This window comes from Carassius auratus, chromosome 31, assembly GCF_003368295.1.
Source record: "Carassius auratus strain Wakin chromosome 31, ASM336829v1, whole genome shotgun sequence".
NCBI classification, from domain to species: domain Eukaryota; kingdom Metazoa; phylum Chordata; class Actinopteri; order Cypriniformes; family Cyprinidae; genus Carassius; species Carassius auratus.
Genome location: NC_039273.1, coordinates 17,783,722 through 17,855,810, shown reverse-complemented (window position 1 = coordinate 17,855,810; position 72,089 = coordinate 17,783,722). Strand labels below are relative to the sequence as shown.

Sequence of the window (72,089 nt, the reverse complement as noted above, 5' to 3'; positions counted from 1 at the left end):
AAAACTCTGCTTGTAATAGCCTAGAACACTGTCTAAGACTTGATGGTTGCTCAATTCTTCGTCATCAGTTAGGAACCTAGGTGTGCTACTTGATCGCAATCTTTCCTTAGAAAGCCACGTTTCTAGCATTTGTAAAACTGCAATTTTCCATCTCAAAAATATATCTAAATTACGGCCTATGCTCTCAATGTCAAATGCAGAAATGTTAATCCATGCATTTATGACTTCAAGGTTAGATTACTGTAATGCTTTATTGGGTGGTTGTTCTGCACGCTTAGTAAACAAACTACAGCTAGTCCAAAATGCAGCACCAAGAGTTCTTACTAGAACCAGGAAGTATGACCATATTAGCCCGGTCCTGTCCACACTGCACTGGCTCCCTATCAAACATTGTATAGATTTTAAAATATTGCTTATTACTTATAAAGCCCTGAATGGTTTAGCACCTCAGTATTTGAATGAGCTCCTTTTACATTATAAACATCTACATCCGCTACGTTCTCAAAACTCAGGCAATTTGATAATACCTAGAATATCAAAATTAACTGCTAGCGGCAGAATCTTTTCCTATTTGGCGCCTAAACTCTAGTAACCTAGCTAACATTGTTCGGGAGGCAGACACACTCTTGCAGTTTAAATCTAGATTAAAGACCCATCTCTTTAACCTGGCTTACACATAGCATACTAATATGCTTTTAATATCCAAATCCGTTAAAGGACTTTTAGGCTGCATTAATTAGGTAAACCGGAACCGGGAACACTTCCCATAACACTCTATGTACTTGCTACATCATTAGAAGAATGGCATCTACGCTAATATTTGTCTGTTTCTCTCATTCCTAGGTCACCGTAGCCACCAGATCCAGTCTGTATCCAGACCAGATGGTCACTACAGTCACCCGGATCCAGTATACCCCATTCTCTATCCCCGTATGGTTGCACTTGTGTAATCAGGAAAATCTTTTTCTCAGAACGCTACTGAAATCTATCATTTTAGAAATTATGGACCATTTAGCTTTTTCATGAGCTGTAAAACCTTTTAACATGGATTTTCTTGCTTTATACAAAGACAGCATTCAAATCCCGGCCAAACCATTTCAACAAATTTCCACATGAGATCGCAAAATGTAGTTATTACACTTGATAGTGGTTTAAAGTTAGTTTTGAGTAAAAGTGTACTATTAATCTCATAAATTGTTATTTGTAACTTGATAAATACTGTAGCTCTAATGCATTTGCAGAACAGGTGCCAGAATAAATGCTATAATGGCTAAATAAAAACAAAAGAATAATGATAAAGGAATATTGAGGATAATGTCTCATATTTGGCAGAGGTATTAAAGGTTCATAGAGTGAAAACTACAGAATCATGAATTGGGCGTTGCTGCACCAGACATGAGGCAACGGCCTGCAGGAGAGCTTACAGAGGGCCATAAATCAATCCATTTAATTAGCCTATTATTAGCCTTGAAATGTTATTAGTCCTGAAATGTTAAATGAAGCATTAGTAGACTTGTGCTTTAGCTTAATTGTGTTTTTAAAAGCATTTACCACAGCAACTCCTTTTATATACATTTAAATATATATATATATATATATATATATATATATATATATATATATATATGAGTGTGTGTTTGTGTGTTTATTTTTGAGCTTATATATCTCTATTATCATATCATAGAAGTCTGAGTAATTCTGATTCTTGAACAGTAAACTTTGAAGTGTCAGCTTTGTGAATATATATTGATTGTGTATCTAGTCAGAAAGACTGATAAGCAGCAACCTTTTTATTTTATATGTTATTTGTGTCTCCATGCTGAAAATGGGAGGTGTCAGCAAAGGGGCTAAACTGTCAAAGCTTCATTATAACCACCAATGCAACGATGCAAAGTATTTACATTACCTATACATGCTTGCAAAGGGTTGATGTTGAGATTTTATAAGCTGCTAGTTTGGTCTCTCTAGACACTAGGGCTGCACGATATTGGGAAAAAATTACATTGCGATATTGTATTTTTCTGCGATATATTGCGATTTTTTTCTTACAAACAAAAATGGGGTGAGCTCACTTACATTCTCATTTTAAATGATTTAAACATCGACACCATCGTGTCAATTGATTAATATGCGTGAGGGAGAGAGAGAAAGACAGCGTTTGTGTTTTTTGAAGACATTCAGCGTGCGGCCGGGGCTCTCTCTCTCGCGCGCTCTTTCTCTCATGCCGGTGACAGGTGCAATATTTGAAAATCAATAATTATTAATTTATTTTTTTAATTACATTTATATCTGAATATATGTCAACCTATAGACTTTCAAACATCTAAGTGTCATGAATTAATATGAATCTGTGTACAAAATGACATATAAACATATTTTCCTATTGTATTTTGCCTGAAAACGCTTCCAGCACGCTTGCGTGTCACGTGAAAAATAGGCGTCGGTTCTATTTCTAGCATGCACGCGTTTTCCGCGCGTCTCACGCAGGCAGTCTACAAGCTCTAACCTGTTAACATAAGAGCCGAATTAAAAACAGACACGCCACGCATCTGAGACGCTTGCGCCACGCATCTAGTGTGTCGCCGGCCGCGCGCTCGCGCTCTCGCGCGCGCTCTCTGGCCCGTAATGAATAACGGATCAACTATGACAGCCTACATCGCACATCCTGCGATGTGACTATCGTGGATTCGTTCATCGCGATATCGATGCTTAAACGCCACATCGTGCAGCTCTACTAGACACAGTGGCATAGTTTTTTTATTTTTTCAGAAAATGTAAGAAGTTGTATCATATCCTTTGTGTCACTTTAATTTATGACCCTGATTTATGGCTTGATTTATTTGGGTGATCTATGAGTCCTGTCAACGTTGATTGACAGGTTGTCACATGTCAAATGTGTACATGGTCAGATTTATGAATTGATTTATGGCTATATGACTGGTCTGTCACAGTGACTTGCCATGTCACTGGGTCTAGTCACCTTTGATTGACATGACAGAGGTGTGTGTAAATCAAAGGATCAAACATATTTCAGATTTGACTTTTGGTGTATGTATTACTGGATTTTTGATGTATGTCTAATGGTCTTCCCAAAAAGACCATTAGACAGCTGCAGCTCATCCAGAACACTGCTGCCAGGATTCTGATTAGAACCAGAAAATGTGTGCATATCACACCAGTCCTCAGGTCCTTACACTGCCTTCCAGTTACATTTAGGATTGATTTTAAAGTACTTTTACTCGTATATAAGTCACTAAATGACCTAGGACCGAAATATATTGCAGATATGTTCACTGAATATAAACCTAACAGAGCACTCAGATCACTAGGATCAAGTCAGTTAGAAATACCAAGGGTTCACACAAAACAAGGGGAGTCCGCCTTTAGTTACAATGCTGCCCGCAGTTGGAATCAGCTTCCAGAAGAGATCAGATGTGCTAAAACACTAGTTATATTTAAATCTAGACTCAAAACGCATGTTTTTGGCTGTGCATTTATTGAATGAGCACTGTGCAATGTCCGAACTGATTGCACTATATTTTCACTGTTTTATTTTATTTTATTTTATTTTTTTATGTAAAATAATTTTCTAACTGTTTTTAAATGTTTTAATCATTTTAAAAGTTTTAAAATTGCTTGTTTTATTTTTGTTATTATTTCTCTTCCTGATTATTTTACTTTCTTTTATGTAAAGCACTTTGAATTACCATTGTGTACGAAATGTGCTATATAAATAAACTTGCCTTTCCCCAGACACCAAGCGGGAGAGGAATGGCTTTGAGGGTACTACCCTGGTTGTGTTCCGTGGGACCTGGGGAGGTCGCTCAGGAGTGAGTGGTCAAGAGGAGGTCTGACACCACTCTCCCATATCGACCACCGGAGACCCTGAGTTCTGTTGGGAACCGCCGTCTCACCAGTGTGGATGGACAGGGGAAAGGAGGCGCAAGTCTGCAGAGCCAGCGCCACTGCACAAGATGGCCACCACCCCAGCGCCGCTGCACAGAATGGCCGCCGACCCAGCACCATTGCACAGAATGGCCGCCAACCCAGCACCACGAGGCAAGATGGAAGCCAACCCAACAGCACAAAATGGCCACCAGCTCAGCGCCACGAGGCAAGATGGAAGCCAGCCCAGCTCCACAGCACAAGATGGCCATCAGCCAAGCGCCACGAGGCAAGATGGACCGCAGCAACACGCCACAGCACAAAGTGATCACCAGCCCAGCGCCACTGTGCAAGATGGCCGCCAGCTCAGCGCCAACGCCCAAGATGGCCACTGAGACGTTTTTGGATTATTTCTCCATGCTGTCAAAGATCCTAGAGATTCCCAAAACTGTTCACGTCACGTCGGCTGAGCCAGCACCACAGTACAAGATGGTCACCAACCCAGCAACACTGCACAAGATGGACGCCAGCCAGGAGCCACTGCAGAGGATGGCAGCTACAGTGGGCTTTCCTGGGTTGAGTCAGGTTCCCATTGACCCTCCAGAGTTGAGTCAGGTTCCGATTGACCTGCCAGAGTCAAGTCATATTCCCGTTGACCTTCCAGAGTTGAGTCAGATTCCTGCTGACCTTCCAGAGTCAAGTCAGGTGCCCGTTGACTTTCCAGAGTTGAGTTAGGTTAAGGTTGACCCTCCAGAATCGAGTCAGGTGTTCATGGACCCTCCAGAGTCAGGGTTAGTCACCGTCGACCTTCCAGAGTCAGGGTTAGTTACCGTTGACCTTCCAGAGTCAGGGCTAGTTCCTGTTGACCTTCCAGAGTCGAGTCAAATTCCAGTTGACTATCCAGAGTCAAGTCAGGCTTCTGTTGACTATCCAGAGTCGAGTCACGTTACAGTGTATCCTCCTGAATCTAGTCAGATTCCTGTTGTCCTTCCAGAGTCGAGTCAGGTGCTCGTTGACTTTCCAGAGTTGAGTCAGGTTCCGGTTGACCCTCCAGAGTCGAGTCACGTTCCAGTTGATTCCCTAGAATCAAGTCAGATTCCTGTTGACCTTCCAGAGTCGAGTCAGGTGCCCATTGACTTTCCAGAGTTGAATGAGGTTCCGGTTGACCCTCCAGAGTCGAGTCAGGTGCTCGTGGACCCTCCAAAGTCGAGTCAGGTGCTCATGGACCCTCCAGAGTCAGGGTTAGTCACTGTCGACCTTCCAGAGTCAGGGTTAGTCACCGTCGACCTTCCAGAGTCAGGGTTAGTCACAGTTGACCTTCCAGAGTCAGGGCTAGTTCCTGTTGACCTTCCAGAGTCGAGTCAGGTGACCGTTGAATTTTCAGAGTTGAGTCAGGTTCCGGTTGACCCTCCAGAGTCGAGTCAGGTGCTCATGGACCCTCCAGAGTCAGGGTTAGTCACTGTTGACCTTCCAGAGTCAAGATTAGTCACCTTTGACCTTCCAGAATCAAGGCTAGTCACCGTTGACCTTCCGGAGTCAGGACTGGTCACCATGGACTTTCCAGAGACAAGGCTGGTCACCGTTGACCTTTCAGAGTCAAGTCACTGGTGATCTTCAAGGACAGAGTCAAGTCACTGGTGATCTTCAAGGACCGAGTCAAGTCACTGGTGATCTTCAAGGACTGAGTCAAGTCACCGGTGATCTTCATGAACAAAGGCAAGTCATCATTGATCTTCATGACAAAATACAAGTCACCAATGATCTTCATGAACAAATGCAAGTCACCAATAATCTTCATGAGCAGAGTCAAGTCGGCACCAATTTTCTGGAATCCAGTAAAAAACACCATGGGATTACCAGAGTTTCGTCATCCCGTTGGTCAGACCGCACGGATGTGGTGGTCTTCTGCTCCGCCCTGGGGGCTTTCTGCCTCGACCACAAGGATGTGGTGGTCGTCTGCTCCACCCTGGGGAACTCCGATCTCGACCACACAGACGTGGTGGTCTTCTGCTCCGCCCTGGCTTGCTTCAGGCTAAACCATAAGGATGTGGCTGCTCCAACCTGGGGGCTTTCTGCATCGACCACAAGGATATGTGGTGGTCTTCTGCACTGCCCTGGGGGAGTCCGATCTCGACCACACTGTTGTGGTGGTCCTCTGCTCCGCCCTGGGGGGCTTCCGCCCTGACCACACGGTTGTGTTGGTCTTCTGCTCCGCTCTGGGAGGCTTCCGCCATGACCACATGGTTGTGGTGGTCTTCTGCTCCGCCCTGGGCGGCATCCGTTCCGACCACATGGTTGTGGTGGTCTTCTGCTCCGCCCTGGGCGGCATCCGTTCCGACCACACTGTTGAGGTGGTCTTCTGCTCTGCCCTGGGGGGTTTCCGCCCTGACCACATGGTTGTGGTGGTCTTCTGCTCCACCCTGGGGGCTTCCGCCCTGACCACACGGTTGTGGTGGTCTTCTGCTCCACCCTGGGGGCTTCCGCCCTGACCACACAGTTGTGGTGGTCTTCTGCTCCACCCTGGTGGGCGTCATGTGATGTCCTTCATGGACTTATGTTTTTGTTTTTGTTTTGTTTTTTCTGTCTGTTTCCTCCTATGGACCTGGCACTCCGTCCCTCCCCCTGATCCTCCGCCGGTCCACCTCCGTCCTGGGTTTCTAGTCAGTGTCTTTCGTTCCATTTCCCTCTTAGGACCTTGCCCTCCCTCCCTCCCCCTGATCCTCCACCAGTCCACCACCCTCCTGAACTCCTTGTTTTGTGTTGCACTTCTCTTGTCTCTGTTCCCCATTTTACCTGGTTGTCTTGTCTCTGTTTCCCCATTCTACCTGGTCCTCCATCTCTCTCCCTAGTCCTCCATCGCTCCACCTCCCTCCTGGTCTCTTTGTCTGTTGGGTTTCCCTTAGGTTCGGGTGGAGCATCTGGCAGCTGCTCTGTGGAGGAGGGGGTAATGTCACGCTGTCTAGTCTCTGTTTCCCTGGGTGTCCACTAGTGGGCTCACTTCCCCTTAGGCACTTCACCATAGGCACTAGAATTCCTCTAGTCTGGTCCTGTCTTCACAATAATTGCACTCCAATTAATTGCACCAGGTGCAGGACATCTATTGTCATTAGCCTCCTTATAAATACCAGTCTTTCCCTGTTGTTTGTATGGAGTCCTTACCCTTCGTATACCAGCCTTCTCGTATTCCGAGTTCCTTCCTCATCTTCTTGTCTTCCGATTTCCCGTTTCTGTTCCCTCCTTTGTTTATTTGTTTTGTTTATTTTTTGGACTGTCTGTTCGGCTTTGACCTCTGCTTATATTTGACTACGATTTGGATTACCCCTTTAATAAACATCTGCTATTGGATCTCGTTCTCCCTGTGTTTCACTGGTTGCAAATCGTTACATGTTTCCATTAACGTTTTCGTTATTAGAGTGGTTGGTGAGGCGAGAGGACGCTGGCGCTGTCTGTTGCAACTTCTCCCTCAAGAAAACATCTTTGTGTATCATTTTTTTGCACTCTAGAACCTACTTTCTACAAAGTCACTATCTGCTATCTACCAGGTAGTTTTTTTTTTTTCCGGATTATATGGATGTATGGATTTTTGCATCGTACCTGTTGCTGGCAATCTTTTTTGTGCTGCCTGTACCTGAGCAGTTGCATCAGAGTTTTTATTACTGCTTACTGGCCCTGTGGTCTTGATATCACTCATCGACACCAGCATAAACAGCGTCTAAACGGACAACACTGCACTGACAAGTTAGCCCTCGCTGGATAAAGTAACATCTCCCCGGCTTAGCGAGTAGCCACTTGCCGGCCTGCTGGATAATCTTCGGATCTTCTCTTCAAAGCGTCATGACGCTAAAGTACTCCATCCCACAACTGCTTAAATTAAGGAACAACATCATTCCAATATATATTCCAGCCATTAAACAGCTTCAACTTCAAAGCCGACCCCGCTACATCCATAGAAGCTGCCGTAGAAAGTTTGTTTTCTCTCAATCCGGTGACTCCATTCCATCACTTTGGTCAAGCGAGCGCATTGTCGCACGGCATCTACGTCATCAAAACGCCTCTCTACCTGGAACAAATAGCGTTGGGAAGTCTACTTGCATAAGACCCGTCACTATGGAGCGGAACATAAAACGTGGAGTGGATTTCAGTGTACTTCGTTCTCTACAGTACACTAATCCATAAAACATCAAAATAGAACTGTTTAACATACAGTCTCTCACAAATAAATCTTGTCTTATACACAGCCACATATTGGACAGGAATATTGATATCATGTGTCTTACTGAGACCTGGCATCAGCCAGAGGGATATTTTGCATTAAATGAAGCATGTCCTCCTGGTTATCAGTACTTGGAGAAAGCCCGCCACTCGGGTCGCGGTGGTGGCCCAGCAGTACTACATCGCAGTGACTTAAAACTCACCCCGCTGTCTCTGCCTGAACAGTCCACTTTTGAATGCCTTGCCTTCAGATGTAAACCACCTCTCACTGTGACTATTGTTCTCATTTACTGGCCTCCTTAGCAAAATCCAGCTTTTATGTAAGAGATAAATGAATTTCTCACTTCATTCTGTACCACATCTGCTAACATTGTTATACTTGGAGATTTGAACATTCATGTTGACACCCCCTCCTGTCATCCAGCAGTTGATTTTTTACAGCTATTGGATGGTCTAAATCTCAAACAGCATGTTGATGTCCCAACACACAACAGAGGACATACACTTGACCTGGTCATTACTGACTCTGCCCCCATTGAAAATCTACTGGTATATGATCTTGGAGTGTCCGATCACAAAGTCATCTCAATGGAGGTGAACTTTTCTCATTACGTCAAACCAAAACGTCAAATCCATTTCAGAAACATAAAAAATATCAACCCAGACACTTTGGCTTTGGACCTCCTGAAAATCCCATCAGCAAATTTCACATCTGTAAATGAATCAGTGGACTTTTATAATAGCACTCTGAGCAGTATTTTGGACCTCTATGCACCTGAAAAAACACGAATAGTCACTTTCTCTCGTACATCCCCCTGGTTCACTCCGGAACTACGGAAAATGAAAACAGCGGGGCGTATACTTGAGGGGCGTGTTTCAAAAACTGGACTTACTGTTCACAAAATAGCCTATCAAGAACATCAGAAGGCCTACTCAATGTCACTAAAAAAAGCACGGACACAGTTCTACTCAAACATCATTAGTGAAAATCAGGGAAACTCCAAGCAGCTTTTCTCCACAATAAATCATCTCATCAAGCCACAAACTACTTCACACAATGACACATCAGAAGAGAAATGCAACAGTTTCATCACCTTTTTCAGGAAAAAAGTTGAGACCATCCGCTCTCTCCTTTCCAGCACTCCTGCTCTGTCTGTCCCCACTTCCGACCCACAGCCTGGGACTTTCCAGCCTCTCTGTTGTTTTCCTGAAATCTCTAAGCAACAAGTTGAGGACATCATCAGCAGGATGAAAGCTTCCACCTGTATGCTGGACCCTTTTCCAACAGCTTTGGTGAAAACACACATCAGCTCTCTAAGTCCCTTAATAACGAAAGTCATCAACCATTCTCTACATACTGGTCATGTTCCATCTGCTCTTAAAACTGCTGTCATCAAACCCCTTCTAAAAAAACCCACTTCAGACCCTGAAGTTCTTGCAAACTACAGGCCTATTTCCAACCTTCCATTCTTGTCCAAAGTTCTAGAAAAAGTTGTTGCTGCCCATCTTCAGGATCATCTAAATTCAAACTCCCTTTTTGAAAAATTTCAGTCCGGTTTCCGTTCCGCTCATAGTTCTGGAACAGCCCTGTTCAGGGTCACAAATGACCTGTTGATGGCGGCTGATACCGGCACACCATCGCTTCTCATTCTGCTGGATTTATCTGCAGCTTTTGACACGGTTGATCACAATATCCTCCTTCAGCGTCTCCATCATTCTATCCGACTCTCTGACACTGCTTTGAGCTGGTTCCAGTCCTACCTGTCTGGAAGAACAGAGTATGTTTCCTTGGGAGGTGTAAAGTCTCAGACGCATACAGTCACTTGTGGTGTCCCGCAAGGGTCGGTTCTCAGCCCGATTCTGTTCACCATTTATACTCTTCCCCTTGGCCACATAATCAAAAGGCATGGAATATAATTTCATTGCTATGCCGATGACACTCAGCTATATATAAAAACCAACCTCACTTCATCTACAGCCACTCTATCATCTCTGAGCTCCTGTCTTGAGGAGATTGAGGCATGGATGAAGGCAGACTTCCTACAGCTAAATAGCTCCAAAACAGAAGCTATTTTAGTTGGTACACCACACCAGATCCAGTCATCACCTATAACGCACATCACCTTCTCTGGTCAAACATTCCAATTTCATCGACAGTCACTAACCTGGGAGTAAGACTTGATGCTCAACTCTCATTTGACGCCCACATACAACATCTGTGTAAGATCTCCTTCTATCATCTCAGGAACATTGCTAAACTCCGTCCCACACTTGGTCAATCAGATGCTGAAAAACTTGTCCATGCTTTTGTATCCTCCAGGCTGGACTACAGCAACGCTCTTCTTTTTGGGATTTCTAGCAAAAATTACAATAAATTCAGAACAGTGCTGCCAGGATCCTAATGAGGATAAGAAAATATGACCATATCACACCCATCCTTCACTCACTCCACTGGCTCCCTGTCTCATACAGGATTAACTATAAAATCATCTTACTTACCCATCAATGCATCCACGGAAACGCACCCCCTACTTAAAGGAACTACTCGCAACACAAAACTCTTCACGCAACCTCCGTTCTGGAAACAAAGCCCTTCTTCAACCATCCAGAACTAAGCTCCGCACTATGGGGGATCGAGCCTTCTGCTCAGCCGCACCGCGTCTTTGGAATTCCCTTCAAGAAAACCTAAGGGCTCCTCAAGCCATAGACTCTTTTAAGAAAGAACTAAAAACCTTTCTTTTTAAACAAGCATTTTTTACTTTTTGCTAACTTTTTAAGTGTTCTTTCCGGTTTTTAATTTTGTTTATGCGTAGCACTTTGGGATTGTTTTTAACTATGAAAAGTGCTTTACAAATAAAATATATTATTATTATTATTATTATTATTATTATTATTATTAATAAGCTCTTTACTGTGGCGGAAAATCTGGCCTGTGGCTGTTTAGGGAAATGCCTGTCGCTACACGTCGCTAACATTGTTAGTCCTAAGCGTCTGATCATAAAGGATGCATCTGTGGCAGTGAAATGGAAAATAACACAGGTTATGAGACAGAAGTTGAACAATTAACTTGAGCACTGAGCCGTGTGAGACGCGTGTGCAACAGCAAAACAAGTCCGTCAAGCACACACACACACACACACACACACACACACACAAAAACTTTATTGTAGCCTACTAGTTAGGCTATGTTTGAGATGTCATATTTTCAAGAAGGTTGACAGGCTGAAATGTGCTGTTATTATCTTTGTTTTTTACAAAACATTGCTAGTAATATTATAATCCACGTGGAGAGACATTTCCCCACAATGTACACTGTAAAAAAATCATAAGTTGGGCCAACTTAAAATTTTAAGGCAACCAGCTTCAGCAGATTTTGGGGTTTACCCAACTTAAAAGTCAATAAGTTGAACAAACTTTTGTGCATGTTTAATCAACATAATATATTAAGTTAAGCTAACTTTTAGTTAAACCTCCTATTTTGTGTTTAGTTGACTACACTGTAAAAATCAAAAGTTGGGCCAACTTAACATTTTAAAGCAACCAGCTTCAGCTGATTTTTTAGTTTACTCAACTTAAAGGTCAATAAGTTGTACAAACTTTTGTGCATGTTTAATCAACATAATATATTAAGTTAAGCGAACTTTTAGTTAAACTTAATATTTTGTGTTTAGCTGACTAGAGAAAACCAGGACAACACACACACACACATACAGACAGACACACACAATTTAATCTTTAATATGAATAAGTTTGTCTGAATTTTTCATAGTTTTTACTTCTATACTTTTAAGGTACATTTATTTATTTATTTATTTTTTGTTCAATCTCAAACCATTATTTTATTTTATTATTAAAATGTCTGCACAAGAGTTAACTAATCTGTGCAAAAAATGAAACTTTGATGAAATTAAATGACTTGCTTTGGTCTTCACTGGAAGTGTTCTGTTTGCTCTGCTAAACTATAATTACTATTAAAATAATATAATTACTAAAACTAAAACTAAATAGAATAAAATAAAAACTATATAGAAATGTATTTGCAAAATAAAAAATAAACTAAAACTAACAAAACCATTGATGAAACCAACTAAAACTAAACTGAAATTTAAAACAAAATTTTAAACGATATTAAAATAAACTATCATAACTATCATAACCTTCTGACAAAGTAAGGTTAACTGCAAGGTAGTTGGCCAGCACTCCAGCTTGTCACTATTGAAAGAGACAAAAATGTCCATGAATAGTAATTACACAGAATAAGGCAGTCTGTCAAATCAAAACAAAATCAAACCATTAACATATCAAGTAAATAAGTATTGTGATACTTGGTGCCACATTGACACTCTTGTCCCAAAAATGATTTCTATACCACGATACTCAATATGTTGTCCCACGGCGAGTAATTTTTCCCTGTTCACCTAAACAAAATTTGAAGGTTCCCCCATCTGCCAAATCCCACTTTAACCACTGCATACAGCCATAAATCAACTCATAGATATGACCATGTACACATTTGACAATTGACAACCTGTCAATCAACGTTGACAGGACTCATAAATCAACCCCCATAAATCAAGCCATAAATCAGGGTCATAAATCAAAGTGACACAAAGGATATGATACAACTACTAATTTATCTGGGTTGAGGGGAAACCAAGAGTAAATCTGAAGGTTTTACAAAAGAATAGAGAAATTGTGCGTTTATCATTGCCGAATTTGTAGTATTAGTATTATGCAGCCCAGATTAAGCCAATTTTGAGCTGGATGCAAGTGGATATTAAATCAAAGTGAAAATGTAAGGAAACTGGTTCACTTGAGGCAAGTAGTACATTTCAGTACATTTTGTGAATTTGCAAAGTAATGAATATTAGTGATTACAAGATGGTTTGTTTAAGAGAAAAATAGCAAGAGATCCGGATTTTACACCAAATATATTTGATGATGTATTTAAGGTTTTGGCTAGCATAGGACTTGGGACTGGGAGCAAAGATTCTATCAAATTTATTAAGATAATGAAATGGAGACATCTGAGAGTATAAGGAAAGAATATGTATTGTCTAGGTAATTATTTCACAAATATCTTCAAATAAGAAGTTATTTAAAGGATGAGATTAAAAATAAAAACTTTAGATAGATTGTGAAATTCACCCTCTGTTATGTTTTATGATTAAAGTTAGTAAAACTAATAGAGTGGATAACTTGATAGGTTGAATAAGTAATATATTCAAAGGTTACAGGTTTTTATAATATTAAAACAAAATGGGATATTCAAATAGATAAAATAACAGCAGATTGGAAATTAGTTTAAAAGAAAATAAGAATAACACAGTATCCATATTGGCAAGAATATGCATAGAAAATCAATATGCAATAATTTACATCACCAAAAATATCTTCCAAATATAATCATTTGTTTTCAGCATGTTGGAGAAGCTGCAGTGAACTTCTAAGCCCATTATACTCATATATTTTATACTTGGAAAATTATTTAATAAAATTGGACAGAAGTAATTCAGGTAAAATTTACGAATTCAAATGTAATAAAGGTACCAATTATAGTTTTGGGTATTGGACTAATGCTATTTAGTAAATATTAATTATATTTATTTAGAATACTGATCATTACAGCTTTTAAAACAATAACATTTTTGAGAAGGCAAGAATCCACAGTTTTAAATGACTGGTTAGATTTACTTCTAAAGTACACTCCATGGAGAGGATAACATATGAAATTAAGAGCAAAAGAATATATTTTGAAAATATATGAGCACCTACTAAAAAGTATATTGTCACGCCCCTAGACTCATTATATTGTGTTTCCCCTGCACGAGTTCTGTGTCCCTGTTAATTAGTTTTTACCCAATTATCCTGTCATTATAAGCTCTAGTACTTTTAGTTTGTGTTTGTCAGTCCTTGGATGTCTTCCATGTGCTCTGTGTTTCCCATTTGGAATATTAAAGTCTCTTATTTTGTGAATTCCTTGTCTCCTCGTTTCTGGCTTCTTGTCTAGTTGTGTAGTGTGACAAAAGAACTGAAATACAGCAGGGGGACTGTTCTGGGTACTGGCAAACCAATACCAACTTCTGCCACTCCCGACCCAGAGCCCAGTCCACCATCTCCTCACTGTGTGGAGCTTAAGCCCGAGCCCACCAATGATGGAGAGCCAATTCCCAGCGCAATCAACGAGCCAGTGCAATACCGAGTGACTGAATGGTGCATCGCCCCATCGGAGTGCCCAAACCGTCAGACTAGGTGCGAGGGCCAGCTACAGAGCCCACCACAAGGGAAAAAGCTGCAGATGGTGTAAGCAGGGAGAAGAGCTTCACCCCCTGTGTTGCATACTGAGTATGGAGCGTGTTGGTCCCAAAAATGGGAGGGGGATCTAATAGACTGGGAATCTGAACTTGAGATCAAATTGTCCCGTCTCTTTTCTCTGTCATCTCTGCTAATCCCGTCCACCCCTCCTTCACCCTTGGTTACGTTGTCCAGCCCTGATGGGGCATCAGGTCTTCCAGTGCATGCTCCTAGAATGTCCCCTCCAGTGCCTGCTTCTCGAAAATGAGTATCCTCGGCGTTCCCCTGGCTTGTTGACTCTCCACCTCAGGCTCCTTCTCCACCTGCTCCGCTGTCATTGGTTGAAGCCCTGGAGCTGGCTGTCATTACTCAATGGCTCCACAATTGTTCAACATCATGGCTTTGGCCTGGGTCGAGCTGGACTCCTCCTTCTCCAAGCTCTTCCTGTCTCCTCCCTGGCTCCTCCATCCATCGTCCCCCCATCCCAGATATACGTCCTCCTCCTGAGCCTCCTCCCTAGTTCCCACCCATTTCCCTCCCCATGTTCTTCCCACGGTGCGAAGTCGCAGCTTCCAGGAGGGGGGAAGTAATGTCACAACCCTGGACTCATTAGATTGTGTTTTCCCTCCACATGTGTTCCTTGTCCCTCTTAATTAGTTATTCTATGCACCTGTGTTTCCCAAATTATCCTGTCTTTATAAGCCCAAGTCCTTTCAGTTTGTGTTTGTCTTGGATGTCTTCTGTGCTCTGTTTCCCATTTTGGATTATTAAAGACTCAAATTTCTTGAATTCCTCATCCCCGCGTTCCTGGCTCCTTGTCTCCTTGTGTAGTGTGACATATAATAACTTATTCAGATTATTCTTTATTATACATATATAATAAACTGATAGACAGGTAAAATAAACTAGAATTTCCAACATTTAAATTATTTGTTACTGTTTTGTATAGGTTATCATTAATTATAAATGAAGTATATTGTTTTATTGATCACAATGTGAGGCCTCACCAAAGCAGTTGTGCCGGTTCCTGGACTTAGCACTATTCCATTGAGGCTAACCGGATATCTCTCTTACCTTTTTTTTTTTTTTCTGATCACATAGACCAGGTAGGATGAGAGTGATATAGCCACCCATAACCCATGCCATCCCTTTAATGTCAGGGAAGGTCTCACCAGTTTCTTGGCTAATGTTAGAAGGAGGTACAACACTGAATTTAGGACTGAGCCTATAGAATCCTCTAAATCCCAGGGTTGGTCCTTTCCTTTGATGTTACAGTTTGATTCATCGGTAAGGGGGTTTTACACCCCATCCCTTTGATATTTTTGACCGCAGTAAAGCTTAAATGAATACATGATGTTCACAAACTTCATGATTTTTATTATTGCAGCCTGTAATTAAATCAGACACTGTTTTATTATGTTAAATATATTTTGCATTGGACAACAAAGGTATGGCAACTGTTATACTCGACCATATGAAATCATTTGGACAGAAGAACAAATATTTTTGCACAGATTGAAAATAAGCAAAGCAATTGTTTATTTCTCTGTTTAAAGCAACTGTATGCACAATACAACAACAACATCTAAACATTAAAATCATTAACCATGGCAAACTTAGCTCTTTAAGGTCTATTAGAATGGTTATAAACTTGTAAAAAAAAAAAAAGCACTGCCATTATTTTTTGAGGTGCATCTCAATAAATTAGAATGTCGTGGAAAAGTTCATTTATTTCAGTAATTCAACTCAAATTGTGATTCAGTGCACACAGAATGAAGTAGTTTAAGTCTTTGGTAATTTTGGCTCACATTTAACAAAAACCAACCAATTCACTATCTCAACAAATTATAATACATCATAAGACCAATAAAAAAAAAAAAAAATTGTGAATTGTTGGCCTTCTGGTAAGTATGTTCATTTACTGTACATGTAACCAATACTTGGTAGGGGCTCCTTTTGCTTTAATTACTGCCTCAATTCGGCATAGCATGGAGGTGATCAGTTTGTGGTACTGCTGAGGTGGTATGGAAGCCCAGGTTTCTTTGAAAGTTGCCTTCAGCTCATCTATATTTTTTGGTCTTTTGTTTCTCATTTTCCTCTTGACAATCCCCCATAGATTCTCTATGGGGTTCAGGTCTGGCAAGTTTGCTGGCCTGTCAAGCACACCAACACTATGGTCATTTAACCAACTTTTGGTGCCAAATCCTGCTGGAAAATGGAATCAGCATCTTCAAAAAGCTGGTCAGCAGAAGGAAGCATGAAATGCAATGGACCAACACCAGCAGATAACATTGCACCCCAAATCATCACAGACTATGGACACTTAACACTGGACTTCAAGCAACTTGGGCTATGAGCTTCTCCAACCTTCCTCCAGGCTCTAAGTCCTTGGTTTGCAAATAAAATACAAAACTTGTTCTCATCTGAAAAGAGGACTTTGGACCACTGGGCAACAGTCCAGTTCTTCTTCTCCTTAGCCCAGGTAAGGTCTGTGGTTCAGGAGTGGCTTAACAAGAGGAATACAACAACTGTAGCCTAATTCCTTGACACATCTGTATGCCTTGACCCCAACCTCACTCCATTCCTTGTGAAGTTCACTCAAATTATAGAATAAATTTTGCTTGACAATCTTTATAAGACTGCGGTTCTCTTGGTTGGTTGTGCATCTTTTTTTTTTCTTCCACAATTTTTCCTTCCACTCGACTTTCTGTTAACATGCTTGGATACAGCACTCTGTGAACAACCAGCTTCTTTGGCAATTAATGTTTGTGGCGTACCCTCCTTGTGAAGGGTGTCAATGATTGTCTTCTGGATAACTGTCCAATCAGCCTTCCCCATTATTGTGTAGCCTAATGAAACAAACTGTGAGACCATTTAGAAGGCTCAGGAAACATTTACAGGTGTTTTGAGGTGATTAGCTGATTGACATATCACCATATTTTAATTTGTTGAATTGGTGTGTTTTTGTTAAATGTGCGTCAAAATCATCACAATTAAAAGAACCAAAGACTTAGACTACTTCAGTCTTTGTGCACTGAATTTATTTAATAAAAAAGTTTCACAATTTGAGTTGAATTACTGAAATAAATTTCCACAACATTTTAATTTACTGAGATGCACCTGTAATTTCACAGCATTTAATAAATGGTCAACAATAACTCTGCCTGGCACTGGCACTGCATGCAACTCTTTCCAGTGTGTTTATTAACATTATTGTAAGATATCTGCCAGTGTCGTCAAGAAGAGTAATTAAAAACTAAATGTAACATAACATTTAAACAAGTTTGTATCTCTGCTACATTTCCCACATTCAGTCAGTTAATAAATATTGATTAACAATGCCTTGTACAAAAAAAAATATATAAATAAAAAAAAAAAAACTTCCTGAGCTTTTATATATATTTGTGTATGTAAGCATATTTATAACATGTCTGGTCTCTGATTGTATGTTGGTTGTTCATACTCATTGTCATTTGTTTGGTCGGTCGTATCTCTTGGTATAGGAGGAAGATCTCTTTCTCTGTGCCCGTTGACCACACTAGTCGTACTCATATTAATATAATCCTTTAAAACATGCAAGAAAACATGTAAGTTAATAGCTTGTTAATAACAGTAAAAATTTAGACTTTACATTATTGTTTAAAGGTGTCAAATGTTGCGATTTCAACTTTTCCTTTTTCTTTGGAGTGTTATAAGCTCTTTGTGAATAGATTAAATCCCTAAAGTTGCAAAGACTAAAGTTTCAAACCCAAAGAGATATTCTTTATAAAAGTTAAGACTCATCCATGCCTGCCTAAAACACCTTGTTTAAACATGCCCCCACATGTCTACGTCAGTGTGGGAAGATTTGTATAATGCTGCCCAAATGTTTATGCAAAGAAAGAAGGCGTAACTTTTCTGTAGTATTGATGCTGCTGACATGTTGTAGGTACATGGTGAGTTTCACTTTGAAAGCAAAAATATTTAGTTTGGCCTTTTTCCAAAATAGGACACGACTAGAAATAAGTTAAGTTGTATTTAATATGTGGGGTGGGGGGTGGGGGTTCTGAGGGTTGTCCCCCCTAAAAATATTATTAAAAACCATGATCATGATCATAAATTCAGACATGGTTTATGTTTACAATGCACGATGCAACGCAGTGCGTAAGAAGACAATATAAGTTATTCTAATCTGTAATTATGTCCCCACTGGATGCAACAAATGGCTTGTTTGTAATGGGTTTTATTGATTTATGACTGGTACACTGTATCACAGTATGGCAAGGGGCGTAATATTTCTCTTATTCTGCCAATCACAACATAGCTCGCCAATCAGAACAAACATCGCTTTTCAGACCGATGAGCTTTGTAAAAAATTATGCGTTTCAGAAATGCGGGGTGTAGAGGAGCAACAATAGTTTACAGTATGTGGAAAATAATGTTTTTTAACCTTAAACTGCATAAACACATTTCATTAAACCAAATACACAAAATAACTTTATTTTTAACAACATCATATGAACCCTTTTAAAGGTTTGGGATCTGTAAGATTTTTAATGTTTTCCCATGAAGTCTCTTATGTTCATCAAGACTGCATTTATTTGATAAAAATATAGTAAAAACAGTAACAGTGTAAAATATGATTACAATGTATAACAGTTTTTTAATTATTTTATTATACTTTAAAATATAATTAATTACTGTGTTGGCGAAACTGAATTTTTACAAGCCATTTCTCCAGTCTTCGGTATTACATGATCCATTCAGAAATCATTCTAATATGCTTTTTTTTTTTTAGGAAATGAATGAATAAAATAAATCCACACAACTGTTTTCAACACTGATATTAAATCATCAATTTAGAATTTAATTTCTGAATTTCTAAATTTCTGATTATGTGACATTGAAGACAGGACTAACAGTCTATAATAACATGTAAATCTACATAACAAGGAAATCTACAGGACAACGGATAGTCTCTAAAGCAGATAAGCAGTTAAACATGACTCTCTTACCACTGTGATGCTTTGATTTGTAAGGGGAACAGGCAGGGAATAGAACTGCTGATTCAGACTCAGATTAACACCCTGTTTAACAAAATACAACAGAGACAGTATTTATTTATATTCTAACAATAATAACACACGATAACATCTCGGTTACGTATGTAACCATGGTTCCCTTTCATAGGTCACTTCGATGCTGCGGTGACGTCACCACGTATGGGAACACCTTCGGTGTGACGAATGTCTGAAGCCCTATACCATCCCGCCAATCCTATTGGCCAAATAGTGCTTGGCACCACCCTACGCATGCGTACGCATCGCATACCTGGGTGCCGCGCGCCATTTCACTCAGATTTCATGACTGAAGAAGAAGAATGCTATCAAGGTACGGCACGGCCAGGACCGCAGCATCTCGTTCCCTATTCAGGGAACCATGGTTACATATGTAACCGAGATGTTCCCTTTCATAGGTCACTTCGATGCTGCGGTGACGTCACCACGTATGGGAACGTTAACCAAAACGCCTGACGTACCTGATAGCTGGGATCCGAGGAAGCATCTGCTCAGCGGAGAGAACCCGGGAGCCAGGAGCCATCCTCACATTCAGACTGTAGGACTAGATAAAAGTGCTCGGTGAGGACCATCCTGCCGCAGCACAGATATCATCCATAAAAGATCCACTGAGAAAAGCTTGAGAATAAGCCACAGCTCTAGTGGAATGAGCTTTAACTCCTAAGGGCGAAGCGAGTCTGCGCGCCTCATAGGCTAAAGATATTGCCTCCACCAGCCAATGGGACATGCACTGTTTGTAACCGCATGGCCTTACTCTTATGTCCAAACAGACAAACAGCTGGTCAGACTCACGCCATGGGGCTGTAAGATACACATAATCTTCAAAGCCCTAAGGGGCAAAGACCTAGATCTTCTGACCCTGCCTCAGCAGGGGATAAAGCTTCCAGGACTATTTGCTGAGAGCGAAAGGGATTAGATGCGACCTAGGAACATAATTAGTCCTCGGTCGCAACAACACCTACATAGATCCCGGTGCAAATTCCATGCACGAGGGTGAGACAGAGAGAGCCTGTAAATCCCCAACTCTCTTGAGGGATGATAAAGCCATAAGAAGAAGTGTCTTCAGAGTCAGGATTTTAACTGGTACAGTTTCCAAGGGCTCAACAGATGCCCTGATAACCCTGCAACACAATGGATAAATCCCATGAAGGACTCGCACGGGGCGGAAAGGCCTCAGCCGTCACGCACCCTGTATGAAACGAGAAACCAGTGGATAACGGTCCACTTAGGTACCGTCTATATATTTGTGGTAAGCTGAATAGCTGCCACGTAAACCTTAGAGTGACTGGCGTCACTCTATTCGAAAAACGATCCTGAAGGAACTCCAGCACTGAAGCCACTGGGCAGTAAACTGGATCCACATTACGATTTTCACACCAGGTTGTAAACAGTCTTCACTTGAAAGCATATTAGCTTCTCGTAGAACTTGCTCTAGAATTCAGAATAGTCTCGGTAGTTTCAACAGAAAGACCGGGACATACCAACTCACTCTGCTCAGAGGCCACGGCCACAGTTTCCACAGATCTGGCCTCGGGTGCCAAATCAGTCCCTGTGCTTGTGATAATAAATCCTGTCTGAGGGGAAACTCCATGGAGAGCCCGCTAACAGACTGATCAGGTCCGCAAACCACGGCTGCGTGTGCCATCGCGGAGCCACCAGTAGTAGCTGTTCCACTCTGTCCAGCCTTATTAGGATAATACCGCTGGGATCAAATGAATTGGGGAAAAACATACAGACTTGTCCTGGGCCAACTGTGAGCTAACGCAGCAAAGCCCAGGGGCGATGGGGAGAAGCATAGTGGGCAATGCGTAGGCCATAAGAGATTCATCGTTTGGGGTGTAATCTCCATTCCCCTTGTTCCAGAGCCTGTCTGGATAGCATATCCGCGCCGAAGTTCAAACATCCGGGGACATGAACAGCTCGGATCGACAGAAATTTGTTCTGAGACCAAAGAAGAACATGTCTCGCCAGCCTGCACAGGGGGCGAGAGCGTAATCCTTCCTGATGATTCAGGTATGACACAACCCCTGTGTTGTCTGATCTGAGCAGCACAAGACGGCCGATCAGCAGATTTGCGAATTACCGGAGAGCCAGAAAAACTGCCAGTAATTCCAACCTGTTTATATACCAACTGCGTTGTGCCGCTGTCCACACTCCGTGGGCTGGTCGCCCTTGACAAACAGCTCCCCAACCGGTCAAAGACGCATCCGTGACGGTCTCTGGGAAAGCACAAATCCCCAGCCGAACCCCGGAAGGAGAAATTCGGTTGGCATCCATAGTTTTAATGACATCACACAACTCCGTGTCACCAAAATCGTCTGATGCGGAAGACAACGGGGTGAAATATTTCATCTTTTCGCCCATTTTTCCACTGAAAAGGGCGCATGTGAAGTAACCCCAGACAAATTACGTGGAATGCCGCTGCCATTAGACCTAAAAGTCTGAGGCACAATCTCGCTGTCACTGTGCGACCCACTTTGAAGCGCCACACGCATGACGCAATCGACTGAGCGCGCGGGAGAGAAAGCTTGGCTGTCATCGCGCGAGAGTCCAATTCTATTCCCAGAAAGGTTATCCGTTGAGAGGAGATTAAAACACTTCTCTGAAAATTTGTGTGTAAACCCAAGCTCTTAAGTGATTCAGCACAAGAACCCGATGAGAATGTGCTTGAGTCTGCGATTGCGCTAAAACCTGCCAATCGTCTTAGTGGTTCAAACACGGAGGCCCTGGAGCCGCAACGGGGCCAGAGCTGCTTCCATGCATTTTGAGAAGTACGGGGTCACAATCCGCCGTCATCTTTTTTTTTTTTGTCGCAACTCCACTATTTCCATCGGTTTACCACCGTGGAAAGAATTCAGCGGAAAGAGGCAGGCCTCTTAAAAAACTGAATAGTGTATCCGTGATAAATTGTGCGTAACACCCATTGAGAAATGCCGGGCAAGCGTTCCACACGGCCCGAAACCATACTAGCGGTCTCAAATTTTCACTTTCTGCAACGCTGTAATACACATTAAATGTCCGTGCATGGAAAAACCTGTGGCATTCGTGCACAGGGGAAGTGTATGCATAAGAGCCATTGCGTCCCGTTGTGTATAATCCTGAAACGTGTCCACGGCAGGAATTAGGCCAACGAATTGAACATCGGGCTCTGCCAGTAACGAAAAGTGGCGGCTGTGCGAGCCGTCATAAATGGGTCGTCTGTGTAGGACCCTTGAATCGCCCCTCGAATTCTGAAAGCTGGATTGCACAGAGTGTCTGAGGGATTATTTTTTTTTACTTTGGCGTTACAGCCCGATCCAATGCTGCTCGAAGCACTTTTTGCTGCGAGACAGTCAATGTTAGAGCGTGGGGACTGCAGTGAGAGGGTTGGATGTACATTAGCAGTCCAACAGCACTCTCTAGTGGAGGGTACAGACCCTGGCAAACATTGAAGGAAAGCGCATGCGTCAAACTCGCTGCGTTTCGTTGTGTATAATCCTGAAGCGTGTCCACGGCAGGATTTAATCCAACAAGATAAATGTCGGGCCACGCCGCTAGCGAGAACGCAGCAGCTGTATGAGCCTTCATAAACTGGCCATATTTGCCAGCCTCTTGTGCCGTCCCTCAGACTCTGAAGGCTGGATTGTGCAGAGTGTCTGAGGGGTCGCTCAAATGATAGCTCAATCCACTGATGCTCGAGGTGCCTTTGCTGCGAGACAGTCAATGTTAGAGCGTGGGGACTGCAGTGAGAGGGTTGGATGTGCATTAGCAGTCCAACAGCACTCTTTAGTGGAGGGCACAGACCCTGGTAAACATTGAAGGAAAGTGCATGCGTCAAACTCGCTGCGTTTCATTGTGTATAATCCTGAAGCGTGTCCACGGCAGGATTTAATCCAACAAAATAAACATAGGGCCACGCCGCTAGCGAAAACGCGGCATCTGTGTGAACCATCATAAACTGGTCATATTTGCCAGTTTCTTATGCCGTTCCTCAAACTCTGAAGACTGAATTGTGCAGTGTCTGAGGGGGCGCTCAAATAACAGCTCAGTTCAGTGGCGCTCGAAGTGCCTGTGCTGCGAGACAGTCAATGTTAGAGCGTGGGGTTAAGAAAGAGAGGCTTCTCGTTAAGAACCGCCATAAAGAGAATAAAATTTGCTGAAATAGACACGACTCGATACGTCTTCGACGAGACTTAGGTCGCGGCGGAGTTCGGCGCGATCCGTTCGGCTAGAGAGGTAGTCAAACGGCATCGCTATATAATAGCAGTCCGCCATGTCACTAATCGTGGCAAAACCCGCACCGTTCGTGATATGCGCTGATTAAGGCTGCTTCCAGGACCGCGAAACCTCTTGGTGGAGGTCCGTGAGAAGGGTAGTTTATCCACCGCGCGGATAGCCACATAATAGCACACTGAGGAAGGGGAGGCGCGTTTCTCCTGTCCACTCGGAGGGAGAGAATCGCATATGAGAACCGCGTATGTCGGCCAGAGCCTACTCTGAGTTCGAAGCCGCAGTTAGACAAACATAGTATAAAAGCAAAACTTCTCTGATTAACGCGCTCGAGTGGGGAAGAGCGAGCAAGTGGAAAAACTCCAGTGCATCACTGTATTCATAGTCAAGCCGCACATATCGCCCCTAACCAACACCTCGTGCGGGGCCTCGGCTACCGCAGAAGCGAACGGTGGGGGTTAGACGCGAGGCGACTTAAGAAATAGACTCCAGAGCGAGGATACTTTTATTTTATTTTACCATAGCCATAGGCTATCACAGAGAGAACATGTAGAGAGGCTGCTAACGAATCTCTCATGAGTGCCTCCCTGTGATAAACCCATTATACGGCTCTTACCTTTCGTTGACTCATCACGTCCGCGAAAGAGGAGTTAAACACTGCTCGAAGAAAATCGCTGGAGAACGCGAGATGATAGGGCACAGATGATTCGCTATTCCTGAAGGAATGAAATCTGAGCGAAATGGTGCGCGGCACCCAGGTATACGATGCGTACGCATGCGTAGGGCGGTGCCAAGCGCTATTTGGCCAATAGGATTGGCGGGATGGTATAGGGCTTCAGACATTCGTCACACCGAAGGTATTCCCATACGTGGTGACGTCACCGCAGCATCGAAGTGACCTATGAAAGGGAACACAACTTGCTGTCATTAAAACATACCATACCACAGGAAAAGTATGTAGCCTATTGTTAATAAAATTATTTAATTATGTTTTTTTTTTTTTTTTTTTTTAATTATGTAATTTCATTGTTTATATCCATTAATATGAGTGGTGTATTTAATGGAAATGTGTATATCGATATGAAAACCGTTTAAAATCGTTTACTTCATTACTTTTCTTACTCCATGAAAAAGAGTTTGTACGCATGATCTAGAACAGTGGTCACATCCACATCCATAGTCCAAATGTAAACCACTTGCAAAAAATTATGAAAAAACAAGGCCACAATGTAAGTTCTACTTTGACATTCTTTGTTGCCTGTTAGCACTAGCAAAATATTGATACAAATAGTATATAACTACACAAACTGTCAACTATAATTCAACATTTTCAACAGTAATAGAACATTAAGTATTTCCACAGGCTTATTACTATATATATATATATATATATATATATATATATATATATATATATATATATATATATATATATATATATATATATATATATATATAAACACAATAATCAGTCAATTACAGGCCAGAGCCAATAATGTACTGTTTCACTTTGCCCGTTTAAAACATATTTCAAACTCTTCAAAATGGAAATACTCAGGTTAGTGCAACTTGCATGCACAATATTATGACAACAGTCATCCTTCAATTCTTCAAAAATATTTTCACACAAATTACAGACCTACCTTCATTACCTCAATAATCAATCAATTACAGGCCTAAAACAATCATGTACAGAACTGAAACACTTTTAACAATATAGCCAACAGATTTCACTAGCAATACTCCCTCACTCTGAATGACGTCATTGTAACAGCGCGCGCGCTCCACATCCAAAGATGCATGGCTTTTTTATGCCGAATCTGCCCGAGCAGACAGATATTAGTACAACTCATCACACCGGTACCCAGTTTGCGCATCTAAATCAGTTGTATGATCTGGTTTTCAGTCTAAAACAGTTGTGTCAAGTATAAATGCCTCGTCTTTTTGGGGAGGTGCGCGCAGTCAGCGGAAACTCGAGCTGCAGTGCCAGGCGAAAGTATAAAGAAAGCGGTTGTTTTATAGACATTATTTGTAAACAATAGCCTATTTGATTGGACAGATATACCCCCCTCCCCTAGACACCATTTACTACACACAATAGACTCACACATGGTGCATTTTAAATTAATAAATAATAATTAATACAAAAAAAACTCTTCGCGATAGACTTAAAACGCTTCCAAGATTGACTTGTTGACTGCCATCGACAGGTTGGTGACTCTGGATCTAGAATGTCTGTATGGTTCGTAAATATTTAGGGCAAGTTTATTTTTTAAGTTTATGTGCATGAAAAATTGTGTATGCGTGTTTCTACAGGTATGTCCATTTTGAGCGTACACAACGTTTATTAATGAGAAGATTGAAGATTCTTCTCTTGAATCGCCTCTCAAGTTCCAATTTGCAAATGGAACTGTCCTGCTTTCACAAAAAGGTTTTTTAAAACTCTTCATTAGTTCAAACCTCCCGCTTGGAATATCAGCCTTTCTCATTGGACAAGCTCATTTTGAGAGGCGTGAACCTTCTTTGACCTTAAAGGCCTCACAAAGACATCAGATTCAGGAATTCCGGAAGAAGATGCTGAGCTAAGAGCCTTAAAAACAACCCTAAGCTTTAGGGGTGATCCGATCATGATCGGCCGATCGTTATGCGCATCTCGTCAGTAAAGCCGGTTCTCTAATCAGCCGTTAATTCCATCAGGTGCCTGATTTCACATAGAGCAGCTGTTACTACTCAGAGCCGTTGTTAATAGAGAAGATGCGCAAATCCACTTCATTTTCAGTGTTTTTTGGCGCATCTTCTCAGTTAACAACGGCTCTGTGTAGTAACAGCTGCTCTATGTGAAATCACGCACCTGATGGAATTAACGGCTGATTAGAGAACCGGCTTTACTGACGAGATGCGCATTAACGATCGGCCGATCGTGATCGGAGCACCCCTACTAAGCTTGCACCAGGCCTTCGGCCTTAACATTCCATTCATCAAGATCCTCTGACTCAAACTGGGTGTTTTTCATCAACCAACTTCAGCAAAGATCAACTTAAGCCTTCAAATTGCAGGACTATTTATCAAACAGGCAAGAGATGCAAGTATTAAACTAAGTCTTATTAGTTTATACATTAAGTATCATGTGCACCTTTTACAAAGGTGTGTTCGAACTAAGAAAATTATGTTTTCTTCAGGCCGTAGATCTGCTGAATATCAAATTGGCTGATTTGACTAACAATGCTATCGGAGGAGCTAGTGAATGTGCTTCGGAGAATTCACCTTTAATCTCCAGAGTCAATGCTTAGTCAGCCAAGCGTGAACACGTCACCTCCTTACATTCCCTTGATGAATCCGCACCTGGCACTTACCGACAAATTCAACGGAAACCCCATGAGGTGTAAGGGATTTCTATTGCAATGCTCTCTGTATGTTAACCAACAGCCTGTGATGTATACCACGGACACCAGTAAGATTCCACTCATATGCTCTCTATTGATTGATAAAGCTTTAGATTAGAGCTGTAATCGGGCCATAAAAGTTAGGCCCGACAAGACCCGAGCCCGACAGGTTTCAGTCCGAGCCCGATGAGTACATTTTGATTGACAACTTTTTAAAAGCCGAACATGTTTATAGTCCGACATTATTCAAATGTACGCACACACACAGCTCTTTTGCCTTTTGTTAAGAATCAGTCATTTATACACGTTTTAACAAATCTTTTCAGAACTAACGTAGACTAGACCACTTGGAAGTTGGAATAAAGAAATAAAATAAGTCCTCTGTGACATCTTAACATCTCAGCACTCCAAATATACATATACTCATTTAGCCTATAAATAGATCAATGCATCAATATAAACAAGTCTTTTTTTAACAAATTAAATTAAAATAAATTTTAAATGAAGATGGGTATTTGGCAATAATGAAATTAAGATAAAGGCTCCGCCAGATTTGCATCGCCACTAGCAACTGACATTTAATAAAAGAATAATGCCAACTTTAGCGTAAATACTCTGTCCACATTATGCATTTAAGACTCAATGAATATTTAGTAATCATTTGAAAAAACTTTACTCACAGAGTTTAAGCTAAGCCTACATGTTTTTGTGGAGGAAAATTATTGAATCCATTGTAGATGGCAAGTTCCTGCGCTGACCGATGGTGCGTCATTATTTTCATTATAAACATGGTCAAAATTTTTCCACACCTCAGACTTTGCTTTAGCTGCTAAAACGTAATCAGAGGCAAGCCTCCATTACACATACTAGGCATTCATTTTCGCATCTTTCTCGCGCTAATCGAAACACATCACATGACCACTCGTTTACCTTGCAAACCGGAGTGCAAGCACGAGCCCAGCCCAAGTCCGCGTAAGATTATATAAATTAGACCTGAACCCGACCAAACCCTGGCTATTCAAATTGACAACCTGATTCGATCTGGTCGCTCTACCAGAACAATTCCAATCAGTCATTCTGTTGCAAGCTCTTCTTTGTATCCTTTAGAGGACCCTATGCAACTTGGATACACTCACCTATCTCCAGAGGAACGAGAATGCCGAATCACTCAATGTCTCTGCCTCTACTGTCAACAAGCTGGTCATCTCTAGGCTTCCTGTCCCACACAACCGCCTCTACATAGTTTTCTGTGGTGAGTCCATGCATTCAGGCACATCACTCCAAGACATGCTTAAAAATACCCATAAAACTAACATATCCACCCTAGCACTATTGGACTCGGGGGCAGCGGGGAATTATAAAATGTCATTATCCATTACACCTAGTACCAGCTGTCTTAGAACAACTTCGTAAATCCAACTACTTCTCCAATTTAGATCTCCGCAATGCATACAATCTCATCTGCAAAAAAGAGGGTTATGAATGGAAGACAGATTTCTCTACTTGTACCGGGCACTATGAATATTCTGTGATGCCAATTGGCCTTGATAACAGTCTTTCCGTGTTTCAGTCCTTCATCAATGACATCTTTTGAGACATGCTGGATCGCTGTGTAATCGTTTACATTGATGACATCCCTGTCTACTCCAACACATATGAGGAACACGTACAACATGTGAGGTCAGTTCTACAGAGACTATTTGACCACAAACTGTATGCCAAGGCAGAGAAGTGTGAATTTCACCAGAGTGGTACATAATTTCTGGGCTACATCATCAGTTAGGAGAAAGTGGCGATGGATAAGAAGAAGGTCAGAGCCATTCTCGATTGGCCACAACCAGCTACGTTAAAGGAACTACAATGTTTCTTAGGATTTGCCAATTTCTACCGCCACTTCATCAGAAACTTCAGTTACGTAGCCACCCCTATAACTTTCATGACCAAAAGAAACTCTGCTCATCTGGTCTGCTTCAGCAGTAGAGACCTACAAAGAACTCAAGTCACGTTTCACTTCTGCTCCCATTCTTTACCATCCTAATCCAGAGATCTCATTCATAGTCGAAGTGGATGCTTCAAATACTGGGATTGAGGCAATCCTATCACAGTGACATGTTAATCCACCTAAACTTCACCCCTGTGCCCACTTTTCCCGCAAGCTCAGTTCTGCTGAACAAAACTATGATGTCAGTAACAGGGAACTGTTAGCCATGAAAGCAACCATGGAGGAGTGGTTCAACACTTGCTGGAAGGATCAGAACATTCCTTCGTTGTCCTCACTGATCATAACAATTAATTCTGAAGAAAGCCTTCTTCTTAAAACACTAATTATGTTTCCCGTCCAATGGGACATCATGACTGAACTTGAACAGGCAAATTCACAAAAACCCTCACCACCTGAATGCCCTCCTGCCAAGGTCTTTGTTCCTCAAGCACTCCGAAAGAAGCTCATGCAACAGGCTCATTCAGGGCTTAGATCTGGTCATCCTTGGATCACTGCCACTCTCCATTTCCTTCAGAACAAATTCTTATGGTCAATCATGAGAATTGACACTATAGACTTTATCCACGGTTGCATTACCTGTAATGAAAGTAAAACTCCTAGACAATTACTGTCCGGCCTATTGCAACCCCTTACCAGTTCCCCACCGACCATGGTTTCATCTGGCCATTGACTTTATAACTGATCTCCCCAAGTCTACAGTAATTGTCTGAAGAAAGATCTCTTCTCAATAAACCAGGTTATACACAAAACATGAGCCCCTGCCCTTCCTGAACGAGACACTGCATCCTGGCATTGACTGTGGGAATCAAAGGAGGTAGCATGTGTAAGGCTGGGGAAGGCTTTGCCCCGACACAAACAAATATAATCTATTATGTCTGTTACTTAAAAACTGAAGATTGCAGCATTAAATTAAGATCTGCTCATGTTGCACTGCATTTCATTTTTTCTGCAAAGGATACGGGTGTGCGATATGAAGATTTTGGATCGTGGATGATAAAAATGTCTCCACGATCTACTTTTGTAGAAATATTGTTGTGCACATTCAATCAGCTGCAGTTTTGGTGCTGCTGAATCAATATACTGTTGTATACATTAACATCAGTGTTAACTGTAGAGTTTTGCCTTGTCCAAACACTCACACTTGCTGTCTTTGCACTAGATCACTTGACTACTAATATGACATATTTCCTGTATTTATTATATTTCAAGTGAGGATGAAGACCACAAGTGTGTACAACTTTTCATTACCTGATGGGATACGCTTTTCTTTCTGGTGCTTCTAATTGAGTGATAAAAGCAGTTGCAAATGATGAACAAAATAAATACAGACTTCAAAAAGTCTTGTGATTTATTTCCACAACATGATACATGATGGGATACACTAATCCTTCGTTACCATTCCAAAGGTGTGGATTTAGTGTGCGTTAGGGCAACTGTGCTTATTGTCTATGGCTTTGGCATTTTTTAGATGTGGACAGTCTTGTGCACTACTTCCTGTCGCAAACACTTGAGCTCTTAAGTGGCCAAGACCGCAAGTGTGGGTATTATGGCATTACTCTCACGGGACGCTGCACTTATTCACAAAAGTAAAAAAGAAAATTAGCAGCTACTATATAGCCTTACTGCTTCTTAACTTATCATTTTTGTGTTGTTCTGACGTGCGTTTAAAGCATGTGCATGAAAATGAAAGGTTTATGTATATGTATATTGGTTGTCTATATATGTCTAAAATAAAAGTTAACAACTGAAAGAAACAGATGTACATCTGTATATTATTAGATGGATGCAGGTCTTAAAGGGACAGTAGGCTACATGCTGTTTATTCACTCACATGTCCCAAACCTATATTAATTTCTTTCTTTCCCCTGAACACAAAAGAAGATATTCTGAAGAATCTTGGTAACTAAACAGTTGCCACATTGACTTTGATAGTAGGAAAAATACTATGGAAGTCACTGTGGACCAGGAACTGTTTGGATCTCTTGACTGAAAAACTTTGATACAATTGCTTTAATAGGAATCAATGTATATAATGTTATTTTATTATAATTGTTCATTCAATTTTTTGAATGTTCCTGCTAAATACACCTATTGTACCTGAAAATAAAACACTGTTTATTTTATTTGTATCTTATGTGTATTTATAATGTGTATCTTTGTTAATTTTTTTTTAATAACAAAGATAAAATAATAGCAACAAATTTTATATTCACCCACTTTTGCCTAAATATCCACCATCATTTTACATATTTTGTTACCTTAAAAGGCTTTGTCTTTATTATAGGGAAATTAGTTTGGCTGTAATGCTCAAACAGCTTGCAAAAGAAAAAAAAGAAAGAAAGAAGAATTCATGATACTTTAAAAAAATATTGCCATATCGCCCACTCCTAGCCTAGTCTAAATTATAATATTATTTATTATAGAAAATATTTAATTATTAAATTATTATATTAACCATATGCCTTGGCTACTGGGCTTTATTACATGTGATAGTCAGCATTCAAATGAAGTTTATCATGAATAAAGTTTACATAAAGTGCATAATATAAAATAGGCCTATGTAGCGTCTGGACCAATCAGACACAGCATTTTTTCATTTGATTTAACAAATCAGTTAATCATTAGATCAACAAATGATGATAGATCCCTCAGCCAATAAACATACTAGGTACCAGGATGTCTGCAAATGATTCCAGACCTCTGGTTACCATGACAACCATGACACAGTCAGACCAGATAACTTTTATGGCCTAAGAGTATATATATTGGGACATGAATTTGAATGACATGAAATTGACATGGCTGGCACATAAATTTACATTTGATAAAAATAAATAAATAAAAACTTTGAAGACTTTGCCTTCTCATTTCTGCACACACACCATATATATAGCAGGAGCATTTCCTCCGAGAAGGCAAGGGAGGCAGTGTCTCCTCAAAATACAACGGCCATATTACAAAGCCATATTACAAAAACAATGGCCATATTACAAAGTATAACAAGCCATATGAAAAAGTGCATAAAAAGTGTATAAATAACACATTTTTCTAAAGTAACACTGTCAAACGGCTACACCCGCAGGTAAAGTTAAAGCAGAGTTTTTCCATCCCCTAAGCCTATTGACTCTATACAGAGACCATATGTGTACCGTGACTTTACTGGTGCGGGTAGTTGAGAATGAATGGGGGAAAGTCACGTGAGAGGAGGCAATGCCTCCATCGCAATATGATTGAATATAACTGTTATGTATGGCTGTGATTGGTTAATGCGATAAATCAGCGTTTGCAAATCAGTTTGAATGAACAATATAATGCCATTAATTAATGCCGTTAATTAATTAAACTAAGTAAAAGTAAGTAAGTAAGTAAAAAAAACTCACAGGCTTGGATATAATCAGTTTATGTTAAAATAATACTTAATGAATGGCATGAAAACATGATCTTTGGGAATTTTTAGTGAGCAATGAGCTTGGTGATTTTTTTATTATTATTGTTAAAAGTTAACTATTAAAAAGAGTACTTTAACATAAGTTCTTAAATAAAATATATTGTTTAAATTATACTGCTGAGTTATTATTTTAATAAATGTAAAATGCTTAAAGGGGGGGTGAAATGCTTGTTTTCACTCAATATCCTGTTAATCTTGAGTACCTATAGAGTAGTACTGCATCCTTCATAACTCCAAAAAGTCGTTAGTTTTAATATATTCATAAGAGAAAGATAGTCTGTACCGATTTTTCCCGGAAAAACACGACCGACTGGAGGTGTGACGTGTGGGCGGAGCTAAAGAATCACTAGCGCCAGTAGGCTTTTGCAGTTGAGCGCATCTGGAAGCTGTGACACCGTGAGGACAAAACCAACCAAAACAAACCATGGCTAACAGTCAGATTCAGCATATATTTATGATCCATAATCAGATCCAGAGGCTGAAATTTAACAAGAGCAGCATCAGCAACAATGTCTCTATGTGGTATGTACTGAAACTGTATATATTTGCTTAGCGGTTTTGGACAATGACTAAGTTCCACTTTGTCGTCTTTTTTTTTTTTTTTTTTTAAGCTGTAACGTTACATGTGGAAAGTGCAGTTTGATGACAACATCGCATGTTGTTTACTTGAAAGTGAAAGTGAAAGTGAAAGTGCTTACACGCCGATAATAACACAGAGATATTTGAAGCAGTTTTACTCACCGCATGCGGTTCCAACACACGATCGTGACCCTTTTTCGTTGGGACTGCATTATCCTTAAGAAATAAACGATGTGCAAACCCGGTGTCAAACGGCGTCAAAGCATCTTCGAAATGCAGGGGAACAAACACAAACACTTGCACAACTCCGTTGATGCTCTGTAAAAATAAACTCCATCCACTGGTCCCTTAATGCTGTTTCTCTTTTGGTAATCTGTGCAGGGTTGTCTTGCCCTGGCAACCAAAACACACGTCTTTTGTGAAATTTCGCGACGCTCTTGCTCTGATCAGTGAAGTCTGTTGTGCTCTCAGTGCTGTGCAGACGTGCCCTCAGGACCCATATAAGGAAATTCCGCTCCATCTAACGTCACACAGAGCCATACTCGAAAAAAAACTTTCCGAAACTTCTGACAAACCGGAAGGAGTATTTTTGGAACAGAAATACTCCTTCAAACGTACAACTTAATTTTTGAAACTTTGTCCATGTTTAGCATGGGAATCCAACTCTTTAACAGTGTAAAAAAACTCAGTATGCATGAAATAGCATTTCACCCCCCCTTTAAAAACACTAACTTGATGCAATTAATACATGGCTTTAATAAATAGAATATAGCATTGTATTATTGTTGTTGTTTTGTTTTTTTGGTAGTGTAAGTAATGTTTATTTAACCAAGAAAATGTGCCTGGGACATGAATTTACACTTGTTAAAAACTTTCTCATTTCCACACACCACTATGTATATATATATATATATATATATATATATATATATATATATATATATATATATATATATACAGTACAGACCAAAAGTTTGGACACACCTTCTCATTCAAAGAGTTTTCTTTATTTTCATAACTATGAAAATTGTAGAGTCACACTGAAGGCATCTAGGGCTATTTGACCAAGAAGGAGAGTGATGGGGTGCTGCGCCAGAGACCTGGCCTCCACAGACCTAAACTCAATCGAGATGGTTTATGGGTGAGCTGGACCGCAGACTGAAGGCAAAAGGGCCAACAAGTGCTAAGCATCTCTCGTGGAACTCCTTCAAGACTGTTGGAAGACCATTTCAGGTGACTACCTCTTGGAAGCTCATCAAGAGAATGCCACACACTTTTTTATTTTTTCACACTTTTTTGTTATGTATATAATTCCATATATAATTCCACATGTGTTAATTCATAGTTTTGATGCCTTCAGTGTGAATCCACAATTTTCATATTCATGAAAATAAAGAAAACTCTTAGGTGTGTCCAAACTTTTGGTCTGTACTGTATATATATATATAGAGAGAGAGAGAGAGAGAGAGAGATGTGCATACAGGAAATACTGTAGCACAAAAATTGTAGTATTCGAGGCATAACAACAGTCGGAAACCAGCAGCGGTAACACTGTGTAGATAATCAGCAATACAGCACATCTGTTCATGGAGAAAAACAGCCCTATCAGGCAATGACTTTAACTGACAATAACTAAGGCAACAGTTGCCAAAACTGACTTAAGACAGGCTACTAAGGCAACAAATGGAGGCATCCTGATATGCACAGTACACTTTGAGATAAATAACGGGTTACATTTTAATGTAATGCCTACATTAAAACTTAGAATTACAGATATAAAGCAAAGAGTATTACAACCATTGTTGGTCTCTCCTGACAGTCATGATGGATCAGTGATGTGATACTCACCTGTGGGACACAGAAGCAGGTGGCTTTGCATGCAAATGATGACAAACAGATGGATATGATGAACTGGAGGAAGGAGAGCGCCAACAATATGCCACTGATCCCAAGCCTGTATGGCTAAATAAAATTAGTTTTGGTGTTAACATCATAAACAGAAACTTTTCTGGTTTTGAGTAATGAAGTTATTGCAATATAGCAAAATAGTAATCCTTCAACAAAGCATTGAGAGATACATACCAACAAATAATACACACATGAGGAATATTTATATGCATTTCCATATAGTGCATATGAAATGCCTGTTGCAAAAACAAGGATAGCGATCCCAGAAGTTATTGCGCTGACCACATTCACTCCAAGAGATGCTTTTACCTATTTATTAGTAAACCAAAAAAAAAAAAAATTATTATTATTTATACATATACATATACAGTGCAATTACACTCAAGTGGCCACTTTGGTTTCTCAAAGTGAGGTCCGCAAAATAATTTTAGGTCTGTATGATTTCCATGATGTGGAAAATGCAGGGTAAATCGCGATTCCTGTCATTAAAATGGAATTTTTATATTTGGCAAATATTGAATGAATAATTCAAAAGTAGCATTGCATACTCAATGAAATCACTATATGGACTGTGTCTGTATATATTAAAGTGCAAATATTAAATTCTGCATGTTTCGAGTGAATTAATATCGCAATTTCATGTTTTTTTATTTATTTGTTTATATTTGCACCTTAAAATACAAAATGACAAAAATAATAATAACAAAACATAAAATATATGAACAAAAAAAAGACAAATATTATCAATTTAATGATGTGCAGGGTGTTCTACACCCATACTGAAAAATCCAGAAAAATTATTGGCAAATTAAAATGGCATCTGAGAGTACAAACTGCAGTACGTATGCTTAATCACGGTTATAATTATGAGAGGGTCCTTGGCAGTGTTGGGCAGTAACTAGTTAATAGTAACTTAGATACCGTAATAGTATTATGGTATCTAAATAAGAAGAAACAGCCGAGTGTCGGGTGTCTGGTCTTTGTTTCCCTGGGTGTCCACTAGTGGTCTCACTTCCCCATAGGCACCTCACCGCAGGCACTACATTTCCCACAAAGCCTTGTCCCTTCATCACGGTAATTCCACACCTGTTAATTGCACTCAGCTGTCTTCACTTTGATCACCATTATCCTGTCTATTTAAACTTGTATGTTTTCTCTCTAGGTGTTTCTCAATGTCAAGGAAGGATCCTCGGAAGCCAGTATTTCGAGGATGCTACGTCATCGACATCCATTGAAGGACAGTTCCAATGTCGAGGATCCTCGGAATTTCAACCAAGGACTGAGTCCTTCGTTCCAAGAATATCCCATACACAGGAAAGGATGCATATGTGTATCCTTCATGCTCTCAAATCACCCACAATCCTATGCGCGCAGCTTTGCTATCTAACGTTAGTTCAAAAATTCAAAAATGTCGAACGTTAACGTAGTCGGAGCATTAACAGTTTTTATTTACGTTACCAAACATTTGTTATAACTGTAGTAAATATAAGTAAAGTTTGACGTTTAAATTGTATAATTGCAAATTATACAAATGGTTAACTGAACCGGACCTGTCATTTAACAACTGGTTGCGTCAACGGCATTTATTTTATAAATAACTAGTTAAGTTGTCCAAAGTAATTTAATAATACCATTCACAGCGTTATTCAAACAGACCTTTTCACTGACGTAATGACGCGCACTTGCTAGCCTGTTCCATTTACCTGTTCTCCGTATGCTAAAGAGGAGTCTCACCTAGCCTCTGAAGGAAGTGACTTGGAAGCATCAGTCCTACCAAGGAAGTATCCTTGACATTGAGAAACGCCTTCTGTGTCATGGAGTCCTTATTTTCCGTCACCTGGTTTCCTCGCGTTCCTTGTGTTTCGCGTTTCTTGTTCCTGTTTGTTTATTTGTTTGTTTCTGGACTGATTTTTGGTTATGACCCCCTGCTTGTTTTGATTCTGGTTTTTGGATTACCCAATAAACACACACTGCTCTTGGATATCTCGTCTCCTGTGTCCCGATCGTTACGCCGAGCAACAGAGAAGGACAGCAGCTTGTAGGTGTTTTGTCTTGTTTTCTCATTAGACTACTGTGTGATCATCATTGCTAGGAATATTTTTGGTTTAAAGTGTGTGTGTCTTACCCTGGTAAATACGTGCTGAAAGTGGCACTTGGTTTTGTGTTTGCCTATCGCGGGACTGCCCATTTTTGATCTGCTAAATGGTGAGGTGTGGCCAAAGCCAGTGAAAGTACTTAATTAACTGTTTTGAAAGCACTTGTCAGAAGAAACAGCCGAGCAACAGAGAAGGACAACAGCTTGTAAGTGTTTACATTTACATGTATTCATTTAGCTGATGCTTTTATCCAAAGCAACTTACAATTGCTATATATAGGTTGCACGCTTCTGGAGCAACTAGGGGTTAAGTGTCTTGCTCAGGGACACATTGGTGTCGCACAGTGGATTCAAACCCGGGTCTCTCACACCAAAGGCATGTGTCTTATCCAATGCGCCAACACCACCCATTGTCTTGTTTCGTCTTGTTTTCTTGTTGTGTGTGTGTCTTACCCTGGTAAATACATGCTGAAAGTGGTGCTTGGTTTTGTTTGCATATTATTGTTTGCACCACATAACTGCCCAGTTTCGATCTACTAAATAGTGAGGCATATGGAGCCAAAAGAGTCTCAATAAAGATAAATGCACACTCTTCATTCACATATGCACACATAGGATTCATACATGCACACACATGATTCATAAATAGACACACAGGATACACAAATGTGCACAAAATTTACAAATGCACACACAAAATTTTAAAAGCACAGAAGATTCACAAATGCATACAAAATTCAGAAATGCACACAAAATTCAGAAATACACACACAATTCAGAAATGCAAACAACATTTACAAATACACTCAAGATTCACAAATGCACAGGACAAGATTCAGAAATGTATTTCTGATGCACACACACATATATCTTGATTTACAAACTGCTTGCGGTCTGTGAACTTCACTGCATTTGTGTGTGAATTTTGAGACTCCCCTGACTTGGCTCGACACACAAATGCCTTTTTTTTAAACATGGAATGATCTGCAACCAATCAGATATCTTCCTTGTTTTAGCCAATCACAAGAATGCACCCCACGTGGGGGATTGTTTACTTATGAGCCAATCAGTGAACGACTCACTTTCCTCAGCGAACAACTCCCTTTCCATACGCAGCGAACGACTCACTTTCCTCAGCAAACGATTCACTTTCCTCGCGCAGCGAACGATTCACTTTCCTCGCGCAGCAAACGACTCACTTTCCTCACGCAGCCGGCGAACCACTTTGCGCAGCAGGAGACTCACTTTCCGAGAGTCACTTTCCTCTCGTAGCGAACGACTCACTTTCCTCATCGAAAGATTCACTTTCCTCACGAGTCACGCAGCGAACGACTCATTTTCCTCAGCGAACGATTCACTTTCCTCATGCAGCCGGCGACTCACTTTGCGCAGCCAGAGAGTCACTTTCCTCTTGCAGTGGACCACTAACTCTCTCTTCATGTAGGGACCGAATTATTATAATTAAAGTGACTTCTATATTGCATCCAAAAGAATATTTAGATGTATTTAAATATTCAAAAAGGTGTATTTTTTTTTTCTTTCATTAAAATATTTAAATAAAATTAAATAATTTCCTATTGCAAATTTATGAATCCATGGTTAACTTTTTTTCTGCAGTCACTGGGCTATATGTATTGAGACATTTATAAATTGATATAAAAATTATAAAAAAGTAAACCTGAATTGTAATCTAAACATCTGTATTTTCATACAATTTCATATTGGCTTTAATATGCAGCACCACAGGCATATCATGCTGTGTGAAAGCATTCATGTGATTGGCTCATAAGTAAACAATCCCCCACGTGGAGTGCGTTCTTGTGATTGGCTAAAAGAAGGGAGATATCTGATTGGTTGCTGACAATTCCCTGTTTAAAAAAAAGCATTTGTGTGTTGAGTCAAGTCAGGGGAGTCTCAAAATTCACACACAAATGCAGTGAAGTTCACAGACCGCAAGCAGTTTGTAAATTAAGATATATGTGTGTGTGCATCAGAAATACATTTCTGAATCTTGTCCTGTGCATTTGTGAATCTTGAGTGCATTTGTAAATGTTGTTTGCATTTCTGAATTGTGTGTGTATTTCTGAATTTTGTGTGCATTTCTGAATTTTGTATGCATTTGTGAATCTTCTGTGCTTTTTAAATTTTGTGTGTGCATTTGTAAATTTTGTGCACATTTGTGTATCCTCTGTGTGTATTTATGAATTATGTGTGTGCATGTATGAATCCTATGTGTGCATATGTGAATGAAGTGTGTGCATTTATCTTTATTGAGACTCTTTTGGCTCTATAGAGGCATGGCCAGCTTACTTCAATCACAGGTAATCAGCCAAATACAAAAGCGGTAGGTTTCACCACGGCAGCAGTCGTGGCAGCTCTCGTGGTCAAGACAATCAACTCTACCTGCGCGACTCCACTGAGCGAGGACTCTGACAGGGCACTTGAGTATTGCTTTCTCCTCTTTCTTTACTTTTTGTATAACTTGTTCTCAAATATGTCTTACACTTGTAGTCACTATGTGCTTTCAGATCTCCACTATCACTACTAACACTCGAAAAGCACGCTATGTACACCGCGGGAAGGCCTGTCTGACAAACCTACAGCCTGTCCCTCTGACCTCTACTACTACGCTCTCTATTCCAGTTGGTCTCTGAAACTGCCAGTCTGCAGTTAACAAAGCAGACTTCATTTCTTCTATTGATACTCATTCCGGGCTCAACCTCATGGCACTGACTGAGACTTGGATCAAACCTGAAGACACTGCCACCCCCGCAGCCCTCTCCACTAATTTCACTTGTTCCCACACTCCTCGTACCACTGGGAGGGGTGGAGGTACTGGTCTCCATATATCAAAAGAATGGAAATTTGATCTTCAGCCATCACCTACAGGTAATGGTTCATTTGAATCACATGCCATTACTATAACTCACCCTGTTAAAATCCACTTTGTGGTCACTTATCGTCCCCCAGGTCCATTGGGAAACTTCTTGAAGGAGTTGGATGTGCTGCTATCAAACTTTTTTGAGGATGGTACTCCTCTGGCACTGCTTGGTTACTTCAACATTCACCTAGATAAACCCCAGGCTGCTGACTTCAAAACTCTGCTCACCTCATTTGATCACAAGCAAGTGTCTACTACAGCGACTCACAAATCAGGCAACCAACTGGACCTCATCTACACGTGCTGTTGCTCTGTGAACAACTCTTCAGTTGCTCCACTGCACACCTGAGACAACTTCCTCATTACTGCTAACCTAGCACTTACTCCTGAAGCTGCTCACTCCAACGCAGGTCACCTTTCGACGGAACCTATACTCACTCTCTCCATCTCACCTATCTACTTTGGTTTCATCCTCGCTTCCTGCACTCTCTGTTTTCAGCTCTGGACATGAACAGTGCTACGGACACTCTTTGCTCCACTTTAACATCTTGCTTGGACAACTTTTGCCCACTGTTGTCTAGACCAGCACGCACCACCCCCTCTGCCCCCTGGCTGTCCGAGGTTCTCCGTGAACATCGCTCTAAACTCAGGGCTGCAGAGAGGAAATGGCAGAAATCAAGAAACTTTGCCAACCTCAGTGTGTATCAGTCTCTCCTCTCTTCCTTCTCTGCAAATGTCTTCATGGCTAAAACATTCTACTACCACAACAAAATTAACAGTTGTTGTGACGCTTGGACACTCTTCAAGACTTTCTCTTCTCTTCTTAGTCCGCCGCCACTGCCTCCTCCATCGACTCTTACAGTGGACGACTTTGCAGTTTTCTTCACAAATAGGACAAGAACCATCAGTGACCAATTCTCCACACTGCAGACTGAGGACAACTTCACAATGACCATCGCACACTCTTTCTCCTCCTTCTCCCCACTCTCAGAAATGGACGTTTCCAAACTTCTCCTGTCCAATCATCCTACTACTTGTCCACTTGATCCAATCCCCACTCACCTCCTTCAAGTGATCAAACGACAAAGGATATCAATGTAAATACTTTTATTGTAATAAACTTATACAACAGCAATCAGTGTTAATAATAAACATAAGTCTAAGGGTAATAAAGAAAACCAAGAAAAAATGTCACAACAAAACTTTAAATATAAACTTTAAACTATATTATATAAGAAATACAAAGGTTAGCATGATCAACAAGATCTTACATGTTGAAACCAGAGCCACTCCAGAGAAACCATCCCAGAAGTGGTCATACCTTTGCTTACTCACCTTATCAACTCCTCGTGTGCTCAAGAAACCATCTCAAAATCCATTGCTTCCTGAAAACTACAGACCAGTATCCCTTCTTCCATTCATTGCAAAGACACTTGAGCGAGCTGTGTTCAACCAGTATGTTCCTTGTACACAACAACCTCCTGGACAGCAACCAATCTGGCTTCAAAAGTGGCCACTCAACTGAGACTGCTCTGCTCTCGGTTACTGAAGCCCTGCGACTAGCAAGAGCAGCTTCAAAATCCTCAGTACTCATCTTACTGGACCTGTCTGCTGCTTTTGACACCGTTAATCACCAGATTCTACGCTCTGCAAGTGTACGACATCTTGTGGTGCAGTCCCAAAGAAGTTCAAAATCACTCTCACAGACCTTTTCCTGGACTGTGCCCAGCTGGTGGAATGACTTCCCAATCTCAATTCGTACAGCTGAGTCTTTACTAATTTTCAAGAAACATCTAAAGACTCATCTTTTTTGACAGCACTTAACAAACTAATACTAGCACTTTTCCTTTTCTTGTCTTTTCATTTAATAATAATAAAAAAAAAACTGGCTATGCGTTCTATACTAGACTAACTGAGACTTGTCATGGCACTTGTATACTGTTGTTGTTCTCTTGTTGACCTGACTGCTTCTATTGTTCTCATTTGTAAGTCGCTTTGGATAAAAGCGTCTGCTAAATGTAAATGTAGTATTACTTTTTTCAGTAGTAGTGTAACTAATAACTAGTAAGATTTCAGTAATAATATTACAGTTACTATTCATAAAACTGAAATTACAATTAGCTACAAACTACATATGACAGTTAATGAGATTAATACAACACTTCTACTTGAATGTCACTATGTTTGTAATAACTCCAATCTAATATGGATTTTGGTCAAATGATGAGGCATAAATATGTTGTTAGTAACATTCTAGAAGAATTTTATATGGAAGATATACAGTTACAACTTCTGTGATGCATGAAGAAAAAGTTATGTAACTATTAGTGTAACTAATTACTGTTGCCAGAAAGTAATAAGTAAAGTAACATTATTACTTTTGAAAGGAGTAACTAGTAATGAGTAATATATTGCATTCTTTGAGTAACTAGCCCAACACTGGGCCTTGGACATTCTGCGCTGTAAGTGGTCCCTGGCCCCTAAAAGTTTGAGGACTCCTGATCTACACAATGTAATAGTTTAAGAGCCTAATAATGTGGCTGCAACTCAGAGAATAAAAACATACAGATAGTAGATTCAGTTGTTGATCAAATTACACATCAGAATGAATATAAAATAATTTTGTCCTGCTCGTAGAGGATGGTGCTAGCAACACAAAAGTCACTGGTTTGATTCCTGGAGGACACACACACTGATAAAAATGTATCTAATTCGGATGTAACTTGTACTGAATCTATTTGCATGTGCCTTGAATGCACTATATGCCTCTTTAGGCAATGTAGGCTGCAAGCCTTAGTGATCATTTCAGATTTTTTTCACAGATTTGAATTTTATTTTTTTTATTTTTTTGTATAGCTGTTAACATTGTTGTTATAAATGTGGCCAATATCAAATTTACAGTGGCTACATTTACATGCAACCAAAAAGTCCATTTGTAACTGGATTGACAGCTTAATTAGACTGAAAAGCCTTCATGTAAACACCTTAATCGGTTTGATTGAGCTCGATAAGAATGATATTTTGATCGGATTGAAGGGGGTGGTTTATTCCTCTTCTAATACGATTGAGAGTGCATGTAAACACTTTATCGTATTGAACCAGGAACTTGAAAGGACTGCACATGTGCAATGACGCAGAAATAACGTAAAGATGTTTGACGCACAGAACAAGTACTCTTCCTTTTGAATAAAGTGTTGTATAAATGCGTGTCCTGTCATTCTGAAACTCTCACACAGCAACTGTGAAGTAAAGCAGAACACTCAAGATACTCATCCACAGGCAACCCATTTTGGGCACAGGAAGGTTTTTTTTTTTGGATAAATATTGATTCTGCTGTTAAAACAAATAAAGAAACCATGTAGTCGAGTGCTTATTAAACAGTGAGAAACTGTATTTGTGCAGTGTGTGTATGTCAACAACCCTCTACTCACACCTTGGCAATATAGTCGCGATTGGCTAGTAAATTTTTCAGTTTATTCACCAGACTGATATACTATTTTACACACACACACACACACACACACACACACACACACACACATATATATATATATATATATATATATATATATATATATAAAGCATGTATGAATGCATATTTGTCATTTTAACTGAACTTAAGACTGATGGTGATGCTTAAGATACTGTTGGTCATTCAGGGTTTCTGTAAAAAAATAAATAATAATAATAGATCATATTAATTATTATTAAAATATAATACTACTACTAATTCTACTACCCTCCTTACAATATGCAGTGCACTACTATGGATTGATGAGCTGCTGGGTTCATGAATGTTAATCACGTTGTCTGCGTTCAGTCTAACAGCTGAATCAGTTCAGCACCAGCCAATGAAACGTTTTAAGAATCTCGCTCTCTCTCTCTTTGCATGTGTGAGAAACAGCGCTATCAGCAAAGCGACGGCAAGTCATGCGCCTTCACACAGAGTTTACAGTGCATCAAATACAGGTGCGCTTGTGCGTCCATTGAGATGAATTGAAAAAGTACGGATCGCTTGATGGAGAGCAAATCTCTGAAGCGCTCAGTCAGAGTTCATGGAGAGAAAATATATCTGTGCTAATCTTATAATAGCCTTGAACACACACACTGGCGAGTAAAATCTAAGAATTTATTAGGCAATGGTTAATTATAGTCATAATTTAGTTGCCCAGAGTAAACATTTTGTGCATATGCAAGTGATTTACTCGCAATGTTGGTAAAAGAACAAAAAATAATAATAATAATAATCCGATTTGAAGCTTGTGACATATAAACGCGCAAATAAACCCGATCGCTTTATTTAGCGTTCATGTAAACACTAGAATAAGATTCATAAATCGGAATGAATTCAGTCCGATTGAACCAAAAATTTTGCATGTAAATGTAGCCACTGTAAACGGTTCATGGTTCTGAACTGACCCAGGTGTGCCAAAGAATGATACGAGTATGGTTTCCAATTGTTTTGCAAAACTAGCCTGTGGTAGAATTTTAAAAACCTGTATTGAATTTAGTATACCACATATCGAAGTGGCACATATCCGAATTGAAAAGATCAGATTCCATGTGGTTTGTATGGAAATTTTTGTGCACACGTTTGTTTGACATCAGAGTTTGGTTTGTTTGGATGAACTGAATGCTGTTTTCCAAACTAGGGGTACACATCAATGAACTGTTACTTCAGTGTGCTTAAAAAGGTATGCTAAAAATGTGTTATGGTGTATGGTTCATGTTAAAGTGTTAGTTCACCCATATATGTTATCCCTTAAATTACTCACCCTCATGTCATCCTAGTTGTATATGCCTTTCTCCTTTTAGATGAATCTAGTCAGAATTATATAAAAAGTTGTCTTTGATCTTTCAAGCTGTTTAATACCACTCAGTAGGTGTTGCTGTGCATTAGTCCAAAAGAAGTTAAATAAAAAGCGCCCATCCATAAAAGAAAGTGTCTCAAACTCCGTGGAGGGGGGGGGGGGGGGGGAACAAAGGCCTCCTGTAGCAAATCGATGTGCTTTTGTAAGAAAATATTTCCATATTCAAAACATAATAATCAGTTTATGTTGCTTGCGTCAACATGTTGTACAGAAGCAGCTTTGTGCATGCAGTGGTGTGTCTCGTGCAAACCAATATTTTTTAACAGGAACAAAGTTTCCTTACTTTAGCTAAGGAAAACCAGTCTCTTCTTGGTTTATATCAAAATCATCTGACATTCTTCTTTACAAATCATAGTTTTGTACTTCTAATTAGTGACAGTTGTTTTGTTTTTTGATCTCTTCCCTGCTCCATGGTATAATGAGAATCTGCACACTAATGGCTAATTTAACATTGAGCAATACGTTATGGTACAATACAGTATGGTATGCAATTATTTCCATTTCCACTGTCAGAAGTTGTGAATGGTACCAAAAAAGCAAACCGTACCATACCACTTTTTTGGTACCCTTCAATTGTGGTGCCTAGCACAGCCAAAAGGTGGAACTAAATTAACAGCAGAACGTTGATTAGTTGACTAGAATTGTCACTTTTGCATGATACAAGAGGATAAAGTGTCCTTCACTCGTTCCGCTTTGCTTTCCATGAGTGTTGGGCTTATTTACATGAGAGTGCGGAAACACAAAAAATAATCTAACCATGTTTTTTGTATTTTCACACAGACAAAATGCTGTTTCTAAATGCATTTTTGTCTGTTCTTATTTTGTCTGACTTGTGAAACATCATTGCCCAAACACCAGTGTAATTTTCTAAATATAACTGTTATTGTGTAAATGAAATGTAATTTTAAAAGTTTTTAGGTGAAAATGTAATTATTTAAAACTCAATTAGGCGGTTTATTTATAAAGATAGCGCCTATTTGAAAAAAAAAATTGTCATGCTGATTTTGGTGCTCCAGGCAATCACCGGGCGCTCAGTGTTCATGTGTTCAAAGTTTTACTTTACTAACTCCTCCTAGAGCGTTCAAGCTACATACTCCAAACTCGGGTCAGACCTTCATATGTTCTGACTTGATGTGCTATATCTTTTCAGACTGGTCTGAGTTACGGTTTTCTTAAAAATTAATATTAAAAATCATAAAAATGCCCATAGACTTTCATTGACAGGATGTTCAGATGACCCAAGCTCCAAATCCCATTAGACTCAATCAAGCTTTGATGCTAATCAATTTAAACTCATTCAAACTCATCTAATCTATCTATCGATCTATCGATCTATCTATCTATCTATCTATCTATCTATCTATCTATCTATCTATCTATCTATCTATCTGTCTGTCTATCTATCTATCTATCTGACTATTTCTATCTATCTATCTTTCTATCTATCTATCTATCTATCTATCTATCTATCTATCATAGATCATAAATCATGGTAAACTATGATAAATCATGCTAAAATCAGTAAATCATACTTGAACATGGTAAATCGTGGTATACTATAGTAAATCATGGTAAACTATGGTAAATTGTAGTAAATAATGGTAAACTATGGTAAATCATGGTAAACTATGGTAAATCATGCTAGAATCATAGTAAATCATACTTGAACATGGTAAATTATGGTATACTATAGTAAATAATGGTAAACTATGCTAATTCATGGTAAATCATGGTAAACTATGGTAAATAATGCTAAGCTATGGTAAATCATGCTAGAATCAGTAAATTATACTTGAACATGGCAAATCGTGGTATACTATAGTAAATCATGGTAAACTATAGTAAATTGTGGTAAATCATGGTAAACTATGGTAAATCATGCTAGAATCAATAAATCATACTTGAACATGGTAAATCGTGGTATACTATAGTAAATCATGGTAAACTACGGTAAATCATGGTAAATCATGGTAAACTATGCTAAATCAGGCTAGAATGCTAGTCATGCTAGCAAAATGCTAATAATCATGTTAATTATGCTAGAAACATGCTAGAGAAATGCTAGCAATATGGTAATCATGCTAGAAATATGCTAGCAACAATGCTAATCATGGTAAAATAATGCTAGCAAAATGCTAGTCGCATGCTAATCATGCTAGAAACATGTTAGCGAAATGCTAGCAATATGGTAATCATGCTAGAAATATGCTAGCAACAATGATAATCATGGTAAAATAATGCTAGCAACATGCTAGTCGCATGCTAATCATGCTAGAAACATGTTAACAACATGCTAGCAACATGCTAGCGACATGCTATCAATATGCTAATCATGCTAGAAACATGCTAGCAATATGCTAATAATGGTAAAATCTTGCTAGTAACATGATATTCCCATGCTAATCATGTTAGAAAAATGCTAACAACATGCTAATCATGCTAACAACATGCTAGGCGCATGCTAGTCATGCTAGCAACATTCTAATCATGTTAGAAACATTTTAACAACATGCTAATCATGTTAGCAACATGCTAGTTCATGTTAATCATGCTAGAAACATGCTAGCAACATGTTAATCATGCTTGAAACATGCCAGTGACATGCTATCAACATGCTAATCATGCTAGAAACATGCTAGCAACATGCCAATCATGCTAGAAACATGCTAGTCGCATGCTAATCATACTAGAAACATGCTAGCATCATGCTAATCATACTAAAATCATGCTAACAACATGCTAGTTGCATACTAGAAACATGATAGCAACATGCTAGTCGCATGCTAAAATCATGCTAGAAAAATGCTAGCAACATGCTAATCATGCTAGAAACATGCTAGTCGCATGCTAATCATGCTAGCAACATGCTAGTCACATGTTAGTCATGTTAGAAACATGGTAGCAACATGCTAGAAATATGCTAGCGACATGCTAGAAAACATTCTAATATCATTCCTTCTAACTAATCTATCTGTTATTCTTTCTAACTAATATATCTTTCTTTCTTTCAACTAATCTATCAATCTAACTTTAAACTATAGACTTCTAACTTCTTTAAACTTCTTCAAACTTTCTGGTCAGGCTTTCTCAAGCCAACTTAAAGTTTGTCTCAACAAACTTTTTTTCTAGTTTGAAACTTTTGTTTTGTGCATGTTATTTTATTCAAGGAATTTGCTTCTCTAATCTTGGCTTTTATCCTCATTGGCTTGTAATCTTCTTAATTTGGACTAACAAGCTCGCCGAACCACAACCTGTAAGTAGTACAATTGATACGTTATGTGTACGTTTTCAGTTGAGTGATCAAAACATCAAGTTTCTGTGCTAATATGTGATGTATAGCCAGTGCAGCTTTAGGTTTCCAGGTAGAGCATATTACTTTTTGAAGTAGTTCTGATAATTTGCTGTGAACACACCATTTCCTAAGAATGTGTTGAATGTGTTAATATACAGTAGATTGATGTTGTTCTAATTACTTAGTTTAATAATAAAGAATGTAATGTAGCACACCGACTTTATAACCATTGTGAAATTGATGTTTATTTAGCTGCACCGTCAATTTTAGGGTTAATGCAGGAGAAACGAGAGAGTTAGCAGGCTGCTGCTCCTGTAATACAGCTGTTCTGCATTCTGATTAAAAGTTAATACACCGGCTTTTGTCTGTCGTTCTTCAAACATTACAGTAGACATATTTTGGTTTGCAAATTGTATTGTTTCATCAGTTAGTCAGCACTCGGCTAACATAGGCTATCCACCATTATTGTTTTAAGTGTTCACAGTTTAGCAGCTTGCATGCGTGTTTTTGTATTTTGTCATTATTATAAGAACGAACTGTCACACTATATTATTGTTTTATGTAAAGGTGCTTTGTCAATGGTAGCATTTGCTAACTGGCTCAAGGTCTCCTCTCTGTGCCAATCACAACAGGCTTGGCCAGCTGACCAACCAGAGCAGAGTAGACTTATGAAAGGGAGGGATTTTCTCTGAACTTGCTAGGAACTAATCATTTTGGATTCATTGGCAAATTACTCTAATATTAAATTTATATTCTGAGAAAATTACACCATCACAATATTAGTACACTTTAAAAAACCATATGATCTGCTCTTTAATGCATATTACAGTACATGCTCCTCATGCTATTGCTAGGGGTCGTATGCTTCATCATTTTCCAATCATATATTTATGGTAGCGGGGCGGCAGTGGCTCAGTGGTTCATGTCGGTTGTCTACAAACCGGAAGGTTGGTGGTTCGATCCCCGGCTCCACATTAATTGTCGAGGTGTCCTTGAGCAAGACACCTAACCCCAGCTGCTCCTGACGAGCTGGATAGCACCTTGAATGGCTGACGCCGCAGTTGGTGTGTGAATGAGTGAGTGGATGGGTGAATGTGAGGCAAATTGTAAAGCGCTTTGGATGGCCATGTGGTCTGTTGAAAGCGCTATATAAATGCAGTCCATTTACCATATTTGATTTAACCTGTTAAATGTCACCCCGTCCCGTATACGGGACGCCTACGTTGACTATACTATATTACAATCAAATCTAATCTAATCTTGACAAACTATATATCGTTGGAAAGGTCTAAGACTCCCAAATATATATTTTACAAATATTTTTTGTTACAAATTATGTAGGAAAAGTAATAGATGAATTTATGACAAGAGTGCACCCTCAGAAATCTACATTACAAAAGGAGCTTTTACCTTTGTTTAAAAAAAAGACTTCCTCGTTGCCTTTTTCTCTATCACATTTTAGAAATCATCAGAAGTTATATATTCAAAATTCATCCTTCAAAACCCATTTTAAATTCAGACATTGCATTACCATGTAAATGGTACATCAAAATCATGTTACAAAATGTTTTCAGTCTTGAATTATAAAAATTTAGGTTTGTATCATGCACATTCATGTCTATCTTCAAAAACGTGAGTGACAGTTAACAGGTTAAGCATTTTAAGCAACATGCTTGTTGCTCGATTGCCTAACTTGGGGTGATGCTTCCCCTTAGCTATTTAATATCATGGTAGACACTTAAATTTTTAGATAATATAAAAAACTGCCATCGTATTAGACTGCTATTAGTATTTAGTTATAGTTACTCACTACTTGTTCCAAAAAGTAACTGAATTAGTAACTGAATTACTCCATAATAAAAGTAACTCTTTACCAGGGAAATGAACTATTTGGGTTATTGTAAAAAAAAAATTGCTATATGTCAAAGAATTTGTTTTTATTTATTTATTTTTTATTTTTTTATTTTTTTGCAGTTTTCACAAGTCAGTTGAAATGAGTAGAACACAAAGGTGTTCGTACATAACTTTCAATATTTCTTGCACGTCAACAGAGAGCAGGAGTTTTATCCTGCACTTCAAGTATTATCAAAGTATTTTTGGGTACAAGCTTTTTAGATGCGTGTGTCACACATTACATGTACACATTAAATGCACGTTCTTGCCTTTGACCACAATTAATTTGAAGTAGTGCTTATATCTCCACCCGCACTTTTTTGCCTTTGACCACAATGAATTTGAAGTAGTGCTTATATCTCCACCTTGAAAATGCCAACTTTTCATCGGATTGCTCCTGACTCGCCATGTCTGTGTAGCTGTTGCGTGTGTGTGTGTGTGTGTGTGTGTGTGTGGTTGTGGGCATGTTTTTGTGACATATCAGGACACAACTTTGTATAATGATATGGGTATGACACAGGTATTACAAGGAGAGGGTGACTTATGAGGACATAACCCATGTCCCCATTTTTCAAAACGCTTATAAATCATACAGAATGAGGTTTTTTTGAGAAAGTAAAAATGCACAAAGTTTCCTGTGAGGGTTAGGGTTAGGGGTAGGGTTGGTGAAGGGCGATAGAATATACAGTTTCTACATTATAAAAACTATTACGCCTATGGGATGTCCCCACTTCTTTTACAAAAACAAACGTGTGTGTGTGTGTGTTTGTGTATGTGTGTTTGGCGCCGCTGGCGCGTGTGCCTACATGTGTGCCGGTATGGTCCAGCGCCACTGCCCAAGATGGCCGCCAGCCCAGCGTCACAGCACAAGGTGGTCGTCAGACCAGCGCCACTGCCCAAGATGGCCACCAGCCCAGTGCCACAGCACAAGATGGCTGTCAGCCCAGTGTCACAACAAAGATGGCTGCCAGTCCAGTGCCACTGCACAAGATGGCCGCCAGCTCTTCACCACTGCTCAAGATGGCCGCCGGTCCATCGTCACTGCCCAAGATGGCTGCCGGTCCAACGCCACTGCCCAAGATGGCCGCCAGCTCATCACCACTGCTCAAGATGGGCGCCGATCCATCATCTCTGCCCAAGATGGCCGCCGGTCCAACGCCACTGCACAAGGTGGCCGCCAGCCCAGAGCCACTGCAGAGTATTGCAGCTACAGTGGGTTTTCCTGAGTTGAGCCAGGTTCTGGTTGACCTTCCAGAGTTGAGTCAGGTTCTTGTTGACCCTCCAGAGTTGAGAAGGCTCCAGTGGACCATCCAGAGTCAAGTCATAGTCCAGTGGACCCTCCAGAGTCGAGTCACGTTCCAGTTGATTCTCCAGAATCAAGTCAGGTTCCCGTTGATCCTCCAGAGTCAAGTCACGTTCCAGTTGATTCTCCAGAATGAAGTCAGATTCCTGTTGACCTTCCAGAGTCGAGTCAGGTGCCCGTTGACTTTACAGAGTTGAGTCAGGTTCCGGTTGACCCTCCAGAGTCAAGTCAGGTGCTCATGGACCCTCCAGAGTCAGGATTAGTCACCGTTGACCTTCCAGAGTCAGGGTTAGTCACTGTCGACCTTCCAAAGTCAGGGTTAGTCACCGTTGACCTTCCAGAGTCAGGGCTGGTTCCTGTTGACCTTCCAGAGTCGAGTCATATTCCAGTTTACTATCCAGGGTCGAGTCAAATTCCAGTTGACTATCCAGAGTCGAGTCAGGCTCCTGTTGACCGTCCAGAGTCGAGTCACGTTCCAGTTGATCCTCCTGAATCAAGTCAGATTCCTGTTGACCTTCCAGATTCGAGTCAGGTGCCCGTTGACTTTCCAGAGTTGAGTCAGGTTCAGGTTGACCCTCCAGAGTCGAGTCAAGTGCTCATGGACCCTCCAGAGTCAGGGATAGTCACCGTCGACCTTCCAGAGTCAGGGTTAGTCACCGTCGACCTTCCAGAGTCAGGGTTCGTCACCGTTGACCTTCCAGAGTCATGGCTAGTTCCGGTTGACCTGGCAGCTGCTTCGTGGAGGAGGGGGTGCTGTCACGCTGTCTAGTCTCTGTTTCCCTGGGTGTCCACTAGTGAGCTCACTTCCACTTAGGCACTTCACCATAGGCACTAGAATTCCTCTAGTCTGGTCCTGTCTTCACAGTAATTGCACTCCTGTTAATTGCACCAGGTGCAGGAAATCTATTGTCATTAGCCTCCTTATATATTCCTGTCTTTTCCTGTTGTTTGTATGGAGTCCTTACCTTTCGTGTTATTCAGCCTTCTCGTTCCCCGAGATTCATCCCTGCCTTCTCGTCCTCCGAGTTCCCGTTATGTTCCTTTCCCTTTCCCTTTCCCTTTCCTTTCCTTTGTTTGTTTTTGTTATGGACTGATTGTTGGTTTTGACCTTGGATTGGTTGACCTCGATTTTGGATTATCCCTCAATAAAGCTTACCTGCTTTTGGATCTCTCTCTCCTGTGTCTCTCTGGGTGCACGAATTGTCACAGTGTTTATGTAGGTGCTATACATTGAGAAATAGACTTTACGGCAATAAAACATTGCAATAATATTAATAATCCAGCTATAATTCCTTGCACTCAAGCAGTTTGGCATGACTTGCCTGGAACACTACAAAGTCGTGAGTCATGGTTTGAAGTCGTGACTTACAGGCTCAAAAACCTGCTTGGAATGCAGCATAAATAGCCTATATAGTGATTATTATGTTTGTGAATATGTATTTATATTTAGCGGTATTTGACACATAAATTAATGTCATTGTTTGCGAGTATAATCAAAGTTTTTTTAGGAACATTCATAGAGTCACATTTCCAGCTAAATGACTCCAGAGTCATGTGGCAAGGACTAAGGACCATCTGTGCCTTTGGAAACAAATCCTCTGCATAGGTGAGAGCAGATCCATCGCTGGCAGATGAGTTAAAAACACTTTCTACGGCCGCTTTGTAAGCAATGTAAGCAGTGTGAGTCTGCCGATCAGTGCTTTAGGAAGCAGCAGTCAGAGCAGCAATCATCATTTGATCACCGTGTCAGAGGACGAGGTTCGGAGGGCTCTAAAGCAAGTGAATCTATGGAAAGCAGCCGGACCTGGTGGGATTTCTGGCCGTGTTCTACAGTCCTGCACTGATTAGCTCGCTGGTTTGTTTACATCCATTTTTTATAGTTTCTTGCTACATTGGTGGTTCCCACCTCATTCAAAAAATCTGTCATGATCCCTGTGTCTAAGAACAATAAGCCCTCTTGGCTGAATGACTATTGTTCAGTTGCCCTCACATCAACAGTCATGAAGGTCTTTGAGGGAATGGTTAAAAACATCATCTGCTCTTCCATCACAAATACTTTAGACCCTCTTCCGTTTGCTTATCGCCCAAACAGATCCACTGTTGATGCCATCTCTCACTTCCTGCACTCTTCTCTCACACACACTGACAGCAAAATCTGGAGCTATGGAAGGCTGCTATTTACCGACTATAGCTCAGCTTTTAATACTATAGTCGCCATAAAGCTAGCTTCTAAACTCATAGACCTCGGCCTGAATTCTTCACTCTGTAACTGGATTCTTGATTTCCTCACCGGCAGATCTCGAGTGGTGAAGTAGGCCAGTACACCTCCAACTCCATCACCCTGAACGTAGGACCCCCACAGGGCTGTGTCCTGAGTCCCCTGCTCTACTCTCTCTACAACACATGACTGCGTGTCTTCGCACAGCTCCACATCTATAATCAAATTTGCTGATGATACTGTGATTCTGGGCCTCATTCACAACAATAATGAGACTTGGATGAGGTAGAGAAATTTACATCATGGTGCCAGGACAACTGTCTCTCTCTGAATGTGAGCAAAACTAAAGAACTGATTGTGGACTTCAGGAAAAGACAGAAGCAGCCCTATACACCTCTTATGATCAGCGGGACACCTATTGAGAGGGTGAGCAGCTTCAAGTACCTTGGTGTAAACATCTCCGAGGTCCTGACTTGGCTACTCACATTCAAACACAGGTTAATAAAGCCAGGCAAAGACTGTACCATCTGCGACAGCTGAGGAAATTCATTGTCTCACTAGCAATCCTGAAAACTTTCTATTCAGGGGCTATAGAAAGTGTATTGACTCAGTGTATCTCAGTATGGTATGGGAACAGCTCCAGTCAAGACCGCAAAGCCCTGCAGATAGTTGTGCGCTTAGCTGAGCACATCTCCGGGTCTGCTTTCCCCTCTCTGCAGGACATCTACCACAAACGCTGCAAAAGCAGAGCTTTTAAAATCATCAAGGACTCTATCCACCCCAGTAACCATCTTTTCACTTTGCTGCCATTTGGTAAGCGCTTCCGTAGCCTGATGGCAAAAACAGAGAGACTCAGGAGGAGTTTCTTCTCCCAGGCCATCAGGCTCCTAAACTCAAAACCAGCCTCTTAACATCTTAACATCCCCTTAATATTCACTTTATGAGTAAGATCTTCATCATTCACTACCTCACATAGACACACTGACAGTGTCAACTTGTTTGCACATTTGCCTCTCGTACATTCCTGTGTATCTTAATATTTAAGACTAAAGTTTACTTTCATGCACATTATTTATGTTGTATATTTAATTCTATAATATACATCTTTTTATATTTTATTCTTATATTTTTTTTGTTTACTTTTATTTCATTCTTTCATAGCTATGTTTATGTATATTTTCACCTGTGTTGTTTTCTTTAACCCTTGTGGGTTGTTGGGGGCGTTTTCGTCCACTAGGGGGTAAAGTTGAGTCTTATTTTGGCCACAACTTTCTCTGTGTTTGAGCTAATGGAATGATTTTTGGTGACAAATCTTATTTTGACCCATATTTTGGGAAAATTATTTGAATTTTTTTCAAAAACTCAACGGTACACTGGGCAAATTCACTACCCTTTCGAGTTGTTCGTGGATGAAAACATCCACTAAATTAAACTGCTGTAAAAATGTACCAGATACATTTTTTTTTTTTTTTTTTTGCATAACTCTATTAATCAACCTCAGTCCTGATTAACAAAGTCCTGATTGACAAAATTACATATTTTCAATATAAAAAGTGATTGTGGACTGGATATTTTTTTACCTTTTATCACAGTCTTGGGCATGTCAAAGATTAGTAACAAAATAGGCTTTGATGCATTTTTAGTTTTTTGTGCAGCATTAGATTAATTTTTTTTCTCCCTAATTAGTTGTTGGTGGCTGTTTTTGCCCCATTGACTTCCATTATAATGACATTTTTTGATTGCAAAGCCATGACATCACATAATCATGCATTCTTGATTGTTTGTGGTTTTCCCTTTTGGGAAGAGGTAAAAAAAATAATACTCCATATAGCTTCATATACAAGTCAGAAACTAAGCTTTTTTGGCACAGGCCTATCCAAAGGGTTAATGGTCCCACCTAGTGATCAACTGTAAAAATAACAAATGTTACCTCTTCCTAACAGTGCCTCTTCCCCCAAATCAGTAACATCATTTATTAACTTGGCAATTAAAGAGTTAAATTCTTGGATTTTTTTTTTTTAACATTTGGTAGTTTTGATCAGGACTGAAGTTGATTAACAGATTTATGCAAAACACATTGAAAAAAATATGAATCTGATACATTTTTACAGCAGTTTAATTGAGTGGATGTTTTCATCCACAAACAACTCGAAAGGGTAGTGAATTTGAACAATCCACAAGGGTTAATAATTGCACTGTCCATGGAGCGGACATGACTCTCATTTCACTGCTGGTTATATATGCTCTATATAATTGTGTATGTGATGAATAAAAATCTTGAATCTTGAATGATATTCAAATGGTGATTGTTTTCTGCAGCCACATGTATCAACATATGATAATTCGAAAGATCTCAGACTATAGAATATATAAAGATGTATAGGTTTGAATGAGGAAAAATGCCATGTTCATAATAGCCACTCTATCGAAAGATGCACACTTTCTGAATAAAAAAACCCAATCACTAATGGGTAAAGTCATCACGTCACTGCAGCTGCTGTTAGATGTCCCAGTTGCTATAGAAACAGACAGCATTCTGAGATGAGTGCTTAGGACTGCACATGCACGCTAGCTGATCTAGAATGAAGAATAAGCTTTAATAACGCTATTTTAGCAAAAGAAACAACATTTATGAGACAGTTGTTGTCAGATTCCATAGGTAATTTCAAATATGAAATTTAATCAAGCTCGGCAAACAGTTTTTTTGAGAATTTGATTTGTTTATTCATTCGAAGAGACAGGAGCTACACTTGCATGGCTGAGAGGCATTTCAAAGATTACCGCCAAGTGACATGACTTTCCTTACAGATTGGCAGCGATGGAATTGGCAGCATACCAGGGACGTGCAGAGAGGGGTGCGGTGGGGCCTGAGCACCTTCCCCTTTTTCCCTTGATGCCCACTGTGCCCTTTTGTCAAGGAAATTATTTTTTTATTTTTTATTTTTTGTAATTAAACACCCTTTTGTGAAGGGCTGCCCAATCTAACTATTAGTAAAATTAATTAAGTAATTAATTAATAATTTAGCCATAAATAAAATTGTCAGATATAAATAATAGATAATAAATATACCACATACCTTCAAAAACATCCACAGCTGCCATTAAGTGGAGTTCTCAATGGAGTGCTTTGCTTGTTTACTTATATTATTAAATTATTATTATTTTACAAGAATCACGTAAAGAGAGCATGCTCAGCTATTATGTCACAGGTTTTGATGGCTCTAGGGAAACATCAATTGAGAAACCATAACAATAGCTTTATTTATAAAAAAAAAAAAAATTGCAACATGTATCTCCAGCAACTGTTATAATGCTAAAATAAACTATTGAACCATCTGTTCCCAGCAACTTTAGGCTTTAATTCGCACATCCTACCTAGAAAGCCATATTTAATAAAGAGACCATTGAGTGTTTACACTACATATTAACTATATATTTCATAAATTGTAGGATAAAACACTAGGGGTGAAAAATATTACCATGCACGGATGCAGTTTGTTCTCTGCAGCAATGGTTAAAGATCCTGATACAATGAACTATAGAAGAAAGAAAAAGAAACATTATTAGTTTTATTTTAGAATTTGCTCACATTTTGACTTTTGACTTTTTTTCTGTTTTCTGCATTTTGTAAAGCAAACATGGTCAGACATGACTTACAATAATGGATCCCCAGTACTTAATCCCAGTATCAACAGCAAATGAACCACTGAATCCTTCAATTATGCCCAGTAACATTGTGAACACACCAATCATTATCTGGACTGCCTGTGATGATAAAGTACAGACAGATAAATAGTTATCAATTTAGTCATTGACATTACATTCAAACTAAGTGAGAGACATCAACATTTTAGTAGTAAAATATAGTATTAAACACCATTGGGATTTTGGAAATTTAATTACCCCAAGGGCCTTTGGCTGTGATTTAAGAAACTTTTCCAGTTGATTCACATTGTTGACTGCAGCAGTCATGGACATCCTTAAAAAGTGTTATTTGGGTGAAAGGTAACAGAAGTCATTGTGTGGTTAGAATTAAAAAAAAAATCTTACAGTTATGTTATGTCCTCTGTGAGGAACAAAACAGATAAAGAAAACAAAATCTCCTAAATTAAATAAAGATCAGTATTTTGATTTCCTGCCATAAATCATCTATTCAAAAACAGCTTAAAGTAAAACACTATTAATGAGCACCAGCAAACAATAATAAATGATTACAGGACATCTGCCATTCCCAGCCCTAAGTCTGTGATGATACAAAACATAATTAGAAAAGCTGTACTCTTATATTGTGTGAATAAAAACATTTTACCTTAATGATCTGGTTGTTCCACCTTCCAGTTGCCTTCTCTGAATGCTTGGAAAATGCTGCCACTGTAGAATGAACCACAAATATAAGCACTGCTTTTAAATTCTTCTTCTGTTTTTAGTCTTTAAACATAAAAAAAAAAAAAAAAAGTTTGGGTGCTTTCAGTGATCATCAGAATGACCAGTCCCCTTATAGTCATTGTTCCTGGGTATATATGTAAATGATTTATTTTGAATTGCAAAGTAGATTGTTGAAATAGGACTTTTTAAATACTGTAGCTTTAAGTATACTATATGGTCACACATCATTTTAAGAGTGTGTGACTGTCGGTTGACCCATTCCTCCCTTTACCTCCGAGCACCAGCTTGACAATTAAGAAAAAGTAATGGATGTGAGATAGATAACTTGTGGAGTCTGTTTCTTATCAACACAATTAAGGCACAAATGTAATACATTTTATTAACAAGAATATAGATGAGTAACTAGCACAACTACTAAATAAATAACATGAATGGATAAAGAAATAAAGTGCATAAGATGCAAGTGATTAAGCTGGATGTTGCTGTGGCAGCTGTCACTGTATCGGCATCACAAAATGTTTTCTCACATTATAGTGCATTGATGACCCATAATTATTCATGAGACTACATGTCCTTGTCCTATGAGAAGACACTTCATTTAATTATTCACAACAGCACCTTTTGTTTGATTATTAGTCATTAAAAGAATAGTTTACAATATGTAGAGTTTGGTTCTTTATCATAACAGCTGTGTAGAAATTTAGCATGCAATAAAGGCTAAATGAAATGGATCATCTGCAGTGAATGGGTGTAATCAGAATGAGAGTTCAAACATAAAAACATCACAACAATTCACAAGTAATCTACATGACTCCAGTCCATCAATTAACATCTAACATTCTAACTTCAAACCTTCACTTCCAAGTATGATTCCTCTATTTATATTATAGCTTCCTCCATTTAAAAAGTTATGTATCAATGAGAAAACAATGAGTACAGATCAAACACTGTTTACAAGGAAGAATACACTCACCTAAAGGATTATTAGGAACACCATACTAATACTGTGTTTACACAGTATACCCCCTTTCACCTTCAGAACTGACTTAATTCTATGTGACATTGATTCAACAAGGTGCTGAAAGCATTCTTTAGAAATGTTGGCCCATATTGATAGGATAGCATCTTGCAGTTGATGGAGATTTGTGGGATGCACATCCAGGGCACAAAGCTCCCCTTCCACCACATCCCAAAGATGCTTTATTTTGTTGATATCTGCTGACTGTGGGGGCCATTTTAGTACAGTGAAAACTCATTGGGTCTCATTCATGAAACATTCGTAAATATACGAGTAAATATCTGAGTGATTTGCGCGTAAAGAGAACTTCCCGAAAACTCTTCTCCTGATTCACAAAAACAGTCATAAATGGAACGCGCGTGCACGCTCACTCTCAATTACCATAAATCCCGCCTATTAAATCCGACTGACAACTATATATTAGCATCATATTATGACACCAAACGAAGGATTTCAACATGTCTTCTCAAAAGCGACTGAAAAAGAAACATTTCTCAGCTGCAGAAATTGAAGTTTTATTATCAGAAGTTCATTCAAAACGCCACATTTTATTTTCAAGCGTACTAGTGGCGTATCAGGTCCTAAAAAAGGAAGTTTGGCAGCATATTACAGATCCTATTACTGGCTCTCATAATAAAAGTTAAAAGAAAAACCGTATGTAATTAATATATATAATATTTTTTTCAAAATGCTGTGTAAATATGTACCCGATTAAGATGAATTAAAATGCAGCCGTATTAATGAGCAAAACGTTCAGACGTTAAATGCACTATTTACGCGTGGCTGGGAGCAGGTGTAGATTTCTTTCGTACCAACTAACATTTGGAAAATACGAACGTTTTAATGAATCCGAAAATTTACGCCAAAACCACTTTACACGCGATTTACACAAAAATTCGTTCTGCTCGTGTTTCATGAATGAGACCCATTGTCATGTCCAAGAAACCAATTTGAAATAATTCAATCTTTGTGACATGGTGCATTATCCTGCTGGAAGTAGCCATCAGAGGATGGGTACATGGTGGTCATAAATGGATGGACATGGTCAGAAACAATGCTCAGGTAGGCCGTGGCATTTAAAAGATGCCCAATTTGCACTAAGGAGCCTAAAGTGTGCCAAGAAAACATACCCCACCACCAGCCTGCACAGTGGTAACAAGGCATGATGGTTCCATGTTCTCATTCTGTTTACGCCAAATTCTGACTCTACCATCTGAATGTCTCAACAGAAATTAAGACTCATCAGACCAGGCAACATTTTTTCAATATTCAACTGTCCAATTTTGGTGAGCTTGTGCAAATTGTAGCCTCTTTTTCCTATTTGTAGTGGAGATGAGTGGTACCTGGTGGGGTCTTCTGCTGTTGTAGCCCATCTGCCTCAAGGTTGTTTGTGTTGTGGCTTCACAAATGCTTGCTGCATACCTTGGTTGTAACAAGTGATTATTTCAGTCAAAGTTGCTCTTCTATCAGCTTGAATCAGTCGGCCCATTTGCCTCTGACCTCTAGCATCAACAAGGCATTTTGCCCACAGGACTGCCGCATACTGGATGTTTTTCCCTTTTCACACCATTCTTTGTAAACCCTAGAAATGGTTGTGCGTGAAAATACCAGTAACTGAGCAGATCGGCACGTCTGGCACCAACAACCATGCCACGCTCAAAATTGCTTAAATCACCTTTCTTTCCCATTCTGACATTCTGTTTGGAGTTCAGGAGATTGCCTTGACCAGGACCACACTCCTAAATACATTGAAGCAACTCTAATGTGATTGGTTGATTAAATAATTGTATTAATGAGAAATTGAACAGGTGTTCCTAATAATCCTTTAGGTGAGTGTAGTTAAAACCAGTCCTTAATAAACAGTCAATGGATTTTGATGTGTTGATTGAAAGGACAAAAGAGGATGGATGTTTGAACTTGTTTGAAGTGGTGTTGATCAACTCATCACATTTGACTTAATGTTTCCATTACAGTTATGGCACTCCTTGACTCTGTGTTGGCTGGCAACTTTCACGCAGTCGCGGTCCCCTCAGTCCATGCCTTTGTCCAGAGGTGTCATTACACCTGGAGGCGAGTACGAGAAACTCTTCTTCAAGTCTCAAAAATTTAGCCCGTTTTTTATTCTCCCCTTAATCCACCTTCCCTGGTTCCTCTACTGCCGTGTCTCATGGATGGGGAGCACTCTTATTTGGTAAACCATATTCTGGAGTCGAGGTGGAGGGGACGCAGATTCCAATACTTGGTGGACTGGGAAGGTTATGGTCCAGAGGAGAGAAGTTGGATCACTCCCTTATTGATGATTACAATCAATGGGTAAGTTTGGCAGGGAGTGCCAAGAGGAGGGGTACTGTCACAGTTGTTGGTTTTACTTACTCATCCGTGGCTGTTATGTGTGCGTTAGTGGATGTGTCTCTGTGCGGCTGCTGTTAGCTGATCATTTTCAGCTGCAGCTCATTATCAGGCTCTATTTAAGGAGAGCTAACCCTGTCTTGTTTGTCAGTTCCTAGTGTAAGTTGTCCAATCTGGCCAATGCTTCTCATGGTTCCTGATCTCTTTTCTCTGGGTTGGAATTACTGCTCCGCCGTCTTCAGCCCATTGCGTCCCTGTGCTACCTTGTCATAGAGCCGGTCACAATCTTCCTTGCCCTACCATTTGTCTGTTGAGACTCTCAATAAGCATTTATTGTACCTCTATTGAATCCTATCTCTTTTGTGTTGTGACAGTGTTAGCATTTATTTACAGTAGCAGACATACTACTAATACAATAATGACTGATAGCTGACATGTAGTTGCAGAGCTACTTATCAACAGCTGTCTAAAGGATACCATCAAAATAATGAAACCGATATTATAATAAAAATAGTTTAATGCAAAAATGTTATATTACACACTCATCTGATCTGTTATCTGATCCTATCTAATAAAATAACGTACTCGGTTACTAACGTAACCTCATTTCCCTTAGATAGGGAAGTCATTTTTCACAGATTTCTGAAGCCTTTTTCAATCACCTAGTGAAATTGCACAACCGAGCCTATGGTGAGTAAGCCTTCCTGAGCCTGTGCCGGGGGGGGGGGGGGCATCGCGCTATATAAGTGGCTGTCTCACCTAGGCAAATTGATTTAATTCGAAAGAAGCAATGACATGAGGTGTCCTTTTACATAGCATGGCAAAGTATGCAGTACTCAATGCGTATCTAAGGGAAACAAGGTTACGTTAGCAACTGAGTATATTCCCTATCGATACTACACTCGTAATGCGATGTAAGCCTTTTAGGCTAAGATGCTATGGGGACAATACAATCACACCATGCTATCAGGGAGGATGACTGGGTATTTTGCCCAGAGCACTGAGAAGGGCTTTTAATGAATACGTAAAGTATCCCTTGGATGTAGATACACCAGTCATCTTGTCGACCTCTTAGAGTTCAGCTGCCAAGTGGCCTGTGAACATGTAGGGGGTCAAAGCTAACACCAGGGACCTGGATGCAGTTGGAGTCCTAGGCTGGACAACAAGCAAAAACCGACCATGAGGGTGGGCTTAAGCTGACAGGACCTGCTTTTGTAGCGCAGGAACATTCAGGTTGTAGAACCTGACAAATGTGGATGGTGAGGACCAACCGGCTGCCGAACAGATTTCTGCAATAGGCACGCCATTAGACCATGCCCACGAGGAGGTCATGCCCCTTGTGAAATGTGATCTAACTCCAATCGGCCATTGGAGCCCAGAGAATGAGTAAGCGAAAGCTATCACATCCACTATCCATCTGAATAGCCTATGCTTCGAGACTGATTGACCTTTGGTGTGGCCTCCGAAGCACAGAAAGAGCTGTTCTGACTCGAAATGAGGCGGAACATTCAATGTAGGCTCTTAAGGCCCCGACAAGGCAGAGGAAGTTCAACTCCTAATCATCCTGACAAAAAGGAAATGAGGAGAGGACAACAATCTGGTCTCTGTGTGGAATGGAGAGAAACTTTGGGACATACCCATGCCTTCGGGATGACCTTGGAGTCACCAGGCCCAAACTCAAGACAAGAGGGGCTCATGGAGAGCACCTGTAATTCTCCTACTCACTTAACCAACAATAGTGCCATTATCAGAGCGGATCTCAGTGACAGAGAGCATAAGTCAGCAGTCTGAAGCGGTTCGAAGGGCAGCTCTTTGAGGATCCCTAAGAACCGTGGATAGGTCCCATGTGGGGATCATGAAGGGGCAAGGAGGGCTCAGCCTTCTGGACCCTTTCAGAAAACTAACAATCAAGTTGTTCAACCACAGACTGCACGGCTATAGGAGCATGAGAGGCTACGATAGCCGCAACATAGACTTTAAGGGTAGAGGGAGTACATTATCCATTACAGTTTTTTTACAATCATTATGACAATCTTTTCAATAGTTTTACAATTTTCCTAAAAAAAAGTTACCAGTTAGCACAACATCCATCTGTGTAGGCTATATAATTAACATATTTCTTATTGCTTTGACACAAAATGAGTTAACAAAAATTTAAAATGCTTGAACTTTATTTACACAGAAGCTCAACCAAGTCCAAAACAATGAAATTTTATTGCCAAATTTTCAAATGCTTTCACACTTTATGTCAGAACAGATAACACTACTAAAGCTACTACTAAATAATGAAATATAGAAACGTAATTTTCTGTAAAGTTGCTTTGTAATGATTTATATTGTAAAAAGCGCTATACAAATAAACTTGAATTGAATTAAATTGAATAACATCATGTCCTAAAACTAACTTATAGGTTAAAGTCAAAGTGAACAGATGTTCATATTGTGAACTGAACCACAAATATGTCCCCTGTATTTTATTTTATTCCATAGCTAATGATAAACAGCTGATTGAAGTTTAGCAAATATATAAGCTGATTCTATAAGCTGATTCTGATCTTGTTTGGAAAAGTGCACTCCTGCATAAATCTGAGATTTTAGAAGATCTGTACCAAAGACTGGTGCCAGAAAAAGGGGACAGGTGGGAGACCACTTGCCAATATATGTGATCACATAGAACAATGTGGCATTCCACCATTCCCAGAGCAGTCAGTCAATGATGATTCTTTTCCTAGGCCCTTACTACCCTTTCCTCAACCTCATTGATACATTTTTCTGGAGTCTGGAGATTGAAGGTTTTTGGCCATCGTCATCAGGGCCAAATGTCCCTCCAGGATACAATGGATGCTGCATGCCAAGACATTACAGCTGAATAATACCAAAAGTGGATAAGGCATACCAAAAGATACTTCCCAAGATGCCTTGCCAGAGAAGATATCAGGTGTGATGTGGATATTTATTTAATTCTTCTGTTGCTTTTCCTGTTTACAGTTTTACAGTACAGTTTTAATTGCTTACCGCATTTACCAATAAAAGTACTTTTTCTAAACTCTTAACACAGCAGCACAACTAAATCACACAGTTACAAATAGTACATTTTCTGGCCAAACCACATCAACTCTACATTTCAAAATGCTGAATTCCTTTTTCTACATGTAGTAACTGTATCAAAACACAGCAAACATAATTCAAAATAGAGTCATTTGGACAAAACATTAGCACTACTTTTCTATACAGTAGGAACATATAGCCAGTCTTAGAATATTGACTGTCAAAATACTAACAGTTGATGGCTTTACAAAAACTGCATTACGTTCTTCTACATGTTTGACATAGATGTTTCGGTTCTACTTGCATAGACAATATAAAAATTGTTCATTGTTCAAAAATTCCATTGTTTGTTTGTTTTTTAGTTACCTTCAACTGAAACCCATTTTACATTTTTAAGTGTTGAATGTGTTCATTCTTTGCAACATACTGTCTAAAACTGGACGAGTCATTATACTTTATAGAATATACAATTGAAAACATTGGATCCTCTATGCAGAAATTCAATTGGAACCTTGACTGAAATTGCTCTGCAGTGGGTTGGGGTTGGATGTGGATGGTAGCTGATGCCAGTGATCAACAAAAATTACAACATAAATGGCCTTTGGTTACTATGCAAGCTTTTTTCCATCACAAGATAAAAAAATAAAAATGGTAATTGTGAACTTTTTATCTCACAATTTGGACTTCTGTTCTTGGAATTGTGAGTTTACATCTTGCAATTCAATCTTTATCAGATTCACAATTGCGACAAATAAAAGTCAGAACTGTGAGATGAAACAAAGTCACAATTACCCTTTATATTCCATGGCAGAAATAAGCTTTCATAGGTTCCACATGTGTAAGAGGGAAAAACAAACAAAAAAACATAAAATATATATATTCCAGCACACATTCTTACCCCTTCCCTTACTTATCTTCTTCTGATCCAAATACTTCTCTCCCTCCTCCAACTATTCCTCTCCCACTCTCAGGCATTATTTTTTATCTCTCTGATTCTTTGTGTTGCAAAGTGATCATTCTGAATGAGCTCTTCATCAGGGCCCGGTTCAGATGTCTTAAATCAAGGATGGGTCTGAGACCACCATACTTTTTTGGGTACATGGAATTACCGAATGTAGAAGCCTGACTTGCTCTCTGATGGGGGCACCACTTCTATTGGCCTTTTTCACCTGCATAGATTTTTCCTCTGAGCGAAGGATATGCACATCCTTGCCTGTCACAGAGGATAGGACGACACCGTTGAATGACTGGTGCCTCAGAGTGAATTTCAGTACATAACCTCCCGGGATGGCCTGCCAGGCCTCATCCCACATGGCGAGGGGTTGTATCGGTTCAGGCATGGAGTCGCTGTAAGGAATTGTGGTGCTCGTAAATAGTGGAAAAGGATATTTGCTCTCTTTCTGAGTATGTTTGTGTTTTATTGGAAAACGTTATAATAGTGGCACGCTTCCAGGGTGCTATGCTGGGCTCTGTGCATGCAACAAACACTTCGCTTTGAGCATCCGGAACAGAAGGAGGTGACAGGATGGTGAGACGAGGCAATTTGGGGGTCTGGCCGCAGCGGGACTTTGCCTCCCCTTGTTTCTAACTGGTGCATCAGGCTTATTCTGAGGTGCCAGGTCCAGCACTAGGGCCATGGTCCCTGCCGCTTCAAAAGGTGGTAGCATTTAGCAGACCATGAGTGCTGTTGGGACTCAGGCTGTGGTGTGACTTGTTTTTCCGGCAGCAGAGTTTTACTGGGCTAAGGAGTCGACACCGGCTTGGGGCAACTCGAGGCAGACGAAGACGAGCATTTGGGCAAAAAGTGTTGTATAGCCTGGGATGACTTTTGTGCAGCGTGAAATTCTCAGTGAATCTATCCAGAGAGGGACTAAAGAGACCAGTGGGGGAGACAGGTGAGTCAAGGAATATGGTTTTATCCACATCTTTGATCTCTGTCAGATTCAGCCAGAGGTGACCATGTCACCCGCAGCTCTTGAAATTCGCGCCGACTCGCGTCCAGAGAAGAGAGAAAGCACATGGAGCTTAAAGGGCTTGAATATGCGGATGCAGCATACTACTCGCCTCGAATACTGTTTTTTGCATACTATATAGCAGGGAAGTATACAATTTCAGATGCAGCTATTGCGTGTATGGGGTTCGCAATTGCTAAATCTTGTTCATTGGTTACTCGTTACTCTTTCCACTATTATTAAATTAATTATTATTAAATTGGAAATTTGTGGGTACAGTTTATTAATAAGTGGGCATTATCCATCTTTTTCCTGACGTAAAAATGGGTGCCGCCATTTGTAAATTCTATGGGTCTAGCTTCCGGTCTCATTTGAATCCAGCTATTTTTAGCTGTACAAAAAAGTTAGTTTTGCTGCTTGATATTGACAATGTGTGTGTCCTATCATATTATTTTAATCTGTTATCTTAATTAAGCACACAGTGGTTTGTACTATAAACAGTTTTACTGTTTACTGCACATTGTTATTCTCCTTGTTATTTACCTATAGCGGCTAATGAAACAGAAGTCTCACCCATAGGCTTACTTACATAGGGGACGCATTGCAAAACCATCACCAAAGATTTGATTTTTTATTTTCTTACAGGTGGCTTCCCAGGCTCTGTAGCTTTCTGATGGTTTGGAAAACAATTACTCTGAGTCGCCCCAACCCAACCCAGATCAACCTCTCAGAAACAGGAAAAGACAGGATTGGACATAGTCTGGCAATATTTCTAAGATGAAAAAAAGGAGTTTTTAACAGTGTTTTAAACATGTGGCTCAAAAGTTAGATTTTGAATCGAAAATCACACTTAAATTCTGTAGTTTTTTTCATAATTGTTCATAAACTCCATAATTGAACCATCAACGGGCAAAGTAAATGACCCAGCTTAATGTAATTGGTGGGGTGAACCTCATAAGTTTTTTCACTGTTAAGACAAAGAACATTTTGTGACATCCATTCTTTTATGCTAGGAATAATATTAAATAAAATCAACAGGCACAATGTCATTTGGTGTAATGTATGTAAATCTGAGTATCGTTTGCATAAATGTGAAATTGTAGATCAAGAGATCTCAAAATCTGACCAAGTGGGAAAATATAGATGTTAAAAAGCTGATTAGCTATATGCCACCCAGCTCAACACCACAGCCCAAGATTTGGACGCTCTTAATCCCCCAATTGCTGAGCTCCTCACGTGGTTTGATAATCTTCAACGGGAAGCGTCTAACCAGGGTCCCGGTCTCCAGCTGGTATTGTACTGTGATCTTTATGCGGTTTTCTGTAGGTCCCGGGCCAACCTCCCTACCTCCACATCATCCCTTTGACTATGCCATTGACACTTCTCTTCCTAAGGGTAATTAGGTCTAGTCTTCACCAAGTTAGACCTCTACACACTATGTGTATCTGGTTCTTCTGTTTGGTCTTACCAATGCTCCAGCCATTTTCAAGAATCTCATCAATAGCGTTCTGGGTGACATGATTAATCAATTCGTATTTGTGTATTTGGATGATATCCTGACTTTCTCCCCTTCTCTCCAATTACACACCCAGCATGTTAGACAGGTCACCCAGCATCTTTTAGAGAACCAGTTGTTTGTCAAGGCGGAGAAGTGTGAATTCCATACAAAGCCTGTTACATTCATTGGCCATATCATCTCTACCAGGGGAATAAACCATACCCTGCTAAGATTGAAGCTGTCCCCAAGTGGCCAGTCCCTGACTCCCATAAGGTTCTGCAGTATTTCCTGGGTTTTGCCAACTTCTATCAGTGATCAGAAATTTTTGGCAGATCACTGAACTGCTCACAGCTTTAACCTCAACCAAGTTGTCTTTCAGGTGGAACCAAGATGCTTAGGTAGCCTTGGAAACATTAAAGTCCCGTTTTATCTCTGCACCTGTTCTGTTGGTTCCAGATCCTGAGTCCCAGTTAATTGTCAAGGTTGACACATCAGACGTCAGTGTTGCCACATTTGCAGGCCTGCCCTACATGCGGCCAATTTAACTAACAAGTAATTTGCCCTCCTGATGGTCTGCTTCATCCTCTTCCCGTCTCTTCATGTCCATAGTCTCACATTGTCCTTGATTTTTGTTTCTGGGCTTTTCTGATCAAAGGGAAATACTGCGATTCTCACTGTCATGATCTGGGTTCCTCCTTTCTCTGTCCCCCTCTTGTGGTCATCCTACACACAAGAACTTCCTGTTTGTTGTTGGCGTCTGTACTGTGTTTGAGCTCCGTCACTATATTCATTTTATCGACTATTTTTTACTTAAAAATCAATTTTATACACCTCTATTGTATTCTACAACAAAAACAATTAGAGCGCCTCACTATCACTAGTTTTATTTTGATCTCCCGGGTCCGCTATTAGCTTATAGCACGTTAGCATCAGCAAGCGTGGTTGCTGCTAACTGCGCTTACATTGCTAATACTCTATTCACACTCATTACCACTGCTGTACTCAGTGGTACTTGCTTTAATGGCAGATGAATGTCTACCTTTGATTGCAAGTGGGGACACGCTCGAGCTACATTTTATGCAGCTCGAGCTCGAGGCCATGGGGAAGCAGATTCGCGACCTGGAGGTGAGGCAGGCCCAGCTGAGAGAGCAGAGATCCGCGCTGGAATCATCCCGGGCTGACGCTCACAAGTCCGGGGTAAGTATACAGCGTGCTGTTCACGCTGGGGTTAACTACACCACGCTGCGGCAGCGTCCTAGGCTTTTTTGTACTGATGGATTACACCCCAGCAGAATCAGAGCGGAGCTGCATTCTGACAACATCTCCAGGACACTTCGCTCCATGTGACTAGTAAGACAATTCTCAGATAACTATTATGATGAGTTTTGTTCCACCCGCTTAAATGATAAAAGTACTTGCGCTGTAAAAATTATTAAGACTGTGTCTGTTCCCAGAATAGTGAGGTCAAAATATAAATATAATGTAGGATCTAGAAAAAATCGTATCGTAATTAAACCAGAAAAATTAGTAAATGAGTAAATGAACAAAAACTATTTTTAAAGTTTGGGCTCATAAATATTAGATCACTCACACCCAAAGCAGTTATTGTAAGTGAAATTATAATAGATAATAGTTTTGATGTACTATGCTTGACTGAAACCTGGCTAAAACCAAATGATTATTTTGGTCTAAATGAGTCTACTCCACCAAACTACTGTTATAAGCATGAGCCACGTCAGAATGGTCGTGGCGGAGGTGTTGCAACAATATATAGTGATATTCTCAATGTTACCCAGAAAACAGGATACAGGTTTAACTCTTTTGAAATACTTCTGCTAAATGTTACACTGTCAGACATGCAAAAGAAATCTAATGTATCTCTTGCTCTGGCTACTGTGTATACACCACCAGGGCCGTATACAGAATTCCTAAAAGAATTTGCAGATTTCCTCTCAGACCTTCTAGTTACAGTTGATAAGGCGCTAATCATGGGAGATTTTAATATTCACGTTGATAATACAAATGATACATTAGGACTTGCATTTACTGACCTAATAAACTCCTTTGGAGTCAAGCAAAATGTCACCGGGCCCACTCATCGTTTTAATCATACACTAGATTTAATAATATCTCATGGAATCGATCTTACTGTTTTAGATATTGTACATCAAAGTGATGATATTACAGACCATTTCCTTGTATCGTGCATGCTGCGTATAACTGATATTAACTATATGTCTCAGCGTTACCGTCTGGGCAGAACTATTGTTCCAGCCACCAAAGAAAGATTTGCATCAATGCCGAAGATGCATCTCCTACCTGCTGAGTCAAGTCCTGTCCTGTCTTGTCCTGTGCGATTTGTCTGAAAGCCTTTCTCCTTCATGCTCCTTACTCTGCAGACTCTCTCTGCGGGCTTCGCCTCTCGCTGCATTCTCTATTGGGATTTTCCAGTGCACCTGGCGCAGCTGCCACATATCCCGAATCTCAGTAATTAGTTTCTCTGCTACTTTTTGTTATTACTTGCGGTTAACCATCGAAGAATTCTGTTTTGACTGATACCTCTGTTTCCGGCGTGAATTTATGTTTCCTGTTGGCTGTTTCTCACTTTCATTAAAAAGACTGTGTTTGAGAATCTCGCATTTTGGTCCTCTATCTCCCACCTAACACTCACTGTGGTGGATCACTTTTCTAAGTCAGTTAATTTCATTCCCCTGCCCAAACTCCCCTCCACCCAGAAACTCGCCCAACTGATCATGAATTACGTCTTCTGTCTCCATGGTTTGCCGGTGGACTTGGTTTCAGATAGGGGTACTCATTTCGCCTCCCGGTTTTGGAAAGAGTTTTTTATACAGGTTGGGGCCTGTCTTCCTGTTTCCATCCTCAGACCAATGGGCAATGTGAGTGGGCCAACCAGGATCTCGAAAGATTGCTCCACTGTCTGACATCCAACAATCTGAGTTCCACCTCTGTTTCCATTACAGGACCCAATGCTGTGCCCTGGGTACTATTGGGTCTCGGGTCTGATCACTTGTTCTTCTGTCTTTGTAGTCGGGTGTTGTTGTTGTTGATGTGTACATGGCTTTGATTTGACAGCTCGCCACATGTGTTTCCCCACCCTCCTTGTTTTTCTGCTCGTCAGCTTAGATCATTATCTTGTTTTTACACCAGGTTCTTGTTATCTCAAATCGCTTCCATTTATAGTTCCCCGTGTTTCTCTGTATTTTGTCAGACTGATGTGGTTTATCCCATTGCTCAGACTATTTTGTTGGTTTCACTCACCTATCTTTTTTATTCTTGTCTCGTTCAGGCTCCAGTGCTCGTAGCTGCAAGTATTATTTCCTGTACCTCTTTGTACGCTCAGTACAGCCTCCCTCCAGTACCCCCCATCCCTTGGATGCTGTGGACTTGTTAGTGGTTTATTCGTCCTCTTGCCCAGATTAGCGATGTGCCTTGACAGCATCATCTCTTCCACAACCGTTGCAGCTTGTGCCAGCTGCTACTATCCACCCAACTGTGTGATAGGAGATTCCACGTCCACACGAGCTGTCTGTGGAAATGCTTGTCGCCTGTTCTGATTATTTTCTATATTTTCTGTTATACCCAAATCTGAATCCAGCCTAATCTCTGACAAAATTTCCATTCATAACTTTTTCATTTGCATGCATTAAATTCATTTAAAATAACCTGAAAATTTTTAAAAGTCACAAGTTTTTTAGTTTAATTTTAAATTAAAAAGTCAAGACACCTTCATTTATATACTGCTTTTAACAATACAGATTGTTTCAAAGCACTTTACAGTATTCAATGGGAAAATAGTGTGTCAATTATGCAAAATTACAATAGTAACCACTAAATTTTAAGTTAAAGGCAGTTCATTATTGAATTCAGTGATGTCATCATCCGGCTAAGTTCAGTTTAAATAATATCTGTGCATTAAAGTCGACCATATCAGTGTAAATTTAGTGTCCCCAACTAAGCAAGTCAGAGGCGACAGTGGCAAGGAATGGAAAACTACATCGGTGACAGAATGTAGAAAAAACCTTGGGACAAACAAGGCTCAGTCAGGGGGCCAGTTCTCCTCTGGCCAGATAAAACCAGCAGTTCCATTCCAGGCTGCAGCACATTGTGCAGAGGACTCATCTGTTTCCTGTGGTCTTGTCCCAGCTGCCGTCTAGGTGACAAGGTCTTTACTCGTGATCTGTCTCTGGGGCACATCTTGCAGTCCTGGTCTCTGCTGACATTCAGGGCTGTCGTGGTCATCTCTAGGTGCTGATCCACCATCTGGGCTGGATACATACTGGGTGACCT

General features: G+C 40.0%; 1 protein-coding gene across 1 annotated transcript; it reads right to left on the bottom strand.

Annotated features, from left to right (window-relative positions):
- Positions 1 to 17,517: 17,517 nt before the first annotated feature.
- LOC113050716 (membrane-spanning 4-domains subfamily A member 4A-like) lies at positions 17,518 to 57,976 on the bottom strand. Its single transcript, XM_026213968.1, has 8 exons — positions 57,840 to 57,976; positions 57,434 to 57,509; positions 57,188 to 57,295; positions 57,010 to 57,066; positions 35,152 to 35,286; positions 34,918 to 35,031; positions 19,386 to 19,457; positions 17,518 to 17,955 (listed from the first exon to the last, which is right to left on the bottom strand). The coding sequence occupies exons 2-8, from the start codon at positions 57,506 to 57,508 to the stop codon at positions 17,812 to 17,814; spliced, it is 705 nt and encodes a 234-aa protein (XP_026069753.1). The 5' UTR covers position 57,509; positions 57,840 to 57,976; the 3' UTR covers positions 17,518 to 17,811.
- Positions 57,977 to 72,089: the final 14,113 nt, after the last annotated feature.

Bases quoted from the DNA above. Each gene is read 5' to 3' on its own strand.
- LOC113050716 (XM_026213968.1), bottom strand. From the start codon at position 57,508: ATGTCCATGACTGCTGCAGTCAACAATGTGAATCAACTGGAAAAGTTT. The intron at 57,067-57,187 runs GTAAGTCATGTC...TTTCTTCTATAG, and splicing joins AGTACTGGGGATCCATTATT to TTCATTGTATCAGGATCTTT. The intron at 19,458-34,917 runs GTGAGTATCACA...TTTGTTAAACAG, and splicing joins CCTGCTTCTGTGTCCCACAG to GGTGTTAATCTGAGTCTGAA.